This window comes from Rana temporaria, chromosome 8 (genome assembly GCF_905171775.1).
Source record: "Rana temporaria chromosome 8, aRanTem1.1, whole genome shotgun sequence".
Taxonomy (NCBI): domain Eukaryota; kingdom Metazoa; phylum Chordata; class Amphibia; order Anura; family Ranidae; genus Rana; species Rana temporaria.
Window position 1 is genome coordinate 156915528 of NC_053496.1, and position 61304 is coordinate 156976831.

A 61304-nucleotide genomic window follows, 5' to 3' on the forward strand; every position below is an offset into this window, starting at 1 on the left:
TTAAATGCGTCTTGGGGAGTGATTTCATGACCTCAGAATGACATTGTGTCATGCATTTTAAAAATATGTGACAGTCATTGACAATGCAAATCAACTCTGTATGAGGGGCCTGTGTAGCCGGAAGTGTCTAAGTCTCCTAAGGTCTAAATCTGATCCTAGTTCCTATGGCTCAGCCATTGTCGGTGTTCCCTCCTCTCCCCAGAGAGCCAGAGTTGCAGGATCATGTGACCGGACTGAAGCGGGCAAAAGCAAAGTTACACACAATGGGCTAGATTCAGAGAGATTTGCCTATCTTTAGGCGGGCGTAGCGTATCGCATATATGCTACGCCGCCATAACTTTGACAGGAAAGTCCCGTATTCAGAAAGAATTTGCGCCCGAAGGTACGGCGGCGTAGCGTAAAAGGGGCCGGCGTAAGCCCGCCTAATTCAAAATAGGCTGGTAGGGGGCGTGTTGTATGCTAATTACTAGTGACCCCACGTATTTGACGCTTCTAACGTACGGCACATGCGCCGTCCGTGAAAGTATCCCAGTGCGCATGCTCCAAATTACGCCGCAAATAGTCAATGCTTTAGACGTGAACGTAACTTACGCACAGCCCTATTCGCGTACGACTTACGCAAACAACGCAAAATACGACGCTGTCCCGACGTCCATACTTAACATTGGCTACGCCTCAGAGCAGGGGTAACTTTACGCCGGAAAAAGCCTTACGTAAACAACGTAAATAAATGCGTCGCGCGCACGTGCATTTCTGAATCGGCGTATCTAGGTCATTTGCATATTCGACATGAAAAATCTACGGAAGCGCCCCTAGTGGCCAGCGTAAAATTGCACACAATTATATGCCGGCGTATTCAAGTTACGTCGGCGGAGGAAGCCTATTTTTTCAACGTATCTGCCTTTGAGAATCGGCGTAAAGATACGACGGTGCAGATTTGAAATTACGGCGGCGTATCTGGAGGTACGCCGCCGTATGTTGTTTCTGAATCTAGCCCAAAATATTTACACAGGGTAGACAGAATAGATGTGTGTGTGCGTGTGTGTATGTGGTGGTGTTGGGGGGGGGGGGGGGGCTGGGGGTGTATTTCTAAATATAGTTAGGCTTAAATTCCCCTGTGACCTCCAATTGTTATATATTTAGATGATAAATGTAAAGTAATCCCTCTATATGTTATTTTCCCCAGTTGTTCAAGATCTTCAGTGTGCAACTACACAGTCCCTTTAGACAGCCATCCAGTAGGGCTCCCCTTCATTTATAGGAGAGGCCATCCAATGTTTTGAAAGGTGGAAAACCTCGACTAAGGAATGAAAAAAAGTGTGTGCTACACTTGTGTACAAAAAGCAAAAGCAGAGCCTGGCTGGGAGACATTTTGAAATGCGTCTGTTTGGCTCCCAGGGGGTAGCATAGTGAAGATCTCATATAGCAGGGGCAGGTAAGTATGAGCTTTTGGGGGAGGAGGGTTGGGTGGTAGTCATGTAAAGGATCACTGTATTGAAACAGCTAAAAACATGGAATAAATACATATATTAGAGCTGTTTTACCTGCCAAGGGATTTGTCATTTTGACCATTCAGTTCTGAGGTTTGCATATATGACCTGGAAAGGGGACCTAATTTTTCTCTGCTGCTAAAGGTCCCTCTCTTCCCTCAACCTCTTATTGGACAATGAAAGGAAAAGCAGCAGACCGATGAGCTTATGTCTCTGTCACTATACTTTTCTATCTCATGAGCATGCTCCATTTACTGCAGCACGCCTGGTTGGGTCTTGTGCTGCTTCTCCTTCCCCCTTTTTCCTGAGCTCTGCTGTACAGTAGGCTTATAAGAGAAATTCAGGTAGTTACAGTGAGGAAAATAAGTATTTGAACACCCTGCTATTTTGCAAGTTCTCCCACTTGGAAATCATGGAGGGGTCTGAAATTGTCATCGTAGGTGCATGTCCACTGTGAGAGACATAATCAAAAAAAAAAATTCCAGAAATCACAATTTATGATTTTTTAACTATTTATTTGTATGATACAGCTGCAAATAAGTATTTGAACACCTGTCTATCAGCTAGAATTCTGACCCTCAAAGACCTGTTAGTCTGCCTTTAAAATGTCCACCTCCACTCCATTTATTATCCTAAATTAGATGCACCTGTTTGAGGTCATTAGCTGCATAAAGACACCTGTCCACCCCATACAATCAGTAAGAATCCAACTACTAACATGGCCAAGACCAAAGAGCTGTCCAAAGACTCTAGAGACAAAATTGTACACCTCCACAAGGCTGGAAAGGGCTACGGGGAAATTGCCAAGCAGCTTGGTGAAAAAAGGTCCACTGTTGGAGCAATCATTAGAAAATGGAAGAAGCTAAACATGACTGTCAATCTCCCTCGGACTGGGGCTCCATGCAAAATCTCACCTCGTGGGGTCTCAATGATCCTAAGAAAGGTGAGAAATCAGCCCAGGACTACACGGGAGGAGCTGGTCAATGACCTGAAAAGAGCTGGGACGACCGTTTCCAAGGTTACTGTTGGTAATACACTAAGGCTGCATTCACACCTAAGCGACAGCCGCGTACGCGTGTAGCGGCAGATTTGCCGCGATTACAAATGTATCTTTTTTTTTTTTCTAAAGTATTCCCATTGCTGTCTATGGGAAAACGCGCCTGTCGCGTGAAAAAAAGGGTCCGGGACTTTTTTTCAGGCGACAGGCGTTGCGCGTCTATGAGATGTGAACCATCTCCATAGACGGCAATGGGAATTCTCCCCTCTAGCGACAGAAGCGTCCCGCGTCGGGCGTTTTGTCGCTTAGGTGTGAATGCAGCCTAAGACGTCATGGTTTGAAATCATGCATGGCACGGAAGGTTCCCCTGCTTAAACCAGCACATGTCAAGGCCCGTCTTAAGTTTGCCAATGACCATTTGGATGATCCAGAGGAGTCATGGGAGAAAGTCATGTGGTCAGATGAGACCAAAATATAACTTTTTGGTCATAATTCCACTAACCGTGTTTGGAGGAAGAAGAATGATGAGTACCATCCCAAGAACACCATCCCTACTGTGAAGCATGGGGGTGGTAGCATCATGCTTTGGGGGTGTTTTTCTGCACATAGGACAGGGCGACTGCACTGTATTAAGGAGAGGATGACCGGGGCCATGTATTGCGAGATTTTGGGCAACAACCTCCTTCCCTCAGTTAGAGCTTTGAAGATGGGTCGAGGCTGGGTCTTTCAACATGACAATGACCCGAAGCACACAGCCAGGATAACCAAGGAGTGGCTCTGTAAGAAGCATATCAAGGTTCTGGCGTGGCCTAGCCAGTCTCCAGACCTAAACCCAATAGAGAATCTTTGGAGGGAGCTCAAACTCCGTGTTTCTCAGCGACAGCCCAGAAACCTGACTGATCTAGAGAAGATCTGTGTGGAGGAGTGGGCCAAAATCCCTCCTCCAGTGTGTGCAAACCTGGTGAAAAACTACAAGAAACGTTTGACCTCTGTAATTGCAAACAAAGGCTACTGTACCAAATATTAACATTGATTTTCTCAGGTGTTCAAATACTTATTTGCAGCTGTATCATACAAATAAATAGTTAAAAAAATACATACATTGTGATTTCTGGATTTTTTTTTTTTGATTATGTCTCTCACAGTGGACATGCACCTACGATAACAATTTCAGACCCCTCCATGATTTCCAAGTGGGAGAACTTGCAAAATAGCAGGGTGTTCAAATACTTATTTTCATCACTGTATATGAGAGAACTTGAATCGTTTGTGCTTTTTTATATCTATCTGGAGTTCAGCTCTAACCACTTATATCCTACGCATTGTAAAATGACGGCCGCAAGGTGGCTCTGCCATCCTGGGCGGCTGTCATATGACATCCTTGGGCCTCCCGTCCGCTAGGTGGCACGCGACCGCCGCGTCATCCGCGATCGGTAGTTACACAGCCAAGAACATGGACCTGTTTGTGTAAACACACAGATGCACGTCCTGTCAGGGAGAGAAGACCGATGGTGTGTCCCTTGTACATAGGGACACTGATCAGTCACCTCCCCCGGTCAGTCCCTTCCCCCCACAGTTAGAATCACTCCCTAGGACACACATTTAACCCCTTGATTGCCCCCAGTGTTAACCCCTTTCCTGCCAGTCACATTTACACAGTAATTAATGCATTTTTATAGCACTGATCGCTGTATAATTGTGAATGATCCCAAAAATGTGTCAAAAGTGTACGCTATGTCCATCATAATGTCGCAGTCACAATAAAAATTAGCAGATCGCCGCCATTACTAGTAAAAAAAAAAAAAAAAAATGCCATAAATCTATTTCCTGTTTTGTAGACGCTATAACTTTTGCGCAAACCAATCAATATACGCTTATTGCGATTTTTTTACCAAAAATATGTAGAAAAATACATATCGGCCCAAACTGAGGAAAAAAATGTGATATTTATTATAGCAAAAAGTAAAAAATATTGGGCCAGATTCACAAAAGAGATACGACGGCGTATCTCCTGATACGCCGTCGTATCTCTGTGTTAGGGCCGTCCTAACTATGCGACTGATTCATAGAATCAGTTACGCATAGCTAGCCTTAAGATCCGACAGGTGTAATTGAATTACACTGTCGGATCTTAAGGATGCAATTCTAGGCCGGCCGCTAGGTGGCGAGGCCATTGCGGTCGGCGTAGAATATGCAAATGAATAGTTACGGCGATTCCCGAACGTCCGCGCTGCCCGTCGATCTAACTTTACGTAGTTTCCGTCGAGTTACGTCGCGTAAAATTAGGGCTGAGCCCTAGTTGTCCTAAGCCATGTTAAGTATGGCAGTCGTTCCCGCGTCTAAATTTAAAAAACAACGTCGTTTGCGTAAGTCGTCCGTGAATGTCGCTGGACGCCATTTACGTTAACGTCAAAACAAAAGACGTCCGTGCGACGTCATTTAGCGCAATGCATGTCGGGTAATTTACCCGACGGAGCATGCGCAGTACGTTCGGCGCGGGAACGCGCCTAATTTAAATGGTGCCCGCCCCATTTGAATTGGGCGGGCTTGCGCCGAGCGCATTTACGATACACCACCGCAAGTTTACAGGTAAGAGTTCTGAGAATCAGGCACTTACGCTGTAAACCTGCGGCGGTGTAACGTAAATCACATACGTTACGCTGCCCAGGACCAACGTAATTCTATGTGAATCTGGCCCATTCTGTTTTTTCCCAAAATTGTCGCTCTTCTTTTGTTTATAGCCCAAAAAAATAAAAAACGCAGAGGTGATCAAATACCACCAAAAGAAAGCTCTATTTGTGGGGGAAAAACCTATAAAAATTCATTTGGGTACAGTTTTGCATGACCACACAATTGTCATTCAAATTGCAATAGCGCTGAAAACTAAAAATTGGTCTGGGCAGGAAGGGGGTGAAAATGCCCGGAATTTAAGTGGTTAAGAATAAACTATATTTTAAGGTGCTGCTGGGTAGACATTCATTTATACTGACATTTTCGGGAAAAAATTGGTTTACTCTGCTTTAGCTTTAGCTGCCATTTCCTCAAGTTTTTTTCTGTGGGGTGTTGTTAATGGGAATAATGCGATCCATCTAGTTCTGATAATTGGAAGGAAACATGGGGTACTGAGGAGCTGGGTTCACTGTAGGAGAAATAGCCATTCCTTGGTTGGGAGCAGTTGGATGTACATTTCTTTCCAGGCCACTATTCCCGATCACAAACACCTGCTGGCAGAGAAATGATAATATAAGATTAAAACATTTAATTACTGCATATTTACAAAGTTAAATCCACAATTTTAAGCCCTAAAAAGACATTCAAATCCAACCAAAAAAGTTGTAAAATACAGGACAGGACTAATTATTTATGATTTGTTTTTTAACTCAGAAAGAGTATTTGATGCATGGAGAGAATGTCACATATTTAATAGCGCTGGACCTCTAAGGTTACCCTACTGGTGTTGTTATCTTAAAGTATTGGTGTTTATGTAAATGATATGGTTCCCGGAAAGGCAGCTGCTACATCTCTAAGGTCAGTTTGGCTTGTAGTGTAATGTAACAAAAACATTTAAATGAAGCGTCGCAACGCTACTGGGAGGACCAGATACAAATTTTTTCCAATAAAATTCAAGAGGACAATCCAAAATATAGCCAACTGTTAAGGCCTGTGCTTGCAATCACTTTGAAAAAAAAAACATTAAAAGTTCACTTCTAGTCAATCACCCCCTGATGACAGAGGTGGTGTTGGACCTGCAAAATGTGTTAACTACTTTTTGGATTGCCCCCCTTGACTTATCGGAATTGGAGTTGTATGTGGACCTCTTAATAGTGGTGTGGTGTCTCAATAATTTTTTTTGTTACAAACCATTTTAGGAGATTGTGCGGCTGTATAAGGCCATTTCTTGGATTTAGGTGGTCATTCACATGATATGGGTGTAGCAAGTGCTGGGACTTCTACCACTGTCATGTAGACTTGGACAATGTTCATCTAAGGCAGTAACAATCAGAAGGCATTCTCTATGATGCTCCACGTGTTCACTGTGTCTGTTTTATTCAAATAGTGACAGGCAGATGGATCTTTTACGGCTGCCTGATTGACCATGAGCTATACAGAATGTTATTTCATTTCCTCTTTATACCTTTCGATTTGAAAGTAAAGCACATTCGGGTCCAGAGAGTATAGGGCATCACTAGTCTTCATCTGCAGTATCTGTCTCTAAAGTAAAGTGTTTGTACTTTGACCTATAATTGAATTCTTGTACAGGAATCTTTTGCTGATTACATCTTCTACTAAGTAGAGTTCGTTGTTTTCCTACAAATATCTATGACAGTGATCCTTAACCTCTGCCTTCAAGTACCCCCAATATGCCATGTTTGGGAATTCCTCTTGGATAAAATAACAGTCACCACCCTTTGCTGACTACATCTTCCACTAAGTAGTAGACATGTGCACACTAAAATATTTTGCTTCAGAATTTCGTTTTCGTCAGAAAAATGTATTTATTTAGTTACTCCCGAAATTTGTTTTTATTTATTTTGTTTAGTTAAAAAATGCATTCGTTCTGAAAATCTGAATTAAAGTTGAATATGTCAATTGAAGGCTTATGGTGTCTGTCGAATGTTCTAAGAATATTCAACGAAGCAGCTAAACTGTACAACACCGCAATTGTACATTTCCGGTCAAATGCTCCGCCCACAAGCTATAGTAGAATTCTTATGTTGTTTGACTAGTAATAATTATATTTGACCATAAATGTCCGCTCACGGCGATCGTATGTTTTTAGCTGCTTCATCGAAATCTTCATGTCTCTATGTCGAATCTTTTCTCTCTATGTCAAATAATCTTGGACTAATAGAGTTAGGTTAGGCACATTCAACCGCAGGTTCGATAGACACAGATCGCTATTGTTACCATTGTGTGGAATCTTCTATCTATATCAAACTGTTGCCGAAACAAAACGAAAATAAAGCAGTTTTTTATTTCGGATATTTTCGGATTTTTGATTCTGCGCTTTCGAAAATCCCCCGAAATTTGGACAAAATGCATTTGGCCGAAAACTAATGCACATGTCTACCAAGTAGAAGATTACCTTTAGTTGTTTTCCTACAAGGACTGATGGATAGTGGTTCACAACCTCTGTCCTCAAGTACTCCTAGTAGGCCATTTTTTGTTGAATCCTCCTTAGTTAAAAAGGCTGTCATGGGACCCTTTGCTGAATGCATCTTCCACTAAGTAAAACATTCCCTTTAGCTATTTTCCTATAAGGATCTATGGCAGTGGATTACAACCTCTATCCTCAAGTACCTTCAGTAGGCCATGTTTTGGAATTCTTCTTAACCACTTCCTTACTGGGCACTTAAACCCCTTCCTGACCAGAGGACTTTTTGCGATTCGGCACTGCGTCGCTTTAACTGACAATTGCGCGGTCGTGCGACGTGGCTCCCAAACAAAATTAACGTCCTTTTTTCCCCACAAATAGAGCTTTCTTTTGGTGGTATTTGATCACCTCTGCGGTTTTTATTTTTTGCGCTATAAACAAAAATAGAGCGACAATTTTGAAAAAAAAAATATTTTTACATGTTGCTATAATAAATAGCTCAATTTTTTTTTTTTACGTTTTTTTTTTATCCTCAGTCTAGGCCGATACGTATTCTACATATTTTTAGTAAAAAAAAAAAAAAAATCGCAATAAGCGACTGGTTTGCGCAAAAGTTATAGCGCCTACAAAATAAGGGACAGAATTATTATTATTTTTTTTTTTTTTTTACTAGAAATGGCGGCGATCTGCGATTTTTATTGGGACTGCGACATTATGGCGGACACATCGGACACTTTTGACACATTTTTGGCGCCATTCACATTTATACTGCAATCAGTGCTATAAATATGCACTAATTACTGTATAAAAATTATTTTTTACTAGAAATGGCGGCAATTTGCGATTTTTATTGGGACTGCGACGTTATGGCGGACACTTTTGACACATTTTTGGGGCCATTCACATTTATACTGCAATCAGTGCTATAAATATGCACTAATTACTGTATACATTTTTTTTTTTACTAGAAATGGCGGCGATCTGCGATTTTTATTGGGACTGCGACGTTATGGCGGACACATCGGACACTTTTGACACATTTTTGGCGCCATTCACATTTATACTGCAATCAGTGCTATAAATATGCACTAATTACTGTATAAATGTGACTGGCAGGGAAGGGGTTAACACTAGGGGGTGAGGAAGGGGTTAAATGTGTATCCTGGGTGTGTTCTAACTGTGGGGGAGGGGGGGTGACTGGGGGGGGTGACCGATCTGTGTCTCTATGTACAAGAGACACAGATCCGTCTCCTCTCTCCCCTGACAGCACCGCTGTCTGCGAGAGCCGGGAATGAGAGATGATCTCATATGTAAACATATGAGATCGTCTCTCATTGGCCGCACAGATCGCCTAGGAAACGGCCGCTCCGATTGGCCGGTTACGGCGATCTGTGACTGGCTGTGTCCAAGGGACACGGCCAGCACAGCAGTTCCCCGCTGCGCGCTCGGGAGCGCGCGCGGGGAACGCGAAAAGGGGCGGCCGTAAAAACACGGCCTCCCAGAGAAGTAGAGCCACCCTGCGGCCGTACAAAGTCGTACGGCCGTCGGGAAGTGGTTAAATAAAATAACTGTCGTAATTACCAAGTCACTGGCATTGACTTAAAGCACCTGTAAAGGAAATACTGAAACGTGGCCTGTTGGAGGTACTTAGGGACTGAGGTTGGGAACCACTGGAAACATGGCCTGTTGAATGTACCCAAAAACTGAATAAGGGAACCATTGATCTATGAGATTTATTTTCATACCCTAGCACAAGCGTTATGCTTGCCAAATATTATTAATGATAGCGTTAAACTAAAAAGAAGCCATCTAACTGCCAATTTGTGGAGCCAAAACATGGACAACATCATACAGGTGAAACTCGAAAAATTAGAATATCGTGCAAAAGTTCATTTGTTTCACTAATGCAACTTAAAAGGTGAAACTAATAGACTCATTACATGCAAAGCAGAGATTATTTAATAATAAAAAAAAATTGTGTAAAAGTGGGTATTTACAAAATGCAACTGACAAAGGGCCAAAAACACAGTGCATGGACATTCACAGAACACAGGGTACAGCTAACGCATTTTGGGGGAGCACCCCCTTGCTCAGAGCTAGGCTGACAATTGATACTTGATGCTTTTTACAAAAAAATTCTCTTACCTGCTGTGGAATAGAATTTCCAATCATTGAGCTACATCCAAATGATGAGATGGAGATGGACAAACACAGCTGTAGCATGGTTGCTATGATCAGTGATATGAAAATTGTCTCTCTAACAGCCTGTCAAAAGAAGCATGGGAATAATATATGGCATATTTGTATTTCTAATTTCCTATTCATGCATCATTTCAAGTTCTGCACAAGCCACTAAAAGTATCATAATCAAACCAGTGGCAGCTGGTGTTATTTTCTTTTGGAGGGGGGCTAGGGTGACCACATTTTCAAACTGCCATTCAGGGAGTTTTCGAATTGGGGGGGGGGGGGTCACATCTTTAGATATCAGGGGTTCATGCTGCCGCGAGCAGTTTTAAATTACATTTTTTTATTTAGAAATGTAATTTTGCTGTGGTACTGTTATGAAAATACGCTACTTTACAGGCAGACTAAGGAGACCCCCTAGGCATGATATTTAAAACAATATTTAATTTTTATTGTTTCACCTTGAGTATTATTAAAGTCAATGCTCCTGAAAAAGACTTTTTTTGCATTGATACATGTCCCCTGAGGCAGGACCCGGTCCCCAAACACGTTATGTCAATAACTTTCATATAAGCCTTATAAAATTAGCAATTTTGATTTTTCATGTTCGTGTCCCATAGACTTTAATGGTGTTCGCACAATTTTTTTGCCTGTTCGGAGTGTTTGGCTCATCCCTAATGATGGGCAAAGAGGCTGTGGGCTTTAATATTTTAAAGAAAGGTACTTGTCATTATTATTGCTAAAAAGAAGGTACAGCTAAAATCAAAACTTATTTTTTTCAATTTTGGAACCCTGTAGGGAACCCTGTTAATTATTTTTGTTTGTGCCATCTAATGGGGTTTTTCTTCACTTCCTTTACCTTTTTAACAAAAGGAAATTAGAAGAAATCTCTGAAAAGGAGAAAGATCCCCAATGTGCTTCAGGTGTATCAGAGCATTTAACTTGATCAGGGCCACATGAAAACAAACAATATATTTACAGTATATATTGTATTTGGTCTGTCATTAATTGGGGAATATTAATAAAAAAATAAATATATATATATTACTTAAAGAATTATGTATGCACAGTTGGACCATGATATCTACATACAGTACATCAGTTTTATGATTAAAAATTTAGTACATAAATTAATACATAATTTAACAATAGTAAATGTAATGTAATTGGTGATTGAAAAAAAAAAAGAATAAAGTAAACTAAAAGAGTTCTAAGGTTACATAAAATTATATAAATATAAAATGTAATAACAATGACTGTTCCATATTCAGAGCACATGTATAAAACCAAAACATAGTACATATTTATAAAATCATTATGATTAATAATCTCATTATAACCAGACTGTTAATGTGCATTGTATTATAATATGAAACATGAAATGCTTGATAACTGATAGGCCAGCTAATAATAATCATTAGCCATGATAAAGGATGACCCACTGATGCCCTGGAAGCAAGTTGGCTTATTTCTTTTAACTTAAAGTGGAACATTATTTAGAAAATGAAGTCCTGATATGGTCCCTTTTACAGGAATAGCTGATTAAAACATTAAAAATTAGTTTTTATACTGTTTCAAAATGTAGTAATACACTTTCTCACCCTGCTCTGCAAATGCTCAGTTGCTCTCTATTTTCAGTAATGTGGCTACAATCAGAGCCACTAGAGGCCAATCTGCTGACAGCTTTAAGATTCACTGCTACTTAAGAGGGAATAAAGCAACAGGAATGACACAGACTGTGCCTGGGAAACACAGATTAGGGAGGAAGAAAAGAGAAGCAGGAGAAGTGAAAGGACAAACTTTGCTGCCAGGGAGACACAAAAGAGTTGACTGCGTCTTATCTTATTTTTCTGACATTCTCTCCTTTATAGGCTGTGGACTTCAGCACTCTGAGCCAAGACATACAATCAAGGCTGAAGATGTAAATATTTTAATTACAGAAAGTGACATTGTTTTTGAGTTTAGGAAGAGGGGGAGAGTTTCGGATAAGAAAGTGGGCTCTGGGCTTCAACAAAATGGCGGCCTCCAGCAAAAAGAATTAGGCGCAATTTAACACACACACTGATTTTGGTAGCATAATTATTATGCTTTTGTTAAAAAACATTAATTGCTATCAAACTAACATTCCACCTTAAACAAGAAAATTCATTTACCATTAGACTCAGTCAGAATAATTGGAAGAATTGGTGTTTAACACCAAATGTACAATGGTCAACTGCACGAGAACCTTACAGAAACTAACAACTGTCATAATGTCATAATTTTTATTTCCTTTAGAGCTAGAAGCACAGAAACAAAGTTTTCACTCAACACTTGTCAAGAAGGTTAGTAAGTATGTTCTTTTATTACAGCATGCAGCTCAATCAATTATTTGTTTAGCACAAAGTGATGTTTTATGTTGTTTTCAAAATGCGATGCCCTAAAGAGGAGGTCCACTTATTGGTTATTGTACTCACCCATATTGTAGCGCAGGCGTCATAGCAGGTGGAATATCCATTCATGACCACATCCACTAAAAGAATCACAATCTCCACCGCGGATATCACTGCACTGATAATGTTCAGGGCCAAGCTAGTTCCAACCTGTGCCAAACCCATTCAGACATCACAGGAATTATCATTGTGAAAAGGACATTTTTTAAAACAGAAATTGAGATGTAAAAAGGAATAGAATGCACAGTAGCTGTAGTGAGACAGATGAAATCTTATTGGGTGGCATGAGCAATTGCATATTATTCAATAACATCTTGCATCTTTCATTTAAATTGCATTGCTAAGCACGAAGGATAAGTTTGAAATATTTTTTTATCAAAACACAACCAGGTTTAAATCTTAGAGTGGTTGCAAAGGTTCAGTTTAAAAAAATAAAATAAAAATAACAAACATGTCATACTTAACTCTGCTGTGCAGTTGGTTTTGCACAGAGTGGCCCGATCCTCCTCTTCTGGCTCCTCTTCTTCTCGAGTGCCCCGTCAGAGAAGCGCTCTCCTTTGTGGACACCCGTGCAGGCGTGCCCCCATGTCCTGCTTCTGCATCTATTCACACAGAAAGCAGGACTCAGCCCCACCCCCCGCCACCCCCCGCCTAGAGCTTATTACTAATGTTCAGATAAAGGAACACCTGGGTAGCAGTGATCATAACATGATTTCATGTAATATTAACTATAAGCAAGAAATACATACAGGAAATATTAAAACACTAAATTTTAAGAGAGCAAATTTTCCAAGGATGAGGGCTGCTCTCCAGGACTTGGACTGGGAGGGACTATTGGCACAGCTGAACACAGAACAGAAATGGGAATTCTTCAAAAAGACTGTGTGGAACCTCACTGCAAAGTATGTTCCCATGGGCAATAAGTTTAAAAGGCTAAAAATAAAACCTATGTGGCTCACGGTCAAAGTTAAAAAAGCTATAAACAAAAAGAAAGTAGCTTTTAAAAAATATAAAAATGAAGGAACACTAGTGTTGTTTAAATGTTACAAAGAATATAACAGGATATGCAAAAAGGAAATCAAGGATGCAAAAATTCAAAACGAACGACAGATTGCAAAAGATAGTAGGACAAACCCCAAAAAATTCTTTAAATATATTAATAGTAAAAAGGTGAAGTCTGAGCATGTAGGCCCCTTACAAAATAATCTAGAGTGGGTGACTGGGGACAAAGAGAAGGCAAATTTATTAAATGTTTTCTTCAGCTCTGTGTATACAATGGAGCATGGGGGAGCTCATGTCCAAAATGGGGGTGGGAGTGACACAGCCTCAAATCCACAATGGCTCAAAAGTGATATGGTCCAGAAATATTTAGACAGAATAAAGGTGGATAAAGCACCTGGACCTGATGGCATCCATCCACGGATCCTAGGTGAGTTGAGCTCTGTCATTTCAAAGCCACTGTATCTAATATTTAGGGACTCATTAAAGACAGGAATAGTACCACTGGATTGGCGCAGGGCCAATGTGGTGCCCATATTTAAAAAGGGAACAAAGTCTTTACCAAGTAACTATAGACCTGTTAGTTTAACTTCTATAGTTGGGAAGATACTGGAACGTTTAATAAAAGACCACATGGATGAGTTCTTGCTGGAAAAAAACTATTTAAGCAACAGACAGCATGGATTCATGAAAGACAGAAGTTGTCAGACAAACCTGATTTCCTTTTATGAAGAGGTAAGTAAAACCCTGGACAGAGGCGTGGCTGTGGGCGTGATATATTTGGATTTTGCAAAAGCGTTCGATACAGTTCCGCACACACGGCTCATGTGTAAGGTAAGGTCTACAGGATTGGATATATCAGTTTGTAAATGGATAGAAAACTGGCTGAAAGACAGAATTCAGAGAGTCGTGGTTAATGATTCTTACTCTGAATGGTCCAAGGTTATCAGTGGTGTACCCCAAGATTCAGTGCTGGGACCCTTACTTTTCAATATATTTATAAATGATATTGGGTCTGAGATCAAAAGTAACATTTCTGTCTTTGCAGATGACACCAAGCTATGCAGTGGAATAACGTCCTTACAGGATGTCTCCAATTTACAAGCCGACCTCAATGCTCTGTCTAATTGGGCGACTAAGTGGCAGATGAGGTTTAATGTAGATAAATGTAAAGTTATGCACTTGGGGGCTAAGAATATGCATGCATCATACATACTAGGGGGAGTACAACTGGGGGATCTGTAGTGGAGAAGGATCTGGGGGTTTTAGTTGATCATAAGCTCAATAATGGCATGCAATGCCAAGCTGCGGTTTCCAAAGCGAGCAAAGTCCTTTCTTGTATTAAGAGAGGTATGGACTCCAGAGACAGAGATATAATTTTGCCCCTGTACAAATCATTAGTAAGACCTCATCTGGAATATGCAGTTCAGTTTTGGGCCCAGTTCTCAAAAAGGACATCGGAGAACTGGAGAAAGTGCAGAGAAGGGCAACCAAACTGATAAGAGGCATGGAGGAGCTCAGCTATGAGGAAAGATTAGAGGAACTGAATTTATTCACTCTTGAGAAGAGGAGAATAAGGGGGGATTTGATCAACATGTACAAATATATAAGAAGCCCATACAGTGAACTTGGTGTTGAGTTATTCACTTTACGGTCAACACTGAGGACAAGGGGGCACTCTTTACGTCTAGAGGAAAAGAGATTTCACCTCCAAATACGGAAAGGTTTTTTCACAGTAAGAGCTGTGAAAATGTGGAACAGACTCCCTCCAGAGGTGGTTCTGGCCAGCTCAGTAGATTGCTTTAAAAAAAGGCCTGGATTCTTTCCTAAATGTACAGAATATAACTTGAGTATTAAGATTTGTAGGTAAAGTTGATCCAGGGTAAATCCAATTGCCTCTCGGGGGATCAGGAAGGAATTTTTTCCCCTGCTGTAGCAAATTGGATCATGCTCTGCTGGGGTTTTTTGCCTTCCTCTGGATCAACTGTGGGAATGGAGTTGGGTGTATAGGATTTTACTGTGTTTTTTATTTTTGTTTTTTTATTTTTTGTGGTTGAACTTGATGGACTTTTGTCTTTTTTCAACCTGACTAACTATGTAACTATGTAACTATGTAACATCATTGGATTTGATTGACAGCAGCGGGAGCCAATGGCTCCCGCTGGTATCAATCTTTCCAATTAGGAGATGAGACACACCGGCCGGAGCTGGTGTGCTTGTTCCGGTCGTGGGAATTATGGGACTCATGCAAGTATAAGGGGGCGCTGCAGCACCACAGGAGGTTTTTCACCTTAATGCATAGAAAAAACGGCGAGGGTTTACAACCCCTTTAAGCTGTCCACTCACAATACATTTGTTTTCTCCTTCTCCTTACATAACATGTGCAAAGAACTACTTTAAAGCATACATTTGTCTAAGTAAAAAGAAAATGCCAGCAGGATGATTTTCTTTTTTTATTGCAGAAAATATATGGATACTGGGTACAATGCTTGCACCACTCTTACAAAGATACAAATTGAGCAAATGCTGCTCCTAATTTACAAAGGGGAGCAACCCACATTGTTAATTAGGAGCAATAGGCTCTTCGTTTTGTGGCTGTGACAAACATGTACCATGAGAAAGAAGAGTCTGATCTTCTTACTCCAAACTTTTTTATGCCCGTCACTTCCTCCACTCAGCTCAGAGTGAGAGGGAGGAGGAGGGTTGTTACTGTACAGGTTCTGCTTGTGTAGTGTAACCACTGCTTAAGCAGTGAGAGGGATGCAAGCTGTCTACTGACAGTTCACAACCTGTATGACGAGGTCAGACCTTTCTGGAATCTGTGTAACTTCTTTATAGTAAAAACTGCCATATTCTCTGTTAATTAGGTATTGACCCTGCACTAGTTTCTATTTTATTCTGAAATATGAACTGGCGCAGGTGGCACAGATGGACTTGAAACAGGTCTATCTGCTAAGTTAATATGGAACACCACTTCTGCCTGTTTCCTGCGCCATTATAATGATAAAGGATGTTTAGTTAATTCTACGGACTATGTATATTCTGTATTCAAAGCTTCTTATCTAAAGCCTCGTACACACGTACGGGATTCCCAGTGGTAAAAAGTCCACCGAGAAACCCGAGGGGAAAACCGAGAACCTGCTAGGTAACTTTTCCCCCTACACACGACCGGGTTTCCCGACAAGAAAACTGCCATGAAAGCTTTGGTTGGGAATCCTGGCCATGTGTATGCTCCATCACAGTGTTTCCCATAGGAAAACTGCCGGGTTAAAAACCGTCGGGAATCCCGGCGGGAAAAAAGAGAGCTGGTTCTCTTTTCTTTTTCCGGCAGTTTTCCTGTCGGGAAAACTGCGATGGAGCATACATACGCCCGGTTTTCCCGACCAAAAGCTCACATGGCAGTTTTCCAGATGGGAAAACCAGTCGTGTGTACGAGGCTTTGTTTCAAAACTTGCACATGCGCAACTTCATTAGCATTCTTGGCATTTCTCAGTGCTGGGATGAATAAATGTCATGACCTTGCAGTAATACTTTCATGACCTGTCTGTCTCTTACCTAGTCTGGGTATCAGCCTTAGTGCTTGCTTTCTCACACCTGCATGGTTAAAGCGGTTGTAAACCGCATATATAATTTTTTTTTTTTTAAACCTGCAAGGCAAAAAGCATAATCAGCTAGTATGCTTCGCATAATAGCTGGTTATGAAATACTTACCTAGGAACGAGGTGTGTAGCACTTACTTGGTCCACGCCGAGCGAGATGTCATCTTGCTCCGGCGTGTCTTCCGGGTATCGCCGCTCCAGCGCTGTGATTGGCTGGAGCGGCGATGACGTCATTCCCGCGCGTGCGCGCGGGAGATTTAAAATCGGCAAGGTCCGGTGGCTGCCGGATCTTTCGCCGTGGATTCCCCCTGCGCATGCGCCGCTGCAATCAGCGGCGCATTGCGAGGGGAATATCTCCTAAACCGTTCAGGTTTAGGAGATATTCTTTATACCTACAGGTGAGCCGTATTATAGGCTTACCTGTAGGTAAAAATGAAAAATAAGGGTTTACAACCACTTTAAGTAATCTTCCCTCAGTGTGGCTCCACCCTAGCCTCAACAGGAACCACTATTTTAACTTGTGTGTACATATATTTAATGTATTCATGTTTTGTACATGTACCAATTCTGTGCTAGATATACTCTTTAATAAGAAATACTTTAATATGTTTATATACTTTATGGTCTGTCATATGCTTCATTTAAAGTTTTTTGTTTTGTATTATGGTAATTAATCAGTCAAGTATTAACCACTTAAGTACCGCCTAACGCCGATATACGTCGGCAGAATGGCACGGCTGGGCACAGGCACGTACCTGTATGTCGCCTTTAACCACTTAACCACCGCCGAATAACGGCGGCAGGGTGGTTCCTTAACTCTGGGAGGATGTTATATAACATCCTTCCAGAATCGCGCTCCCACGCACCCCCTGGGGCACGCACATGGGAGTCTCCGTGACCGCCGGGTCTAGAGGACCGGGGCATCACGGATCATAGTAAATCACGGCTAATAGCGTCTGTTTACCACGTGATCGCTACGCCCAATGACGGAGCGATCACTTGTAAACAAACAGGCGTCATGTGATGACACCGCTTCCTCTCTTCCCCCCTCTGTACCGATCGGTACAGTTTGAGAGGAGAGGGGGGAAAGCGGAGGCAGCAGCAGTGTGGGCTGGGGATCTGTGACAGTTGCAGTCACAGATCCAGCCATCCATGTTCAGCCATCCCTGCCCATACTGTGCAATGCCCTGTGCAATACCCAGTGCAATACCCAGTGCAATACCCAGTGCAATATTCAATAATTTAACAAAAATAAGTAGAAGAATACGTATCGTCCTAAACTGAGAAAAAAATATGTTTATTTTATATATTTTTTGGAGATATTTATTATAGCAAAAAGTTAAAAATATTGAATTTTTTCCAAAATTGTCGCTCTATTTTTGTTTATAGCGCAAAAAATAAAAACTGCAGAGGTGATCAAATACCACCAAAAGAAAGCTCTATTTGTGGGAAAAAAAGGACGCCAATTTTGTTTGGGAGCCACATCGCACGACCGCGCAATTGTCAGTTAAAGCGACGCAGTGCGGAATCACAAAAAGGGGTAAAGGTCCTTAACCTGCATAATGGTCCGGGTCTTAAAGTGGCGTTCCACCCAGGAAAATTTTTTTTGCCCAAAAATCATAAAAAAAAATTGTTTAGACTCACCCGAAATACCTGTTGCTATGCGGAAGTCCGTAATCTGCCTCTTCCGTAGCCGTGGTCCGTCTTCTTCTTCATCTTCTCCTAGTGAATAGGGCGCACTGCTTTCTGGGAACTGTGTGTGTTCTCAGAGAGCAGCCACCCATTCACAAGTTGGCGCGAGACTCCCGCATGCGCAGTAGGAAATGGGCAGTGAAGCCGTAAGGCTTCTTTGCCTGTTTCCCATTAGTGTAAATGGCATTGTGGGACCTGCACTGATCGAGGGATCGGCATCGGGGGGGCCATCAGCGCGGGCAAGTAGGACAGGTAAGTGTCCTTATTAAAAGTCAGCAGCTACACTTTTAGTAGCTGCTAACTTAAAAAAAAAAAAGGGGTGGAATCCCGCTTTAAGTTGTCAAATGGGTTGTAAAGGTACAATTTTTTTCCCCTAAAAAGCTTCCTTTACCTTAGTGCAGTCCTCCTTCACTTACCTCATCCTTCGATTTTGCTTTTAATCGTCCTTATTTCTTCTGAGAAATGCTCACTTCCTGTTCTTCTGTCTGTAACTCCACACAGTAATGCAAGGCTTTCTCCATGTTGTGCTCGCCCCTCCCTTGGACTACGTGAGAGTCAGGACTCTCTACACGTTGCAGATAGAGAAAGGATCTGTGTGTTAGTTGGCGTCCTGACTCTCCTGCTCGCCCCCTAAAGGGAGGGGGCGAGCACGACACTCCACACCAGGGAGAAAGCCTTGCCTGTGTGGAGTTACAGACAGAAGAACAGGAAGTGGTAGGAATTTCTCAGAAGAAATAAGGACATTTAAAAGCAAAATCGAAGGATGAGGTACATGAAGGAGGAATGCACTAAGGTAAAGGAAGCTATTTAGGGAAAACATTTTTCACCTTTACAACCCCTTTAATTTTTCTGGAGTTATGTGTGACACCTTAAAGCGGAGTTCCGGCCACAAATTGAAAAAAAAAAACTTTTTAAATATAAATACCCCTGTAATACACAAGCTGAATGTATTCTAGTAAAGTTAGTCTGTAAACTAAGGTCCGTTTTGTTAGGTTGTTACAGCATTTAGACACTTTATAAAATAGAAATTGACTGGGGCCATCTTAAGTGTGGGCATCATGAAGCCAGACTGTATGACTTCCTGGATTTCAGCCTCGCACATGCTCAGTGCTGTACAAGCAGTGTAATGGTTTCAGATCAGTTTTCAATAGCAATGGGAGTGTCAGAGGAAGTTACCGCCCCTTATCTATGCAAACCTCTCCTCCCCTCCTCCCCTCCTCCCCTCCTCCTTCCAGGAACCAGTAAATATAAGAAATAATTTGTTCCTGTGCAGATATATCTACATAACAAGATGATATATATATCTCTTGTTATATATGTGGTGTGTATACATATACTAGACATGTGCACTGTCAATAAATTCATTTTGTTAGTGCGGTGATGTTAGTGCGGTGATGTTAGTGCTGCGATGTTAGTGCTGCGATGTTAGTGCTGCGATGTTAGTGCGGTGATGTTAGTGCGGTGATGTTAGTGCGGTGATGTTAGTGCTGCGATGTTAGTGCTGCGATGTTAGTGCTGTGATGTTAGTGCTGTGATGTTAGTGCGGTGATGTTAGTGCGGTGATGTTAGTGCGGTGATGTTAGTGCGGTGATGTTAGTGCTGTGATGTTAGTGCTGTGATGTTAGTGCTGTGACATTAGTGCGGTGACGTTAGTGCGGTGATGTTAGTGCGGTGATGTTAGTGCGGTGATGTTAGTGCGGTGGTGACATTAGTACGGTGACGTTAGTGCTGTGATGTTAGTGCGGTGACATTAGTGCTGTGATGTTAGTGCTGTGATGTTAGTGCTGTGATGGTGCGGTGATGTTAGTGCGGTGATGTTAGTGCTGTGATGTTAGTGCTGTGATGTTAGTGCTGTGACATTAGTGCGGTGACGTTAGTGCGGTGACATTAGTGCTGTGATGTTAGTGCTGTGATGTTAGTGCTGTGACATTAGTGCTGTGATGTTAGTGCGGTGACATTAGTGCGGTGACATTAGTGCTGTGATGTTAGTGCGGTGATGTTAGTGCTGCGATGTTAGTGCTGCGATGTTAGTGCTGCGATGTTAGTGCTGTGATGTTAGTGCTGTGATGTTAGTGCTGTGATGTTAGTGCGGTGACATTAGTGCTGTGATGTTAGTGCGGTGATGTTAGTGCGGTGATGTTAGTGCTGCGATGTTAGTGCTGCGATGTTAGTGCTGCGATGTTAGTGCGGTGATGTTAGTGCGGTGATGTTAGTGCGGTGATGTTAGTGCGGTGATGTTAGTGCTGTGATGTTAGTGCGGTGACATTAGTGCGGTGACATTAGTGCGGTGATGTTAGTGCGGTGGTGATGTTAGTGCGGTGACATTAGTGCTGTGATGTTAGTGCGGTGATGTTAGTGCTGTGATGTTAGTGCGGTGACATTAGTGCTGTGATGTTAGTGCGGTGATGTTAGTGCGGTGATGTTAGTGCTGTGATGTTAGTGCTGTGATGTTAGTGCTGTGATGTTAGTGCTGTGATGTTAGTGCGGTGACATTAGTGCGGTGACAGTGCGGTGACGGTGCGGTGACGGTGCGGTGACGGTGCGGTGACGGTGCGGTGACGGTGCGGTGACAGTGCGGTGACAGTGCGGTGACATTAGTGCGGTGACATTAGTGCGGTGACATTATGTGCAGAGTGGGGGGAGGTACAGATGATCAGGCATACAGAGCGGATCTCTGTCTGTGTAGATCTGTATGTGAGTACACTGATCATAGTACAGCCCCGCCTCCCTGCACTAGAATTGTAACACACAGTGCAGAGCTCTGTTGCAATGTACAGGGAGGCGGGGCTGTACAGGGAGGCGGGGCTGTACTATGCTCGGTGCTCTCACATACAGATCTATCAGACAGAGATTCGCTCTCTCTGCCTGATGATCTGTATCTCCGTGCACCGGAGACAGATGGCAGGTGGGCGGGTGGTGGAGGGAGGAGGACGGGGGCGGCGGTGACGGACGGGTGGAGGAGCTAGGACGGGGGCGGAGCTAGGACGGGGGCGGAGCTAGGACGAGTGGAGGAGCTAGGACGGGGGAGGAGTTGGAGAGGGAGAAGAGGAAGGACACCACCTCTATGGGCGGCACTGCCCTCCCTCCCTCCCGCCCCCCGAGATGTTCATCCACGGCTGCGATGTTCAGCCCAGCCTCCTGGGATTGAAGAGACACATATCCCAGGAGGCATAGCAGCGCTGGATGCGGCGGGGGGGGGCCATTCCGCCGCGGCGGGGGAATAAGAGACTCACAGATAAAAACGTGAGTTTTTAAAAGACAAAAATAAAACATCCCAAATGTATTTAAAGGGGCAGTGTAAAAACGAATGCAAAGAAGTTGTAAAATAGGGTGGAACTCCGCTTTAAAGCAGAGTTCCACCTGGGTAGAAAAAAATTACAAATACTGTAGCTGCTGACTTTTAATATAAGGATACTTACCTGTCCACGGAGCTTGCGACGGCGGCACCCGAAGCCGACCTGTTCCTCGGCTCCGGGTGCAGGTGCCAGCATCCTTTCTAAGGCAATTAGGCAGTGAAGCCTTGCGGCTTCGCAGCCTGTTTCCTACTGCGCATAGGTGAGTTGCGCTGGGCTTTCTGAATGGTCCCTGTATGTCTCCCAGAAGGCACCGGGGGGGGGGGGGGGGGGGGGGTTTAGGAGGGGCATTGCATAGTTTGCCGCACAAGATTGCAGCGATCTTTCCCTAAAAGTGGGAGCAAATACCTGGATTTGACAGGTATCCGCTACCCCCTCTTCGCTGAAAGGTGCCAAATGTGGCACCGGAGGGGGGGAGAAATCCTATCCGTGGAAGTGTGGGTGGAACGCTTTAAAGTCCTATTTTGTATTTTTCATTCTTTACATATGTCTATTGATGTGGTACCTCTTCAATTAATTGTGCTCTATGTTTTTTTACAAGATCTCAAATGATACTAAGCTCACTTTCTAATCACAGGGCAATCCTCTAATCTTATCCAACTGCATCTAGTTATTGATGGGATAGACCATTCAACAAATTTACAACATTCACAAATGTTCTGTAATCCTTGTGGTCAGCTCTCTTTTCATAGTCTATTCCAGGGGTCTCCAAGATTTCTAAACAAAGGGCCAGTTTACTGTCCTTCAGACTTTAGGGGGCTGAACCAGTGGCAGTAGAATATATCCTGGTATCCAGCAGGTTTAAACAATGACCTATCTTTGGTGTTGTGGGAGTAGTAGTGCCCCATCGTTGGTGGGAGGAATCAGTGGGAGGAATAGTGCCTCATCATTGGTATCAGTGGTAGAAATATTGTACCATCCTTGATGTCAGTGGCAAGAATAGTTCCCATTGTTTGTGTCAGTGGGCAGAATAGTGCCCCATTGTTGGTGTCATTGTAGGAATAGTACCCTGTTGTTGATATCAATGGAAGGAATTCTACCCCATCATTTGTGTCTGTGTGAGGGTTTGTGCCCCATTGTTTGTGTCAGTGAGAGGAATAGTGGCCCATTGCTGGTGTCAGTGGAAGAATAATGCCCTGTTGTTGGTATCAATGGAAGGAATTCTGCCCCATCGTTGGTGTCAGTGGTATTAAAAAAGCCCCATTGTTGGTGTCAATGGAAGAAATAGTGGCCCATTGTTGGTATCAATAAAAGGAATTATACTCCACTGTTGGTGCCAATGGAAGGATTTGTGCCCAATCATTGGTGTCAGTGGAATGAATTGTGCCCCATCTTTGGTGTCAATAGAAGGAATTGTGCCTCTTCGTTAGTCAGTCGGAGGAATAGTGTATTAGTGTCCCATTGTTGGTGTTAGTGGGAGGAATAGTGTCCCATTGTTGGTGTCAGTGGGAGGAATAGTGTCCCATTGTTGGTGTCAGTGGGAGGAATAGTGTCCCATATTTGGTGTCAGTGGGAGAAGTAGTGTCCCATATTTGGTGTGAGTGGGAGGAATAGTGTTCCATTGTTGGTGTCAGTGGGAGGAATAGTGTCCCATTGTTGGTGTCAGTGGGAGCAATAATGTCCCATTGTTGGTGTCAGTGGGAGCAATAGTGTCCCATTGTTGGTGTCAGTGGGAGCAATAGTGTCCCATTGCTGGTGTCAGTGGGAGCAATAGTGTCCCATTGCTGGTGTCAGTGGGAGCAATAGTGTCCCATTGTTGGTGTCAGTGGGAGCAATAGTGTCCCATTGTTTGTGTCAGTGGGAGCAATAGTGTCCCATTGTTTGTGTCAGTGGGAGCAATAGTGTCCAATTGTTTGTGTCAGTGGGAGCAATAGTGTCCCATTGTTTGTGTCAGTGGGAGCAATAGTATCCCATTGTTGGTGTCAGTGGGGGCAATAGTGTCCTATTGTTGGTGTCAGCGGAAGCAATAGTGTCCCATTGTTGGTGTCAGTTTGAGGAAAAGTGTCCCCTATTTGGTGTCAGTGGGAGGAATAGTGTCCCATATTTGGTGTCAGTGGGAGGAATAGTGTCCCATATTTGGTGTCAGTGGGAGGGATAGTGTCCCATATTTGGTGTCAGTGGGAGGAATAGTGTCCCTTATTTGGTGTCAGTGGGAGGAATAGTGTCCCATATTTGGTGTCAGTGGGAGGAATAGTGTCCCATATTTGGTGTCAGTGGGAGGAATAGTGCCCCACCCACCATTGGAGCACAGGTGTGTGAGGAGGAAGGTGTGTCTGAAGCTGCTGTGTGAGAAGGGAGTTGCCTGGAAATCTATCCCAGCTCTCCTGGCCCCTTTCTGGGGAAGCCATGGAGGGCAGCGGGGCCTCCCCTGCTGGAGGCTCTCAGCCATCTCCTGGGCCATCTGCTGACATGTCTGCCCCTCTACAAGCCTCAGCTGGTGATCTCTCTGCCCCTGGTGTGGATGAAGGCTCGGAGGCCATTCGGGAGCGAGTGGTGGCCAGGATAAAAGTCCTAAACCGGGAGAGGGACAAGCTGTACAAGCTACGTGCGGAGCTGAAGCGCCTGCGAAGGCAACGTGAAGGCTTGCATAGCCTGAAACGCGGATCCATGGATCCAGAGATCCAATTGGCCAAGGTCCGTGTGGACCATCAAGAGACCATCGTGGCCATAATGGAAGGAAGGGATGGTCCTTTCAAGGAAAAGTTCTGCAACGACAGAAGGTTTGCCAAGGTGACAAAGATGGAGGTGGAGGAGGAGGAGACCCCCAGTTCTGACCCCCTGCCCCCCCAGGGAGAGGTAAGCACCCCAATGCCTTCCCAGGACTCAGGAGGCATGCTGAGGGTGATCCAGGTAATGGAGTCTCCTGTGCGGGGGGATCAGATGGTCTTTAATGATGAAGATATTGCAGATGGTGTACCTGCTAAACCCCATGTTGTGAATAAGACTGTGTTTGTACCATCTAGCACCATGACTGATAATGTGCCCAATAATCAGACTGTATGCAGCAATGTTGTGCCTGCTGAGGCTGCAATGCAGCAAGAGATCCGTTTAAAAAATGACATTTCTGTGAAGGAACTGCAAGTCCCAGCAGAACCCATTAACCCTCCTGTTGCTGAGACCAAAGCTGATTGCCCCACTGCTGCTCAGGACTCCACAGTGCAGCATCAGGCGACAGCTGGTACTGCAGCAGCAACAGTGACTGTTCCTGATGGGAATGTGTGTGTGGCTGATAAAAATCATCCCAGTTCAGGTGGGATGGACAATGGTCCCAGTTCAGGTGGGATGGACAATGGTCCCAGTTCAGGTGGGATGGACAATGGTCCCAGTTCAGGTGGGATGGACAATACTAACTCTGTTCATGCAGATAAAGTGACTTCAGTGTGGGGTCTTGGCCCTAATAAACCCACTTTTGCTCAGGTGGTGCGCTCTGCCCCTGGTAGCTCCGCCCCCAAGCAGGGTTTTCCTCTAAGGGCTACCACCTTGAGCCCCCCGGGATCTGGTCTTGGGTCTCTGGCTTCTGCTGGGGGCCCCAGACGTAATGTTGTCATCCTGAAATGGGAAGGTGGTGCAGTCCCCCCTGCACGGCGTGCAGTGGTGGATTTAATTCTAGAAATGGGCTTTGGGGTTAACGATCTCTATGCTTTTATTCATGTGTCAGGGACGCGAGAGTATACTGTCAGTTTCACCAAGCCAGAGGGTCTTGACCTGTTCTGGGAGCGATATGAGGCCCGGTGCAGGTCAAGACCCGAATGGGAGAGTCTGGCCCCAGTTGCGATTTCGCAGCGGTCAACAGTAAAAAAGATCACTATCATCCTCACCAATGAGAGCATCCCTGCCAGGGATCTGGAGGTCTGGTTGAGGAACTACGGAGAGGTTTTGACCAAACCCAGTAAAATATTAGATGAGCGTAACATCTGGACTGGGGGATGGTCGGTAACAGTCAGGCTGGCCAGGGATGGGAATGTTGTCCGTCACCTGCCCTCCTCGGCTTTCATAGGGAGGGATAGGATGACCGTGTTCTACCCTGGTCAGCCGAAGCTGTGCCACCGCTGTGGAGAGAAGGGGCACCTTAGCTCCTCCTGTTCGGCCTTGATATGCTCAGTGTGTCGGGGTCAGGGTCATATGGCCAAGGACTGCACCCAGAAGATCAGATGCAACCTGTGCCTGCGACTTGGCCACCCTTATAGCAGATGCCCTAAAGGCCTGGCACAATATGGAGAAGGAGGTAGTGGATGAGATGTCAAGGCTGGACAGGATGGAGGGGGAGGCCCCTGGTGTACCATCCTCCGCTGCGGTGACCGACCCCCCTGGTCCTGCTCAGGATCCCTCCCCAGTTCCCTCCCCAGTTCCTGTGACCACCCCTCCTGTGTCTGTAAGTACTCCTTCTGTATCTGTCTCTGTGTCCCCCCAGCCTACTGTACCCGCTCCTCTTGTGTCAGAACCTTCCAAGTCTGTGCCCCCTGAGTCAGTTACCCCCCGGGAGTCTATCCCTCCTAAGTCGGATTTACCCCCCCCCATCAGGAGTGGTAGCGGGTACTAAAAAGGTCGCTTCAAAGAAAAAAACAAGGGATGAGGGCATCTCTGAGGCTGACCTGCGGTACCTGGAGGAGAGAAGGAAGGTTGGGCGGCGGAAGAAGCAGGCGGTGAGGACGGAACGGGGACGGGAAGCTCCGGTGCCTGTCTCCACCCGTCGTAGGTCCGCTAGGTGGGACATTTCGTCATCTGGCGCTTCTTCAGAGCTGAGCTCTGATTCAGAAATGGAGTTGGAGGCGGCCTCAAGAAAGAGAGAGGCTTCTGGTGATGAGCAGCAGAGGGGAGCTAAGAAGCAATCCACCCAATAACCCAAATGGCCCCTCGTTAAAAGTGGCGACAATAAATGTCGCCAGCATTAAGTCAGTGAGAGCTCGTTCTATGGCCTTCTTTTTGTTCAGCCAATTAGATGCTGAAATTTTATTTTTGCAAGAGACTAGGCTCACCTCCTTGGCAGATATTCATATGGCCAAGAGAGAGTGGAGGTATGGTCCATCTTACTGGTCTCTTGCGGCCGAGCCTTACGGCGGTGTGGCGGTGTTGTTTAAAACCGGCATGGTAACTGTCCGGCGGGTTATTGAGGTGGAGATTGGGAGATGTATGGTCTTAGACGTCCTTGTGGGAGGGCAGGACCTGCGCCTAATTAATATCTATGGGCCGCACACAAAGTGGGACAGGAAATGCCTTTTTACAAGGATCAAGCCATTTCTTTTTACATCCCGGCAAGTGGTCTTTGGAGGTGACTTTAATACAGTAACTAGGCCCAAGGACAGGAAGGCTTTCAAGGACAGGCTGGGATATGATAGCCTTTTTTTAAATAGTATGGTTAGGGATGCTGGTCTTGTGGATGTGCACATTACGCACCTCCCGGATGACACCGGGTTCACCTTTCATCGTGGTAATAGCCAGAGTAGGATAGACAGGTTTTTGTTAAAGGAGGCCTCTGCTTTCTCACCCCCAGTGGTGCAGGCAGTAGAGTTTTCTGATCACTGTATGCTATCTGTGGCCCTGAATGCTTCAGACGCCCCTCAGAGGGGAAAGGGCATCTGGAGATTGAATTCGACTCTACTCAAGGAAGAACATGTTAGACAATCCTTTGAGGAATTCTTTCAGGCACAGGTGACCATCCTGGACTTTTGTAGCAGCAAGGCTGAGTGGTGGGAGCTGACCAAAAAGAGGATCGCTGGATTCTTCAGGGGCCTAGCCAATAGAACACAGTTTAATAAATACATGACCTACCAACGTTTGCGGAGGAAGCTGGATATTCTTGTCTCGAGAGGAGGAGATCCTGGGGCAATCTCCGAAGTGAAACTCCTTCTCAGGAAGTGTCAATATGACCGGCATGCCTCTTTGGTCCTGGAGAGCGACTATGGGAAGTACCACTCGCCTGACCCTTACCAGAACTGCAAACAAGGTGTAGCTGTTAAAGCGGTCGTTGGCCTTAAGGACAGTACAGGTTCCGTGACAAAGTCCAGGTCAGGGATTCTGGAGGTCGTGAGGTCCTTTTATGCCGACCTTCTTGGGAGGAAAGAGCTTGACCGTGACAAGATGGAAAGCTTTTTGGACTCTACTCCAGGTCTAAATGGTGGAGATGTTCCATTGATGAATTTGACAGAGGAGATCACAGTTGAAGAGGTGATGAGGGCAATTGAACAGCTTGCCATCAAAAAGTCACCCGGACCGGATGGCTTGACGGCTGAGTTCTACAAAGCCTTTAAGTCTATTCTGGCCCCACATTTGGTAGAGGTTTTTAACAGTTGTCTTGCTGAGGGGGTGCTTTCCCCTTCCATGAGGCACTCGGCTGTGATTCTTCTGTCAAAGGGTAAAGATCCTTCGATGATTGAGAATTGGCGCCCCATCAGCCTTCTTAATGTCGATAGAAAGATACTGGCGAAGATATTTTTCTGGCGCCTGTCGTCAGTAGCAGAGTCTTTGCTTTCTCGCCATCAGCACTGTTCGGTCCAGGGTAGGAGCACCTTCACAGCGGTGTTAGCTGTTCGGGAGGCCTTGGAGCGGTGCAGGGCTGCAGGCTGGGGAAAGTACTTGCTGACATTGGATCAGGCAAAGGCTTTTGATCGTGTTAACCATGAGTACCTGTGGTTGCTCCTTAGTAAGTACGGTCTGCCGGGTGGTTTTGTTGATTGGCTGAAAGTCTTGTATAAGGGGGCAGAAAGCTTCCCTCTTGTTAATGGTTGGGTTGGACAGTCCTTTGAGGTTGGCTCCGGGGTGCGCCAGGGCTGTCCCCTGAGTCCCCTGCTCTATGTGTTTGCAATCGACCCCTTCATCAGGAGGCTAGAGAGCGGCATGTTGTGTGGGGTACCAGTGGGTCTCCCGGGTGAGCTGCCATTGAGGGTTGTTGCTTATGCGGACGATGTATCTGATTGTCACTGGGACGGATGAGGCGGAGGAGGTGGTCTCTCTGACATCACGGTATTCTGAAGCATCAGGCTCCAAGATCAATCAGGAAAAGAGCGAAGTTTTCTGGATGGGAAAGGAAGATGAGGGGTTTGATCTCCCGGACACCTTTCCAGTGCCCCGGGAAAGAATTAAGATACTAGGCATTGAATTTGGACCCGGCGATTATGGCCTCAAAAACTGGGAAGGCAGACTGGAAATTGCCAATGCTAAGGTGGTCAACTGGAAGAGATGGAAGTTATCTATGAGGGAAAGGGTTGATCTGATTAAGACCTACCTGATTCCGATCTTCTTGTATGTCAGCTTTGTCTGCATCTTGCCAGTGTCTCTCTATGCTAGGGTCAGTAGTGTGTTCTTCCAGATGCTGTGGGGGAACAGACTGAACCCCATCAAGAGGAATGTCACCTACCTATCCAGGAGGGAGGGTGGCTTAGGTATGGTCAACCCAGTTCTTTACTTTTCACTGCTATTTCTCAAGTTTAACATTGGTAGTATGCTTGCAGTGGAACCTCCTGGATGGGCAGGCATATTTAGATCTTGGTTTAGGCCTTTTCTGCGACTTTGGGAAGAAGGTGGCCAAGTGAAGAATCGCAGGGGTCATCGTGGTCAGCTACCAGCCTATGTAGCTCCGTGCCTGAAGTTACTGCGGCAGTGGCGATTGTCGGCTGAAGATCTCAGATCGGTTCCGAGGAAAGACCTTATGAGTCGAGTCTTGAGCGAAGTCTTTCATGACCCACTGGCCTTAAGGGATTGCCCAGGCCCAGTTTTGAGGGTGGGGTTGAGACTAATTAATTTGGATAGAATACCTCCTAAATTTAGGGATCTGGCCTGGTTGTGCTTCCATGGGAGGCTCTATGTTCGGGGCAATTTGAAATTCCGCAGTGGGGTGGATCGTAGCTGTCCTCGGGAGGAGTGTGCAGGTGAGGAGGAGACTATGGACCATTTTCTGCTTCGTTGCCCTTTTAACATAGAAGTGTACAAACAGGTGGGGCGGGCCCTCTGTGTTCCTTTCCTCTCCAGGCTGGGTTATGCCGAGTGGGTGTATGGAGCATTCAGTACCGGTGGAGGTTTTTGTTTGGATACACTTTTTTTAGTTAGCCTAGTGGTCCGTTATTTCACCTGGAACGCACGGTGTCAGGTCAGCATTCGGCAAAAAATCCTTCCTGTTGAGGTGGTGGTGTATGACATTGTGCATGAGGTGGGGAAGATTCGGGGGCTTGAGAGAGACAAGCGGGGTCAGGGGGCTTGGCTGAAGGCGTGGAGGGGTTTCAAGCCTCCCTGACTGCCAGGAGTCTCTTTCCCGGGTGTGGCTGTCTGTCTCTTATCACCCTAGATTATTATTTTTGAAACATTTTTGATAAATGGCTGCGTACATAGGTGACGGGTTGTGCCTCTTAGGCCCTCTCTGCTGCATTGTGTAAATAGTTTTGTAGTAATGTTTTGGTAGTGGCGTATAGTGTATATATTGTATATATTCTGAACCTGGATGTGTATTCCTTGGATTTATGTTTGAAGTTTTGAGCAATAGTGTCCCATTGTTGGTGTCAGTTTGAGGAATAGTGTCCCATATTTGGTGTCAGTGGGAGGAATAGTGTCCCATATTTGGTGTCAGTGGGAGGAATAGTGTCCCATATTTGGTGTCAGTGGGAGGAATAGTGTCCCATATTTGGTGTCAGTGGGAGGAATAGTGTCCCATATTTGGTGTCAGTGGGAGGAATAGTGTCCCATATTTGGTGTCAGTGGGAGGAATAGTGTCCCATTGTTGGTGTCAGTGGGAGGAATAGTGGACTTTTGATGAGGTCAGTGGGAGGAGCATGTGACCCATTATTAGATAGTAAGCTCTCCCTCATAACTAGGGATGAGCTTCGCGTTCGATTCGAACCCATGTTCGACTCGAACATTGCCTGTTCGATTGTTCGTCGAAATTCGTGTGGATTGGCTAGACGGACATACATATAAAAACGCTGCCATGGAAGATAAGGTAGATTTCTTCAGACCTTGCCAGCCAGCTCAACGTCCATCCTGGTACCCTGGGCCACATCCCTTCCACCATAGGGGTAACAAACTGCCCGAATCCACTCGCCCGCTCTTAGCTGGGCCCTGGGCGCACCGCAGCAAATGGTACCGACTGGACAGAAAATCCTGAATGCACAGAATCGCATGATGACGGTCCATGTGAGGAGGACAAAAAAGGAACACAGTCCATGGAGGTGAGCTCAAATTTATGGGTAGGGGGTCCTATAGCAGTAGAGAGGAGGCGGGGTTAACCCACACGTAGTCTGCCATGAAGTCTGTCAGGAATTTTTTTTTTTTTTAATTGACAAATGGTAAACTATTTTATAAGCATATTTTCCTCAAATTATATTTGCAGTGTATGTAGTTATGGAAGGATTATATGATATATACGTTATTTCTGACATTTCATCAATGACATAAAAAAAAAGATACATCTTAGAATTTTTTGGGTTTTGACTACCAAATCCGTGTGGATTGGCTAGTTATTTCCCACACGTAGTCTGCCATGGAGTCTGTCAGGAAAACAGAAAATTTATTACCAAATACTTACCGTAATTTTCCTTTCCTGATAGACTCCATGGCAGACGGAGTTCCCACCCATGAGCGATAATATGAGAAATTGGACTTAGAGTCGGCTAGTTACGGAACACAGTCCATGGAGGTGAGCTCAAATTTATGGGTATGGGGTCCTATAGCGGTAGAGAGGAGGCGGGGTTAACCCACACGTAGTCTGCCATGGAGTCTATCAGGAAAGGAAAATTACGGTAAGTATTTGGTAATAAATTTTCCTTTATATGTCCCTGGATTTCATAAAAAAAAATCAGGTCACCTTACTTTAAATTACAATAGGATGGCTTACCAGACAGCGTGATTCACTCTTTTCTGCTGCAATGCACATGGACCCAGAGAAAATATACTGCAAAACAGATCAAAACAGATTAGACACTTGTTCAATATAAGTAGTGCAATGTTTTAAGATGTACAAATTAGCAAAAGTTGTTAGGCCATAAAGATGGTAAAGCCCAACTCCGAGTTCAGTGCATCCCCTTCCCCTTTTTAGCCCCCCTCCCATCCCAGCAGCATATTATGCTTATTTATTTTATACTTACCTTTTATGAAGTATTTTGGCTAGCCACATGACATGCTGGGTTCTCTTCCTCTCTGGTCTCCTCCTGCCGGAGGTAAGTTGATGGCATCGCCACCACTCTCTGCATTAATACAGTAAGAGTACAGGTGGCCATGGTGATGCCCTATCAGGGACAAGGCTTTTAAGCCCTGCACTCTGAGTCTGCCTTCACTCTCCCAGATTAAATTAGGAGACTACAGGTATCTTGGTATTAGATATCCAATGGATTTAATAATCCAAACTCTTAAGCCCTTGGAGGATTTTCTGTACTTGCTCTTCCCATGTTGTCATCTATTGTTTTACATGTCCATGTGGACTATTATATCTAGGAAGAACCATCTCAACTCTTCATACAAGATTTTGGGAGCTTTGAAGGTTCGGATGGGAGTACTAAACATAGCGTCTGTAGACATTTCACGGAATTTCATGGAAAATATTCAGATGTATTAAGAATTTGGATTATTGAGTCCATTCCGAACAAATTGTCTCCTGCTGAACACTGAAAAAAAATTGTGTTCACTGGAAACGTATATTCACTCTAAATTCCTCAATGAGGAAACAGGTTAATACTGTCAAAGAATATAGTTAGCACTCCCTCTAGTGGCCATTTAGTGATCTATCATTCATCTTGCAATTTCATACATTATAAATGTTTATTTGTTTTACTGTGTTTTTTATATGACAAAAATATCTTATTTTTTAGATTTTTTACGTGGTTTTATATGCTTTTATATTTATTGTATTTCTTGTGTACAGGAAATCATTGGAGTCTTCTGTCAACTAAATTTAGTTTATTTTGATTGGTATATTGCCAGTATCATTCCAGCTCATGCTGAGCCTTGTAGTCCCATTTGCTATTTAAGTTTATTGTTCAAAAGTTAAGGGCAGGCTTGAGCGTGGGAGTGTCATGGTCTGGGGCTGCATGAGGGCTGCTGGTGCTGGGGAGCTACAGTTCATTGAAGGAACCATGAATTTCAACATGTTTTTTCAGGGCCGGTGCTACCACTAGACAAACTAGGCAGCCGCCTAGGGCGCACTGCTGCCTAGAGCGCCCAGCCATTGGTGTTCCTACTCTCTACTCTCTGCAGCAAGCAACCAACTCTGAGCATCAGCAGGCAGCCGCCGCTCCGTTCACACATAGTGTCAGAGGTACAGCGGTGGCGGAGGACTGCGTCTGTGTCCTGACTCCCAAATGAATGGAAGCAAGCAAACATTCCTCAATGGGCACTGGTAGGCTGCCTTTGATGGGCGCTGGTCGGGCTGCCTTTGATGGGCGCTGGTCAGACTGCATTTCACTGGCGCTGGTGAGGCTGCATTTAATGGGCGCTGGTGAGGCTGCATTTGATGGGCGCTGGTGAGGCTGCCTTTGACGGGTGCTGGTGAGGCTGCATTTGACAGGCGCTGGTGAGGCTGCATTTGATGGGCGCTTCATTAAAGAGGTGGATATAGATGGGCAGGGCAGGGGGGGTGGGGTCAGGGGTGGAGTCCTGGGTGATGCCAAGGGGGGCCGCGGCAAAATTAGGTTTCGCCTATGGTGTCAAAAATCCTTGCACCAGCCCTGTGTACTGCATCATACTGAAGCAGTGTATGATTCCCTCTATTCAGAGCCTGGGCCACAGGGCAGTATTTAAACATGATAACGACCCCAAAACACATCTCCAAGATGAACACTGCCTTGTTAAAGAAGCTGAGGCTAAAGGTGATGGACTGGCCAAGCATGTTTCCAGACCTAAACCCTATTGAACATCTGTGGGCATCCTCAAATGGAAGGTGGAGGAGCGCAAGATTTCCAACATCCACCAGCTCCATGATGTCGTCATGGAGGAGTGGAAGAGGACTCCAGTGGCAACCTGTGAAGCTGTGGTGAACTCCATGCCCAAGAAGGTTAAGGCAGTGCTGGAAAATAATGGTGACCACACAAAATATTGACACTTTGGGCTTATCTTGGACATTTTCACTTAGGGGTGTACTCACTTTTGTTGCCAGCAGTTTAGACATTAATGGCTGTGTGTTAAATAATTTTAAGGTGACAGCAGATTTACATTGTTATACAAGCTGTACACTCACTACTTTACATCGTAGCAAAGTGTAATCACTTTAGTGTTGTATCATGAAAATGTAATACCCTCTACTGTAGGGAGGTGCCAAGAAGGATTTTTTGTGAGGTAGAACTGTCAGTGCAGGTAAATTTAGGCAGGCCTATGCTTCAGGCTAGGCCTGCTTGTTTTTATCTGGGGGCAGGGCAGAGTGGTTAGTGTAGCAGTGGGTGTGACCAACTGTGCTTCAGTACTTGGGCGCCACCACTGCTTTCAGGGAGATTGCTCTGGAAGAGGGGCAGGGCCAGGCGCTGGAGTGACAGGCAGCTAATGTGAGGAGCCCTGACCAATCCCCACTTGGAATTGGTAGGCCTCCCATATAAGCTGAGGTAACAGCTCACTGGGGAGAAGTTGTTGGCTGGGTGGAGAAATGAGTCCTAGATAGCAGCAGGGGCCCCATCACCATCTGGGGGGGGGGGTGCAAGGCCCAGCGAAGGAGTCGGGAGCTGGGAGGGAGCCTCATCTTTACACGGTCATCGAAGAGGTCTCCTGGAACAGAGGGGCTGGAGAAGCTATTGGAACAGATGCCTGGTTAAACTTTAGTAAAGAGAAGTATTGGTTTGACTTTTTTTTATCTATTTATGCTTACCTAAGTGCCCCCCAAAGCCCCATGTTGATGGGAACAAGGGTCTCACTGTGGCGGGTGTTTGTGGGGGTCTGAGGGCAGGGGGCTTAGCGGAATCATGAAGCTCCCCTTTAACAAGGGGCCCCCCCAGATCCCCCCCCATGTGAATGAGTATGGGGCATATATTACCCCTAACCATTCACCAACAAAAAGTATGAAAATCTCAGAGACTGTTTTTCATTTTATAATAAAGGAATTGTCAAAAACGATGTCCCCCGAAGTAAATCCATTGTCAATCAGGCTCCTCTGTTTGACAGTTTTTTATAGGGAAGGGCACAGGCCAACTGCCCCCCCCCCTTGCGACGTCACGGACCGGTGAATGCTGGATCGGCAACGTACATGGGGGCAGTGCCACCAGGTGGGCTCCACCCTTCCCTATAAAAGAACTGTGAAACGGAGGAGCCTGCAGTAGGCAGAAGGTCTTTATGTCAACAGGGTGCGATGGGAGGCATGACCGACGATGGATTTACATCGATTTTCATTAAAAAAAATAAAAAAATTTTGGTGAATTGGTAGGGGTACTATGTACCCCATACTCATTCACGTGGGAGGGTCTGGGATCTGGGCCCCTCTTGTTAAAGGGGGCCTCCAGATTCCAATAAGCCCCCTGCCCTCAGTCCGCCACAACCACCGCCCACGGTTGTAGGGATGAGGCCCTTGTGCCCATCAATATGGGGACAAGGTGCTTTGGGGTGGGGGGGCAGAGCACCCACTGGACATGTGGCCCAATATGGTTTCCTGCCCTGCTAGGCTGCATGCTCAGATAAGGGTCTGTTTTGGATTTTGGGAGGGACCCTACTCCATTTTTTTAAACATTTTTCTACAGCCGGCAATTTAGATTTGTCATTCTGTGCAATTGTTTTTCTTTAGAAATTTCATTTTTGCTGAAATATGTTCTATATATGCAACAGATGTGCCACTTTACAGGCTGACTAAGAGGATCTACAGGCACTATATTTAAAGGAATTTTTCATTTTTATTGTTATACTTAAAGTGGGTGCCTCAAAGTCGAGCTGCTGGGCTGCATGCTCAGTTAAGGGACTGTTATGGATTTTGGGGGGATAAAATCCATATCGGACCCAAAGGGCCTGGAATGGACTGAGGGGAATCCACACATGTTTTTTTTTCTTCTTTACATTTTTGTATTGCCAGAATTATTTTGTTTACATTCATCTGTCAGTGGGGAAGCTCAATGACAGATGATGAGTCATCGGTTGTTAAAGCAGGAGTTTACCCTAAAAACATGTTTTAACCTTAGATTGATGCTCATTTTGTCTAGGGGAATCGGCTAGTTTTTTTAAAATCGAAGCTGTACTTACCGTTTTAGAGAGCGATCTTCTCCACCGCTTCCGGGTATGGTCTTCGGGACTGGGCGTTCCTTCTTGATTGACAGTCTTCCGACAGGCTTCCGACGGTCGCATCCATCGCATCACGAGTAAGCCGAAAGAAGCCGAACGTCGGTGCGGCTCTATACGGCGCCTGCGCACCGACGTTCGGCTACTTTCGGAAAATCGTGACGCGATGGATGCGACTGTCGGAAGCCTTTCGGAAGACTGTCAATTAAATAGGAACGCCCAGTCCCGCAGCCCATACCCAGAAGCGGCGGAGAAGATCGCTCTCTTAATGGTAAGTACAGCTTAGATTTTAAAAAAAATAGCCGATTCCCCTAGACAAAATGAGCATGAATCTAAGGTTAAATATTCATTTCCGGGTGAACCTCCACTTTAAGGACGCAGGCAGCCTGCTTCCTGGCCCACTGCTTAGCAACCAGCTATTCTTCACACAGAATTCAAAACGTTCAACCGATCCGAATTTTAATGGTTCTAAAAAGTTGGAATTCGTTAGAAATTAATAAATGAAACAAATTTTAATGAATTTCAACAGAATTCGTTACTATTTCGTTTGGAGATTCGGATACGTCTGTATCTCCAAATCTCCAAGAATTCATCTGAATTTGTGTTCAAACCGAAACAAACTGCACATGTCTAGTAGCTTCACTTCCCTTCAGCAACTCTGAATACCACTGCAAATACCTTACATTTTAAGTGCAACTTTTTTGAATTTGCCTTACTTGAACCTTACAAACTACAGTATATTAATATGATGAGTTAAAGAGCAGCTTTTCATACTTACTGCCACAGCTGCCCAAAAGGGGATTGCAATTTGCACTGATATACTCTGCAGGTAAACAGAATCCGTGAACACCAGCACAATCCCAAATGCAACTTGCAGGTAGGCCATCAAAATCTGACTTATCTATAATTTAAATCAATAGCCATAGTTATGGTTACTTAATACAATATACTATAATTAGTCAATTGATAGCTTACAGTGTCTTTTTAGGCAAAACATTACAGACAGTCCTTTGCAAGGTCAGGATAACATATGCACATTGACATGTTTTTTTTCTTATAGTCTTAAATTATAAAATAATTTACCTGGTGATTCTGCCATGCCTCAGAAAATGCAATAAAAAAGCACATAGAGGCTGGGACCTTGATGTGAATTTATACCAAGTAGTGAGAGGACAGAAACATTTGGAGAGCTCACTGGCTCGGGTTAGGCTGCGCACAACAGACAAGACTGCCCTCCAGTAGGTGCCCCAGGTTACCATAAAAATGCATGCACTAACCCCGATAGCAAGGATGACTTGTCACACATTTGTGGCAGTGTTGAATTGTAAGTCTGTTAACTTGCTGCACATTTTCACTAGTAAGTTGTGAAAGAGCACTTTAAGAGCACTTTAAGCACGAATTCTAGTTGACACTTTTCCAACTTGTAGCAAATTTGCGTGGCAAGTCTCTAGAAAGAGCGAAGTTGCAGTGGTGAATCTACAGCAAGAGTTCTGCAAGTCTACAGCATGAAAATTCAGCCATAGTGCCCCTGTGGTGGGATGACTATTTCACAACATAACAGAACCAGAACTTGCAGCAGACTTGCATAATGTTTGCAAATAAAATCGATCTGGAGTCATGTAATGCAGTCTTGCTGCAATTGTGCAACAAAGTTATGAAGCCTGAAAAATCTAGCAAGAGCTCAGCAAGTAATTTTCAAACTTGCAGCACAATTGCTAGCTATCTGGGAATGAAAGGAGCCATATCTTGATTGCTCACGTAGATTCTGCTGGCCAGTAACTCTGCGGTAAGGTGACCAGATATCCCCGGTTTCCGGGGAGAGTCCCTGGACTGAGGACATTGTCCCTGGGCCAAGTCTGTCCCGGTTTTGTCCCCGGATTGTATTTGAATTTTGCCGCCCCATCCCTCCATACTGTACATCCCTTTTCAGCCTGACCGCAGCAGCGCCCACTGTAACAGGGATTGGAACCTTGCTTGCAGTGCAGGGTCCGGTTTTGCAGCAGGGAGCTGGCCAACTGTAAATTTAAGGGAGGATAGATTAATCCTGATATCCCCTGACTCTGACGCATGCTACGTTTTCACGTGATGATGCTTAGTAGTAGCAGGAAAGTAGTATATGTCAACCACCGTCTCGTAAAAAAATCGCAATAAGCGTTTATTGATTGGTTTGCGCAAAAGTTATAGCGTCTACAAAATAGGGGATAGTTTTATGGCATTTTTATTAATATTTTTTTTTTACTAGTAATGGCGGCGATCAGCAATTTTTATCGGTACTGCCACCTTGTGGCAGACACATCGGACACTTTTGACACATTTTTGGGACCATTGACATTTTTATAGCGATCAGTGCTATAAAAATACATTGATTACTATAAAAATGCCACTGGCAGGGAAGGGGTTAACACTAGGGGGCGAGGAAGGGGTTAATTATGTTCCCTGTGTGTGTTCTAACTGAAGGGGGGGTGGGACTGACTAGGGGAAATGACTGATCGCTGTTCATACATTGTTCATTCATTGTATGAACATACGATCTGTAATTTCTCCCCCTGACAGGACCGGGAGCTGTGTGTTTACACACACAGCTCCCGGTTCTCACTCTGTAACGAGCGATCGCGGGTGCCCGGCGGTGATCGCGTCCACCAGGCACGCGCGTCGGCACCAGGGGCGAGCGCGGACGCCTCCGGCGGCACGCACACGCCCCTAATGGCTGAAATGCGAGATGACGTAATATTACGTCGTTTCACGCAGCAGAGCGGACCTGCCGCCGTAAAACTGCGGCGGCTGGTCGGCTAGTGTTTAATGTAACAGAATACAAATGACTCTGTATAATTAGTTTCTTAAATGGCAGTGATATATTTAAGTTACTCAATTTAGTTACATCTAGCTCTTAAACTTAGACCAACAGGGTCCAGGTATAAAGCCAGGGTTGGACAGATAGTCTTCCAGTTTAGAAAACTCTCCGATTAGAAAGGCTCCGACATGGCCGGCCAGCAGAGCCTCTGATTGGCTGAGAGTGGTTAGCTGACGGTCTAAGCCATTCAGCGACTCCCATTCATAAAACTGTCTTGTGAAAAAGAAACATACCTTTTTCAAGACAGTTTTATGAATAAGAGTCACTGGTTGGCTGAGAATGTCAGCTGACTGCTCTCAGCCAATCAGAGGCACCACTGGGAAATCGACACTGGAACACAGACTTTGGGGTTAAACTGTTAGAAAACAGTTTTATCCCAGAAGATAAGACTGCGTTCATGGACCTCCTAATTTAATCCTAATTAGTTGTTATGGTGCCTAACTGTTCCTTTAACATTTGTAGTCTTATAACAGTTAGCTATTATAATTTGATTATTTATGTTTGAAGGTATCCTACGTGTTGTTACCATGCAATCTTTTACTGTTCTGAATTTTTCATTTATATTGTTATTGTTGAACCAAAATTCTTTGGTAAGAATAAAATACAAGATTCACATTGAAAAGTATTTTTTCTGAATCATATCTTCTTAATAATTGGTAGTCATATCCCAAAAAATTCTAAGTATCTTTTTTTATCTCATGGACGAAATGTGAGAAATAAAGGGCCAGATTCACATAGAATTGGCCTACGCTGCGGCGGCGTAACGTATCCCATTTACGTTCCCCTGCCGCAAGTTTTCAGCGTAAGTGCTTGATTCACAAAGCACTTGCCTGTAAACTTGCGGCGGCGTAGCGTAAATCCGCCCGGCGCAAGCCCGCCTAATTCAAATGGGGCGGGACCATTTAAATTAGGCGCGTTCTTGCTCTGAACGTACTGCGCATGCTCCGTCCCGAAAAATTCCCGACGTGCATTGCGCTAAATGACGTCGCAAGGACGTCATTGGTTTCGACGTTAACGTAAATGGCATCCAGCGCCATTCACAGACGACTTACGCAAACAACGTGAAATTTAAAATTTTGACGCGGGAACGACGGCCATACTTAACATTGGCTAGACCACCTAGAGGGCAGGTTTAGTTTTAGGCGGCGTATCTCTACGGAAACAACGTAAATTTACAGTGACGGGCAAAGCGTACGTTCGTGAATCGGCGTAACTAGTCATTTGCATATTCTACGCCGACCGCAATGGAATCGCCACCTAGCGGCCGGCCTAGAATTGCAGCCTAAGATCCGACGGTGTAAGTCACTTACACCTGTCGGATCTTAGGGCTATCTATGCGTAACCTGATTCTATGAATCAGGCACATAGATACGACAATCGTATCTCAGAGATACGACGGCGTATCAGGAGATACGCCGTCGTATCTCTTTTATGAATCTGGCCCAAAGTATATACCATACAATCATTCCATAAACACATATATAATTTGAGGAAAATATGCTTATAAAATAGTGCTAATAAAAAAAAGGGCCCCCTGGATTTTATCTTAAAAATATTGTCACCTTAATCTACGGATCTAACAATTAGCTTTCCTACAGAGATGCAAACAGGAAAGCTCCATTTTGAGTCCAGTCAAGGTTCTTATTTTAACTGAAGCCCTGATGAAGAGGGAATTTATTGACCCCCGAAACATGTTTGATTTTTATTTTTTTTAGCATAAACGCGAACGTTCTGCGCATGCTCCGTTAGGAAATTTCCCGCCACGCTTTGCGCGAAATTACGGCACCCCGACGTGTTTTTTGAACGGCGACGTGCGTTACGTCCTTTCGTATTCCCGGACGTCTTACGCAAAAAAAAATTTAAATTTTAAATTCGATGCGGGAACGACGGCCATACTTTAACATGGCTGGTCTAAATCTAAGCCATGAAATAGCAGGCTTAAGTTTGCGACGGGAAAAACCGACTAGCGACGACGTAAGAGAATGCGACGAACGCGCGTACCTTCGTGGATCGCTGTAAACAGCTAATTTGCATACCCGACGTGGAAAACAACGCAAACTCCACCCAGCGATCAACGAAGTATTGCATCCTAAGATCCGAAGGCGTACAAAGCCGTACGCCTGTCGGATCTTAGCCAAAAGCCGTCGTATCTTTGTTTGTGAATTACAAATAAAGATACGACGCGGCAAATTTAAAAGTACGCCGGAGTATCAGCAGATACTCCAGCGTACTTTTTCTGTGAATCTGGCCCACTATTCTTAAATGGCAGAACCCCCAAGAACTGTTGGAACCCAGAAGCAGTGTTGCCCCATTATTATGCATATCTCCTAGCAGAGCATGCTTACTGCTCCACACTCAGGCACAGGAAAATACAGCTCCACCCTTTCTCCTTCCTTCACTGTAAATATTTGAGGCAATTCTGCCCACGATTCCAAATCGAGCAATATGAAAGGGGACTTAGGGGTGATGTCACCACCTTTAGACTTCGCTCACATTCACAGTGAAGGAATAAGAAAGAGTGGGGCTGTATGTTCCTGTGCCTAAGCCATTCTGCCTGCAATTCAAAATTGCGTTAAAAAGGGTGATGCACTCTTGGGTGCCATTATTTTTAATGCCACCCCAATTGCAGAGTGATTTTGCCATGAATGTTTAGCGACAGAATCGTGCAGCAATCATTGCAAAACGTGCGTTTAAAAATGGCGCTAAAAAGGAACAGGAGCTTATTTTCAGATATAAACCTGAAGGGTAAAACATTGAAGTGAATGGGATGCCAAACGCGTGACACACAGAACTGTGTGTTTGCGCAAACAAAAATCGCAAGCAGGAAAGCTTGTTCCCGCAATGCGATATGTGAATGGGGCCTTAGGTGTAACCACTGTCTGCTGCTCTTCAGCATTTAATGTTAGCAGTCACATGACCACATATCAATCAAGTAGGGAATGAGTAAGCACTGTCAAAGTTACCATTTGGACCGGGGGTTATTTGCTGCCTTTACATTTACTTTAATATTTAAAGGGTCACTAAAGGAAAAAGTTTTTTTAGCTGAAATGACTGTTTACAGGGCATAGAGACATAATAGTTAACTGATTCCTTTTAAAAATGATTAAAAATAGATAAAAAAACAATCATATAATGTGCCTGCAGTGTAGTTTCGTTTTTGCTGTTGTTTCCTGGTTCTCTGATGTACAGAGAGCCACTAGAGGGCAGTCAGCCAATAGAGAGCAGTGATACTTTGTCTAAAACTCCTCAGCACCAATCCAGTTTCATTTTACACACAGTAATCACACCTCTTTGATTAGTGACCACCGTGAGAAATCTCCCAGTACTGTGGTTATCAGGAAACAGGCAACCAGGATGTGTCCAGAACAGAGAGGAATTACAGCAACATCAAAGCAAAAACGAACAATGAGGACATGAAACCAGGACTGCAGTAAGGTAAAGGAAGCTATTTAGCTAAAAAAAAAAATTCCTTTAGTGACCCTTTAAGTCACTTACTCAATTAGCTTTTTTTATTTCTACTTTTTAGAGTCAAATATGTTTTTTATTGCTTTCAACAGAATAAAGGAATACAAATAACATTCAGATGTTAACAATGCAAGTCACACTTTCTGAACACTTTAGGAAGCATTTCAAACGTAAACCTTAAAGCGGAGGTTCACCCTAAAAAACATCTATGAACCATCCCATACAGCATACTAGCGTCAGCTATAGTATATCTTTTTTTTTCCCGCTGTATTTACCGTTTAATCCTTCAGTTTCGTTTCAGACTCCCGCTGGGAGTAGGCGTTCCTATGAAGAGGGGAACATGATTGACGTCCGACTATGGCGCGTCACGCGTTCCGAAAATAGCCGGAGTAGGACTCGATTAAACGGTAAATACAGCGGCAAAAAAAAAAAAAACATACTATAGCTGACGCTAGTATGCTGTATGGGATGGTAGATAAAGACATTTTTTTTTAGGGTGAACCCCCGCTTTAACACACCACTGCCTTCCTGGAGCAGACGGTGATACTCTATACGAAAAGCAGTGAGGGTCAATAAAATTGTTTAGTATGACACCGGACTGTAGGGTAAAAAGAATATAGACATAGGGAGAAGGAGGGGGGGGGAGACAATACAGGGAAGAAGAGGAAGGGGAAGAGAGGACAGGTATAAAGGTGGACCGAGCAGACCCTGGCGCCTCAAACCTGCATAATGGATTCAGGGTGTACGTCAGGGTTGACCCCGAGGTGTCAATAATGTTTTCAGGGAGTTCGAGGCAGAGTAGTCGAACCATAGGTGCCATAGGTTTTTAAATTTGTCATAGGTGTCATTATCAAGGGCTAACATCTCTTCCATGCGCATGACATCATTGACCACAGAGACCCACAAGGATAGGGGGGTAGTAGTAGTTTTCCAGAATAGGGGTGTAGCGCCTGGCTACTTTTTATAGCAGGTGCTGTTGTAAATTTACAAGGGGGTCAGAGAGTTAATTGGCTCTGACCATGTTAATTTGGCTAAATTTGAGGCCTCTGTTCCAGCCCTGGCTGTTCTGTGTGCCTATCCTCCTGTCTGGGGGCAGCAGTAGAATCAGGGTCGTGTGAATACTTCTCCTGGGCAGCCAATCAGGAGGGTTGATCGCCTCGCTGTGCATGCTGGGGAGGGGTATTTAAAGGGCAGACACCATTGGTTCGGGTCGTCGCCGCCGCACGCCTTCTACCTGGGCAGTTGTCCCACCACCCCCGTGTGTGGCCCTCCTGGCCGGGGTGTGTGTGTGTGTTGCTGTGCTCCTGGCTCCGGGACCACATTGGTCCAGAGCAATAATCTACCTAGTAGGCTCAGTAAGCAGACTGAGTCTACAAATTTACAAGTGGTCCTGTGCTGTCCATCCAAAGTGGAGGAAGCCGGTCGATGGAGAACCTGTCTGGGGGACACCAAGCACAAGGCTGGTGTCGCAGGAGAGGCCTATCTGCTCATCGAAGGACACTTCGTACCTGAGAGGCTGGACGGTGGTCGCCTATCAGTTATTGATGCAACTGAAGCTGTTTGAAGGAGATCCGGGTGCTGAATCCAGTTGAGAGGGATTTTGGGCCGAGATTGTCTCCACCTTTAGGAGGGTCTGTGGCAGAGACTTTAACCTAAAGTTCAGAGTGACACTCTGGCTGCTAAGCTGGTGAGAGAGGCTTATCCAGGTGCACTGTACCCACTCTGAGTGAGTGAGTGAGTGAGTGAGTGAGTGAGTGAGTGAAAAAACTTATATAGCGCTGCACATGCAAACTGAATCGCCTCTGGGCACTTGTTGACCATTTCTCCTTTGACCTCAACAGAGATGGGTTTTGATCTTTCTCCTAAAAGCCAAGTGGTTCTCCTCCAACCGAATGGAGGTTGGTAAAGTGTTCCAAAGTTGAGGGCCCAGGACAGCAAATCTTCTTTCTCCTTTGGACTTGTATCTGGCTAGAGTGGTGAAGAGATTTATCATTGGAAGCAGTGTGTCAGCGTGAGTTAACCCTGAATCTGCCATTTCCATTTCTTCTATCCTTCACCAACTTCCACCTCTATCGTTTTTACCCGGCTGGGTAATAAAAGCACAGAAAAGACACCTGTCGTGTGGACATTGACTTTATTACAGCTCTCATCCAGTACCCTAGATTGCGAGAAGACAGACGTAATGTGCCACCCAAATCAAACCAGCAGCTCCTTCGGGGGTAGTGCTACAGGGGGATAAGCTGCCTGGCGGCTGACAAGAAGAAGCACAGTAAGGTGCGTTTCTGAGAGGCTACGGAGCCAGGGAGCATGGATAATAAAGCTATCTCAGAGGCCGATCGTATAGACTGCTGTATATGGCAAAGACCTAAGACCAAAGGGACTGAATGGGCTGACAGCCCCACCATATGGAGGTAGCTGCCATCTGCCAAGCCGCATCTCCAACACGAGGGAGGTACAGACGGGAATATTTTATGGAGAGATTGAGGGTCCCTGTACCACCGGGAGAGGAGTTTAAAGTTTTTCTCCTGGGAATAACAGGATATTGAGGATTTGTGCGTAAAGTGGTGTGACTTTTGCCAATCTACCAGGTGGAGTACCTTTCCCAGATCCGCGGACCACTTCCTGGTGTAAGAGGGAGGTTGATCATGTATCAGTGCGTGTTGTAGTGTGTACATGGTAGAGAGCAAATGTCTGGGTGTTTCTGAGAGAGAAAGAGAGCACAGCTGCCACAACCGAGATATCCATCTTTCCTGTGAGCAGTCCTGTAAACGATAACGGTGGTCTCCGCGGCGGATTTGCCACGAGATCACCGTTATCGGCGGTGGGAGAGGGCCCTCTCTCGGGTCCTCTCTCCTGCTCGATAGGGATACGAGTGAGGGCAAGATGGCCCCCACCCGTCCCCATAGCATAGCAGGACGGAAGCGTTGTCAAAACGTCACTTCTGCCCATGCTTCTTAAAGTAATTTTTTCTTGTTGTAATTTTTTCAAATGACAATTTTTTTTTTTTTTTTGCATTTAAGTCTAAATATGAGATCTGAGGTCTTTCTGACCCCAGATCTCATATTTAAGATGACCTGTCATGCTTTTTTCTATTACAAGGGATGTTTACATTCCTTGTAATAGGAATAAAAGTGATCCATTTTTTTTTTCAGTGTAAAAATTAATAAAATAAATAAAAATAAATAAAAAAACAAAACAATTTTTTTTAAAGCGCCCTGTCCCGACGAGCTCGCGCGCAGAAGCGAACGCATACGTAAGTAGTGCCCGCATATGAAAACGGTGTTCAAACCACACAAGTGAGATATCACAGAGATCGTTAGAGCGAGAGCAATAATTCTAGCCCTAGACCTCCTCTGTAGCTCAAAAGATGCAACCTATAGAATTTTTTAAACGTCGCCTATGGAGATTTTTAAGGGTAAAAGTTTGACGCCATTCCACGAACGGGCGCAATTTTGAAGCGTGACATGTTGGGTATAATTTTACTAAAAAAGTAATTTTTTTCCAAAAAAAGTGTGCTTGTAAGACCGCTGCGCAAATACGGTGTGACAAAAAGTATTGCAATGACCGCCATTTTATTTTCTAGGGTGTTAGAAAAAATATATATAATGTTTGGGGTTTTAAGTAATTTTCAAGCAAAAAAAAATGTTTTAATCTTGTAAACGCCAAATCTGAAAAACAGGCAAGGTCCTTAAGTGGTTAAGCTCCAGTTCATGACTTTGCCCTAGACTAAGGCTGGGTTCACACTATTGCGAATTGTATGCGGGGGTTCCCTGCATCCAATTCGCAATAGGAGGAGATTTTGACCGGCTCTCTATGAAGCCGGTTCAGAAAACTTTCAGCTCCCGTGAGAATTTGCACAGGGGTTCTGTGCGTCTTTTGATTCGTTTCAGGTCCAAATTCAGCTAAAAATTAGGGCTGATATCGGACCCAAAATGGTGAACGGGGACACACCGGACCCCTGCTGTGAAGCTGTGAAGATAGTATGAACCCAGCCTGAAATAATATCATTGGTCTTCTGCTGCAGGCAGGGGGAAGCATTTTATCAGTCTCCCAGTGGTCAGCTTGCAACATTATAACCTTGTTTAAATCAAAATGAAAGGCTGAATAAGGAAAGAAAATTGCTCAATTATCCCATCTACACAGTCAGTATAGATGGAGGAATTCCTTCCATGGAGCATTGAGGTTGATTTACTACACTTGGAGAGTGCACAATATGGTGCAGCTGTGCATGGTAGCCAATCAGCCTCTATCTTTGGCTTTTTTTGTCAATTAAGCTTTGACAAAAAAAACTTGAAGCGGATTGATTTCTATGCAGAGCTGCACCAGATTTTGCACTGTCCAGTTTTAGTAAATTAACCCCCATTGTGTTCTCCTGATGGAAAAGGGGGGAGCCGTCCTCACTGCTATAACAATCGCATGTAATATCTGGCTGGTTGTACCCAAGTTGATCGATTAATCAAGTTGAATACATTTATACTGCCCATACATGGTTTGAATATTGGTCCCCGCTGAACCAGCCGAGATTCCAACCTAAAAAAATATATGCATTATCGAATTCTAGGCTCACTCAAAGCAAGCTAGTGACTTTCCCATGTATTTGTATTTTTTCTTTACCCATGTTCAGGGTTTAAAAAATATAAATATAAAGTATATTTTAAAAACAGCACAGGGACAGTTTTGAGGACAGGCACCCAGCTCCCACTTCCTCCCCTGGTGCCATGGCGCCAGAAGGAAGTTCACCTCCCCCTCCTCCCTGCAATCTTCTGGGACGCATGCGCAGTGACCACCCAACTGTGAAGCCACAGCCGGGCGTCCACAGTTACAATGCTAGCGCCGCAGAGAGGAGGGGGAAAGGAGCAAGGCTTTGTGCGCCCGCATCGCTGGACTGTGAGACAGGTGAGTGTCTATTTATTAAAAGTCATCATGCCCACTTGTAGCTGTTGACTTTTAAGTGGGTGAAACTCTGTTTTAAAGAGGAAGTAAACACTGATGGGTTTTACTTCAGCCCTGTACACATGGCCGGGAATCACTTCAGGAAAAAAAACTTTGGTTTTCCTGGTGGGATTCTTGGCAAGCTTTTCTTGCAAAGCCGTGCATACAGACGGCCATTCAAAAGAACCGTCGTTCTTTTGAATGGCAAGAACGCGGTGACGTCATCAACTACAACGAGCCGGCGCTTGTCACATTTGATGCCGTCGCCGCCATCTTGCTACACCCCACAATATGCCTTGTATGCTACCGCGCATGCATCGAATGCTTATCGAGCATGCGCAGGTTTACCTTCAGACAGGTAAGCATACAGACGACCGGTTTGCTCGTCAGGAAACACTCTGCCGGGAAACCAGACGAGAAAATAGAGAGCAGGGTTCTCTATTTTCCCGTTGGGATTCCCGGCTGTTTTCCCGGCCAAATGCTCTCCTGGCAGATTTCCTGCCGGAAAAACCGGTCGTGTGTACGAGGCTTTCCTCTTTCTTCCCCTGCAAAGTAAAAGCATACTAGCCCATTATGTGGCACTTACCTGCAAAGAATCCCGCACCTTCATCTCTGGTGGCCACATTCATCTTCGCCCCTCTTGCTTCCAGGGCTGCGGACATGCGCGCTGGAGCCGTCAGTCACGGCACTTGCTAGTGAAGAAACCAGCTCGGAGGGCCGTTTCTTCACAGCATATGTGCCGATGACATTATCGGCACACTACAAGGTAAATTTCTCCTAAACTGCGCACGTTTAGGAGTTATTTACAGTACCTATAGGTAAGTCTTATTATAGGCTTACCTATAGGTACAAGTTGCACAGGGGGGTTTACAACCACTTTAAAAAAAGACATTTTCGTTGGAAGTCAACCGACCAATTACTAGAAGATAGGACAAAGACAACATTTGAAACCTGACAATGACTTTACCTCTTTCTTACTTCATAAAACAAAGAGTTTTGAGTGAAGTTGGGATTCAAAGTAGAACTTTACCCTTAAAGCCCATCTCCAGGCATAGTTAATCACTTTTCAGAATGTGTATTTATTAATACAATTACAATCAGCATCCAGTGTCCTTTCAAATACGAAATCATTTAAAGCGGTTGTATTGTCCGCATTTTTACCTACAGGGCTTACCTGTAGGTAGAATAAATATCTCCTAAACCTGTAAGGTTTAGGAAATGTTCACCTTGCATGCAGATGCAGACATCAGCGGCACATGTGCAGTAAAGGCCCGGCATATCATGCCGGAACAGAGGGCTCCTGTGTGTTTGTACGGGAGTGACGTCATCGTGGCTCTGGCCACTCACAGCACCGGAACTGCGAACCCGAAAGAAGCGCCAAGGGAACATGTCGGCTCCCTCAGCGGTGACTGGGCGGCCCTGTGGGAGCTTCGTTCTAAGGTAAGTATTTCATAATGAGCTAGTACGCGGTTCATACTAGCTCATTATGCCTTAGCCTTACAGGTTTTTGTTTTTGGCCATACAACCGCTCTAACACTTTTTAAAATGTATCAAATATTTGCTTTTACCAAAGCCATTCACCCCTGAAAAGATAGTTTTACACATGTAAGCTCACCCCAAGAGCCTTTGGTTGTCCTTTCAGAAATATCAGATGAAAAGTTGGTTTTGGCAGTGGAGCTGATAGAGGGCCATTCCAAATGGAACTGGGAGCAACAACCATCCTTGGAGCATTTCCTGCCAGGGCCATGTTAGACATTTCCTGTAAGGCAAAAAAAAAAAACAGTCAAATTTACCATTTACTATTGAAGATTTGGGACAAAATGATACTCATTACAAATTAATCATTGTTTGCTTGTTTTTGTTGAGAAAAGCTAGGTTTTAACTATACTTATGTAGCAGTACCCCCGTAAGGACTGATGAGTGTTGTGGTCCATCTGTCACCCTGCCCAGCCAGGCACACAGTACTCATCTACCCTCAGGCAGAAAACCAGTCCTCGAAATGTGTTTTTTGTATTTTTATTGAGGGGATTTAACTTGGATGGGAATGGGATATTCATGAGATGCCCAATTGATTGCAGAAAATGCAACCTCTTTACTTCCAGCTTCAGCAAAACTCTTGATCTCACTCTCCAGAACATTTTCTTGACTTTTGATCTCGCTCTTCAGGACCAGCTAGCATTGATAGATAGGCCTGACTTTGGCTTCTCCTCACCTTTCAGCAGGGCTCAAGTCCTGCGGGAACGCGTGGGAACGGAGTTCCTGCACTTTTTTCACAGCGGGAACTCAGTTCCCTTTGCAGGACTAGAGCAGCCGAGCCACCCGAGCCAATCCTTCACTAATCAGCCATGCCCAGCTCGAGTCACTGTCAGGGGCAGGCGAACCTTAGTAATCCTTTATGTTACTGGCCGCAATGTCTCCTGGGAACAATGACAAATGCTCCCAGGAGACATTGCGGCATCAAGAAGGTGATGGAATACCCGCACACTACCCAATGAATCCATATACAGGAAGCGGCCAGTAACAGGTACAGTGGATCGAAAAAAAAACATGCGGTTTAGTAATTATGCATATGAGCGTATCATTTTTTTTTTTGGTGGGGGAGTGGATCTTGGGTGGGAGTTCCCACAGTTTTTTCCCCAGGACTTGACCCCTGCCTTTCGGGCCTACCCCCGCTATATCTCAAAATCAAAAGAAATCAAAAGTGCTAATTTTAAAGGCTTATATGCAAGTTATTGGGAACCTGAGTCCTGCCCCAGGGGACATGAATTAATGCAAAAGAAGTTTTAAAAACTGCAGTTTTTTCGGGAGCAGTGATTTTAATAATGCTTATAGTGAAACAATAAAAGAGAAATATTCCTTTAAATTTCGTACCTGGCAGCCAAAAAAAAAACAAAAAAAAAAACGGGGGCGTGGTCTAGCCGGGACTGAAGATGGCTGCTTAGTTTGATAGCTCCCGCTACTACGGACCTTAATTAGCTGAAAGGAGCGCCGGTAAGCTGCTTTTTCTGGTCGAAAAGACTACGTCGGGGACCCGACTACTCCCAGGCACAATTTGAGTGATTAGCGACATTTTCTGGGAAAAATTGATAGAGATACAGCTTCTTGTGACATTACTACGGAGGCACATTGACTTTAATGATGGAGACCCAGTTGGGATTATCACACCCGCAACCTATTCCCGAGGGAATAATGCCCCTGAAGAATGACCGCGAAATCGGTACATTTCAGGATTTGACACAAAGACCCAATCTGGGTGACCTTCACTCAATAGCAGCCGATATAAAAGCGACGTTGACAGCAGCCATTGCTGAACTTAGCATTGAAGTACGCGCAGTCACAGCGCGAGTTGTAGAGGTAGAGAAAACAACTGCGCAACAGAGTGCTGCACTGCGACATGTGAACCGCAAAGTGGACAATCATACCCTTCACCTGAGAGACCTCCACCGTCAGGTAGAAGATTTGGAGAACCGAAATCGACGCCATAATTTAAGGATTCGGGGTCTTCCAGAAAGTGTGGAAAATGATAGACTTACACCTGTCATTTTGAGCATATTCAATAATCTTTTGGGACGCCCCCCGATATCTGCGATTAAAATGGAACGCATCCATAGAGCCCTCAGACCCAGAGGAAGAGCTACTGACCCGCCAAGGGATGTAATCTGCTGCTTATGCGATTTCCAGCTCAAAGAAGAGATTTTAAGGAATGCCAAACTCCGCTCCAAATGTATGTATGAGGGCACATTAATTCAAATCTATCAGGATTTATCGCATATAACACTCCAACATAGAAGAGATTTGAAGCCCCTTCTTGAAGCATTGCGTAGCAAAAATATTATCTATCGCTGGAAATTCCCATTTGGTTTACTGGCAACAAATCAGGGTCAGTCAGCCATGTTAAAAGTGCCTGAGGATCTGATTCATTTCTGCACTGCAATGAATATCCCTTATATGGATGTACCCGAATGGTACGCGGACTTCAGATTTAAGTCTTACAGAAAGGACAATACATGTGATGAATCGATGGATGCTGCTCCAACCAGATTCAGAAGACGTCGCTCATTGTCTGCAGAGAGGATAAACATCTCTTCACAGGCTCAGCCCTCTGATGTTCAATCACCCAGCTCATCGCGCTATCGGAAGTCTAGAAGGGAATATTGAGGACTTTCTCTGTATTTTTTTTTTTTTTTTTTATATTTTTGCCTATTATCTTTTAAAATGCTTTTCGGAAATGCTGCCTTAATTGTTTTTGTTATTCTCTTTTACCTACTACTACTATATTTATAGATACTAGTATGCCTAAGTTACATATTGATGTCTTGAACTCATTCCTAGATATGTAATTGCTCTGCTCCGTGTGTGATACTCTGTAGGGCGCATCTACTGTTAGGAATCTTTTTCTGTTATAGTCTTGGATAGCAATATTTACTATATATACAACAGGAGCATATGTTTCACACAGATACATGTTCCTATTGTTGTTTAGTTTGCCTTTTTTTTTTTTTTTTTTGCAATTGATACATTAAACTGTATCTTTATTGGTGTTAGAATTTTGTTTACAGCTGAATACAATTCTCTGCTTGTTATTCTGTTATAAAGTAACATGCCCTATCTCTAAGAAATGTCATGAGGCAATGATTTTTGTTTTTTAGTTTTAGTCATATTTAGTAGCAGTAATTTCTCCACAATGTGTCTAAGCTCCTAATGGTTTATCAACATTGATGCCAGACTAAATATTACTGTGCCCCGTACGCTTCTGTTTTTATTGAAAGATATTTACACCGGTCTCCTTTTTTTTTATATAAATAACAGGACGAGTCCGTGGGGGCGGGTAGTTTGACGATTCTGCGATCTGTTTTGGTCCAGTCTCATTCCAACCCCCAAATAGCGGAATCCTCCGTCCTCAATCCTATCGGGTTTGTGACGGGGAAACTCCGCTATATCTCTCACTAGTTCTACTTCCCTAAAGGGTAGTTTTTGTTTAATCTTATTTATATATTTTTTTGTTTTTGTTCGTTATTCGGACCACTTATATATATACATTACCCTCGTTTCAAACCGGTGGTCCTCTCCATAGGTTTTTTTTTTTTTTTTCATTCTCAATACCCAGCTTAATCACCCCCCATTGATATTTCTTTCCTTGTAACGCCTACTCCTTCTGATACAATGGCTATTTCAGATAAATTCTCATCGAACCAGCTACAAAAGGTTAAATTTTATTCCCTGAACGTAAAGGGCCTTAATGTACCTGAAAAGAGGTCGAAGTTGTTATTGATGCTTAAAAAATCAAAAGCTGATATTGTACTAATCCAAGAGACTCATTTTAAGACAAATGATTTGCCAACATTTACAGATAAAAGATTCCCTCAAATTCTTAACTCTACCACCGCAGACTCTAAAACGAAAGGGGTATCTATTTTAATTTCTAAGAGTTGTCCTTTTAACTTACTAGATACAGAAATTGACAGTGAAGGCAGGTTCCTATTTATCAAGGGATCTCTTTATAACGTACCTGTCACAATTGCCAATATATATGCTCCAAATAAGCTACAAGCTCCTTTCTTTGTACGAACATTAGAACTACTTGAATCTTTTGCGACCGGCATGCTCATTGTTGGGGGAGATTTTAATTTAGCTCTTAACCCCCTTTCAGATACTTCTTCTGGATCCTCAAAAATTTCTTACAAGACTTTGAAAGTAATTAAAAATGCTTTGCACAAATTATCACTACACGATACATGGCGCACCCTGCACCCAGACTGTAAAGATTTTACATTTTATTCAAATCCCCACAATACATATTCGAGGCTGGATTATTTTTTAATCTCTCAAAAACACTTAGATACCCTCTTGGAGGCCACAGTAGAACCTATGGTTATTTCTGACCATAATCCAATAACTATGTCTTTGACCTTTAAGGAAAAACCTGTAGTCCCTCCACTTTGGAAACTTGACAACTCTCTACTTAATGACGCTGGCAATGTATCGACATTGGGTACTAGAATTGCCCATTATTTCACTGAAAATGATTCAGAGGATGTTCATCCTCTGAACGTATGGTTAGCTCACAAATGCGTGCTTAGAGGGGAATTGATTTCTATGGCTGCTAGGAGGAATAAATTGAGGCAGGCTTGCATTAAGAATCTTACGGACAGAATCAATTACTTGGAAAGACAACATAAGCAATCATTGGCTATGGATTCTCTCTCTGAACTTTTGAAAGTTAGGGAAGAGCTTCTTTTACTACTGGAAAAGAAGATAAAACGTAACTTGAATTTCTCACGTAAAATCTTTTATGAATTTGGCAACAAAAGCAGTAAACTTCTGGCTAATTCTATTAATTCAAAAAATGTGAAAAAACACAATAACATATATTCTGTCTCAGATTCTACGGGGAAATTACATACTAATTCCGCTGACATAGCACACCAATTCCAAGTATTTTATTCAAAACTATATAATTTACCCACTGTTCCGACACCACAAGATTCACCTGATAGGCATGACTTGATCTCTGATTTTCTGAAATCATATAGTCCTAAACCCATCAATTCAGAGATAGCTGGTGATCTGGAAAGACCATTAGATTCCTCTGAAGTCTTTTCTGCTCTTAAACAGCTTAACACGGGCAAGAGCCCAGGACCTGACGGTTATACAGTTAATTATTATAAAACTTTCCAAGATATAATTATTCCGAATTTTTTAAAGGCTTTCAACTCTATTCCTGCTCCCCCAACTATTACTAAGAATCTACTAGAAGCCCATATAGCAGTAATCCCTAAACCTGATAAGGATGTGACGCTAGTTTCCAACTATAGACCTATTTCACTCCTAAATGTAGATATTAAATTGTACGCTAAAATAATCGCCAATCGCTTACTGCCCCTATTACCTGGTCTTGTCTCCCTGGACCAGGTAGGATTTATACCTGGCAGGGAGGCAAGGGACAATACCACAAAAGCAATTCTAATTCAAAATTGGCTTCAGAACGCTAAATCACCAGGATTTTTGTTGTCCCTTGACGCAGAGAAAGCCTTCGACAGGATAGCGTGGGATTACATGCATGCAGCTTTAAAAGCTCTAGGCATAAAAGATCGTTTGCTTCAATTTATTCAATTATTGTACTCATCACCAATGGCCAAAGTTAAAGTTAATGGTGTACTGTCGGAGGCTTTCTCTGTGTCAAATGGTACAAGACAGGGATGCCCACTGTCTCCAATAATTTTTGTGCTTATTTTGGAACCTTTTTTATGTAAATTAAGGACGAATACAGATATTGTGGGTATTAATATTAAAGACAAGACCTACAAACTAGCAGCATTTGCAGACGACATCCTTTTATTCCTGTCCAACCCGATCATTACAATTCCCAATTTACTGAAAGACCTTTCCCTGTTTCACAATATCTCTAATCTGAGGATTAATTTTTCCAAATCAAGAGCATTGAATGTCTCTTTACCTGAATCTCTGGTATCCCTTTGCAAGCAGAACTTCCCTTTCAGTTGGGAGGAGGATTGTTTAACATACCTTGGAATTAAGTTAACATCTGACGTGAATAATCTATATAACAAAAACTTTATAACCCTGTTTAATACTATCAAAGAAGATCTACTCAAATGGGGCTCTGGTTTTTTCTCTTGGTTTGGGAGGGCGGATATAATCAAAATGAACGTTCTCCCACGGTTTTTATATCTGCTACAAACGATCCCCATTAAGATCCCACAAACTTTTTTCAGGAACTTTAGGCAAATGTGTCTGAAATTTATTTGGAATATGAGACAGCCTAGAATCAAGTGGGATAAACTCATCATCCCCAAACTAATGGGTGGGATAGGATTACCGGACTTACAAAAATATTACTGGGCATGCCATATGACCCGTATTGTTGATTGGCATCTTCATGCTAGCCTTAAAGACTGGATTAATCTAGAAGAATCCTCCTACACTCCCTATCTCCCATTGAAACACTTGCCTTGGATCCAACCCCGTAAGATCCCAAAACAAATAAATTCTCACCCGGTCACTGGCAATACTTTAAAAATATTTAGGTTTCTTTGCAAGAAATTTAATATCTCCTCTGTATATGGACCTATGACCCCATTAGTCCACAACCCGGACATACATTTAGATTTGCTCACTACTGTCCCTACTGCTCCGCATATTGATGACATGCTGAGGGTCAATATACTCTTCAAGCATGGTACCATTATTACATATGAATCATTCACTGCTAATCACCCTTGTACTGGCATTTCCCAACATGACTTTGAAACTATTACACAGTTCATACACAAACCTAATCCTTGCTATGATTGGCAAAGACTAAAGACTCCTTTATGTCTTGGAACTTCCCCCCAAAAACATTTAATTTCAATATTGCACTCTTTGTTGTACGCAAGTTTTGATTTAAAAACAGATACCGCAAATCTAAAATGGGAAGAGGAATTAAACATATCACTTTCAACAGATCAATGGGAAACTGTCTTCCGTAGGTTACATAAGGGCTCTATGAACGTATTGACACAAGAAAACGGATATAAATTGTATTCGAGATGGTACAGGACCCCTCATGTTATTAATAAATATAACCCAAATGTATCAGCATTATGCTGGCGTTGTAAATCTGCTCCCGGAACATTACTCCATTTATGGTGGGAATGTAATGTCATTAAACCTTTTTGGGAAAAAGTCCATGAACTGATTTATGAGATTACTACATATGCCCCGGATTATACTGCCCAACAATTCTTATTGCATCACTCATCCTTACCCAACTATGTCTACAAGAATTCAATAATCCTTCACCTCATAAATGCTGCGAGACTCTGCATCCCCGCTAAATGGTTACAACCTTCTCCCCCCTCTATTTCTGATTGGCTGCTAAAGGTGCAACACATTGCGAACATGGAAGACCTAATCCATCAATCCTCTGATTCCTCCATAAATTTCCACAGCAAATGGGCATGTTGGTCGCATTTTTCAGAATCCGATAAATTCAAAACTTTACTGGACAACTAGTTTTGAAATGAACTCGTTCGTTCGACTTTTCTTAATGTTTTAAAATTACAAAAAAAAAAAAAAAAAAGGGGATTTTGGATAGAGGAAACCATTCCTATTCACTTATACTCTTGTTTTTATCTGTGAACGCCATTTACACCCACCCCTTATTTTCGTACCCCCATATGTCTCTTTCCTTTCATGTCTAATCAATTAATTTCTGTGATTATATCATATTTATAATTAACCATTATTCTAACATTGGTTGTTGTTTTGTTTTATAATGTATCCTTATGTATTGATACGACTTTACTGGATGCAATGTTGTAATATGTTTATATCTCATAAAATCCAATAAAAATAACTTAAAAAAAAAAAAAAAAAAAAAAAAAAAAAAATCGTACCTAAGGGGGGGGGGGGGGGGGTATAGTATGCCTGTAAATTAGCGCTTGTTTCCCGTGCTGTCCCTGCACAAAGTGTAATTTCTGAAGGAAAAAGTCATTTAAAACCACTTGCGGCTATAATGAATTGTCGGCTCCCGGCAATACAGAGAAAAGTCATTGATAAATAAAATAAAAAATGCGCGAGGGTCCCCCCAAATTTAATTACCAGGCCCTTCAGGTCTGGTATGGATATTAAGGGAAACTCCACCCCAAATTGGAAAAATTTTTTTGCATTGATACATGTCCCCTGGGGCAGGACCCGGGTCCCCAAACACTTTTTAGGACAATAACTTGCATATTAGCCTTTAAAATTAGCGCTTTAGATTTCAAATGTTCTAGTCCTATAGACATTAAAGGGGTGTTCCAGTCATTTTTTATGTTTATTAAAAGTCAGCAGCTACAAAAAGTGCAGCTGCTGGCTTTTAATAAACATACACTCACCTGCTCCACGTTCGGCCATGGCTCCGCTCCTCTCCCCCCCCTCTCTGGCAGGCGTCTTCATTCCAAGTGTGGGCACCCGGCCGTGACAGCTTTCGGCTTCACGGCTGGGCACCCACTGAGCATGCGCGAGCGTCACTGCGCATGCTCGAGCAGCGCTGCGCCATCCAATTGGACAGGCGATCGCCTACAGGGAGGGGCTTCAGAAAGGCGATTAGACTATTTGCCTTAGCAGCCCCTCGGCGGAAGGAGGAAGTGGGACAGGAAGTCCCACTCCTCCTGAAGCCCCCACTCCCCCCAAAAAAAATTACATGCCAAATGTGGCATGTAAGGGGGCGAGGAGTGGATTAAGCGGAAGTTCCACTTTTGGGTGGAACTCCGCTTCTAAAGTTCACACAAACTTTTGGTCTGTTCCCAGGTTCTGGTGCGAACCGAATGGGGGGTGTTCGGCTCATCCCTAGTGTCACAGGTCCTTGTAACACGTCTGCCAGCAGCACACCACCAGCTGTAGAGTTATAGCAGGCAAATGTCTCTGCCACAGCTGCTGTAGCGAAGAAGAAAATATACTCCCTGCCACCCACATGCCCAGCGTCTAAATTCCAGCTTGTCAAAATTGCTGGCTTTACAACTCCTGATTTCCATCTGGTGGATTTTGCCCCCTTCCATGAATTTGCAGAATGTGCTGTACCACAATGGCAGGTTCCCAGTCGCTATTTCTTTGCATGCAGGGCCATTCCAGGCATAGTTTTGGAATCGCTGTGCAAGGCAGTCAGCCTCAAGGTCCACATTACTGCTGACACATGATCCCAGCAAGGTCAGGGACAATATATTTTGTTCAAAGCACTGGGTAACTCTGCTTGTAACTAAGAAGGATGGAGGACATGGTTCAGTGCTGGAGCTTGTTTTGCTGCCACGTCTCTATACAGCTGGTGGTGATGATGTGAGATCTATCAGCTCCACCCCCTTCTCCTCTTGCTCCATGCCCTCCTCTGCTGCATTGTCCTATGAACCACCAGTAACCCCTAAGCATTAAAGGGGCCATTCAATGAGTCAGACTAAAAGATGAGCAACGACTTATATAGGCATGGGGCGTGGTCACCAGGTGATGTCACCTGGCAACCCCACACCTTATTACATCACATGCCCGGGGCATGATGGGAATGTGATGTAATAAGGGGTGGGGTCGCCAGGTGGCATCATCCGGTGACCACGCCCCATGCCTATATAAGTCGTTGTGCAACGTGCACACGGCATTACAGCGAGAGAGGTCATTGTGTCAACATCGCTAGAAGAGAAGAGGGAACAAGATGGCAAAGAAGTCCAGGGCCCCCGCTTGTAAAAGAGCTTAAAGAAGAAAGCGGGAGACCCCCGGCAGAACAGGACAAGATGGTGGTGAAGACCGGGCCCCCCCCTGGCAGAAAGAGAAGATGGCGAAGAAGTCCAGGGCCTCCCGCTTGTAAAAGAGCTTAAAGAAGAAAGCGGGGGCCCCCAGCAGAACAAAACGGACCCTCCTCCCGGCAGAAGAGAACAGAGAAGCGGCGGAACTGCCGCTATGATCATTCTTATGGTGCGCACAATCGCCGCCTGTAAAAAATAGGATTTTTATAACAGCTTACCTGTAAAATCCTTTTCTTGGAGTACATCACGGGACACAGAGCCGCATAGCCATTACATGTGGGTTATAGAGTCTACCTTCAGGTGATGGACACTGGTGTAATCAATTAAACAGGAAGTTCCCTCCCTATATAACCCCTCCCCTACTGGGAGTACCTCAGTTTTTGAAGCAAAGCAATAAGTGTCCCAATATCCCCAAACAAGAGGGGTGGGAGCTCTGTGTCCCGTGATGTACTCTAAGAAAAGGATTTTACAGGTAAGCTGTTATAAAAATCCTATTTTCTTTATCGTACATCACGGGACACAGAGCCGCATAGCCATTACATGTGGGAGGTCCCAAAGCAATGCTTACTGAGGGGAGGGAGACACCAACAACGCAGACCGCCATCAGACATGAGGACCTATAATCCTGCCTGCAGCATACTGCGCCAAAAAGCTGCATCCTCTTGCCGTCTTATGTTCACCTGATAGGAATTAGTGAACGTAAGCACAGATGACCAAGTTGCGACCTTGAAAATCTGCGTCATAAAGGCTTGGAAATGCATTGCGCATAAAGCGCTTACCATCCCGGTAGGGAGCACCCCCACAAAAAAACAGGGGGAATCCTCAACTAAACCACAAGCCTGAATAATAACCTGATGAATCAACCTTAAAAACAGTTGATTTTAGACGCTGCCTGCCCTTTCCTGGGGCCTCCTGGTAGCGCCACAACATCAGTTTTCCGTATCCGAGCAGCCGCTTCAGATAGGCCTAGACCCTTCTTACTCCAACGAGAGAGAGAGGGTGTAACCATTTTAATAGCTGACCTGAACACTGCCTGCCCATCTAGGGTCTTCTGGCAGCCCAATAAAAACGTCAGCTTTCTACATCTGAAAACTTCAGATAGGTATTTAACTGCTCTCATCTCAATTGAGAGAAAAGCAATAACTTTTCCTTCCGTGAAACAAGGTTTTGAAAAAAGGGAAGGTAAGAATATCTAGATTCAAATGAATACTAGATCCTTCTAGTAAATAAGGTTGGGTGAGGATGAATATCACTCTACTTGTAAGAATAATTGAGTATGGCTCTATACCAAGAAAGTTGCCAATACTGAAACTCTCTTGGAGGCTACCACAACCAAGAACACCAATTCCCTTGTTAAAGGATGAAGGGAATATGGTGCATCGGCCCAAGGAGCTGACCCTGTAAGCCGACAAAACTAGAGCCAATCCTCCGAGCACAAGGGCGACCCAACTGGTGGACTTATGCACGTCACCCCTTGTATAACAGCCTGGACCAAAGAGTGTGAAGCAAGCGACCTTTGGAAGCAAGGCCGAGATCGGATCCTTGATATAACTTAAGGCTAGCTCCGTCTCCTTTCCAAATGTAGGAAGGCAGGAATTTTACCTTTGACAAACTTCCACGGATGCCACCATCTGGTTTCACACCAGGAACATGGGCCTTCCAGACCGTAGGATATCTGGTCCTGGAGGCCAGCTCTCTTGTATGAATCAAGGGAATTGCCGCTGATTCTGAAAGCCCCGATCTTCGAGAATGTGGGCTATAATAGCCAGACCATTAATTGACCTGTTGCAAGGCAGGATGTAATACCCCCTGCAAAGTAGGCCTGGACAAGATGTAAGGGACCGTGGGTCCTCTACTACCACCCTTACTGTTCCGGCACCGAGAGGTCGTCAGGGTTATGCCGGAGTAACCAGGCCAGCTTCCGTTCTCCTCTAATGTTGCATAGAAGCCACAAAAGTCGCGGCACTGGGGCGAGAGACACAACCAGTGACAACTGGTCCCCCCGGATTACAAACACATCTGCGCCGCATGCGGGTGGATCCTTTGTCCTTGACCCCAAGCTGTTCAATTTTTTGTTGAGCCTGGACGCCAATACATCTTATGTACAGGGTACTATTTCTGTGGCATTTGGTCAGGAAAACAGTTGGGGTGTAGAGGTCATTCTCCCGGAGACACTTGTTGAAGGCTCCAGCGAATCGCCTGCCCATTCTGCATTTCATGAAATGACAAATGTCAATAGGCAAGGCACAAGCTCCTCCTTGGTAAATTAAGTAAATCACTAGTATGGCATAGTCTGATTGTACTCGGACAGAACCAACCTGCCACCTGAATGTTCAGGCCCCTAAGCCAGATGCTCCATCGGTAGCTCTAGCTGACAGATAAGGCTCCATTGGAGCTTGACTACTTCCCCTGGGCCATGGTCTCTTCCTGACCTGGCAAACCCTTTTAGTTAAGAATCACCAAGAGGAATTCCAGCATATCTCTGGGACCGGGTTCTTTGGATAATGCTAGGTCAAGATCCACTCTTTCTAGGCCGACAAAATACTGTTTATAACAGCCCTGAATAAAAGTTAGTATAGGGAACTGTCTTGAATGAAGCCAGCATCTTCCCTAGTGCCTTAATCAAAAGGCCAAAAGTAAGGAACTGTTCCTTGCCATGACCACATAGACCAGTTTTCTTATAGCGATGGTCTTGTCTGAGGCCAAAAAACTCTCCTTTTTGGACTGTGCCAAACATACCCAGCTTCTTGTCAAATGAAAGAATGTATCTTTAGACTGG

At 44.2% G+C, this 61304-nt stretch overlaps 1 protein-coding gene across 1 annotated transcript; it reads right to left on the reverse strand.

Annotated features, from left to right (window-relative positions):
* Positions 1-5362: 5362 nt before the first annotated feature.
* On the reverse strand, positions 5363-49005 carry LOC120909263 (membrane-spanning 4-domains subfamily A member 4D-like). Its single transcript, XM_040320998.1, has 6 exons — positions 48868-49005; positions 36783-36905; positions 31662-31718; positions 12223-12348; positions 9728-9847; positions 5363-5711 (listed from the first exon to the last, which is right to left on the reverse strand). The coding sequence occupies exons 1-6, from the start codon at positions 48997-48999 to the stop codon at positions 5577-5579; spliced, it is 693 nt and encodes a 230-aa protein (XP_040176932.1). The 5' UTR covers positions 49000-49005; the 3' UTR covers positions 5363-5576.
* Between the last annotated feature and the right edge of the window lie 12299 nt (positions 49006-61304).

Excerpts from the sequence above, each read along its gene's own strand:
- LOC120909263 (XM_040320998.1), bottom strand. The coding sequence starts at position 48,999 with ATGGCCCTGGCAGGAAATGCTCCAAGGATGGTTGTTGCTCCCAGTTCC. Across the intron at positions 31,719-36,782 it reads CCTTTTGGGCAGCTGTGGCA|TATATTTTCTCTGGGTCCAT; the intron begins GTAAGTATGAAA and ends TCTGTTTTGCAG. Across the intron at positions 9,848-12,222 it reads ACGCCTGCGCTACAATATGG|GCTGTTAGAGAGACAATTTT; the intron begins GTGAGTACAATA and ends TTCTTTTGACAG.